This window comes from Gouania willdenowi, chromosome 13 (genome assembly GCF_900634775.1).
Source record: "Gouania willdenowi chromosome 13, fGouWil2.1, whole genome shotgun sequence".
Lineage (NCBI taxonomy): Eukaryota > Metazoa > Chordata > Actinopteri > Blenniiformes > Gobiesocidae > Gouania > Gouania willdenowi.
The window spans coordinates 23,094,432-23,166,520 of NC_041056.1; the positions used below are offsets into that span (position 1 = coordinate 23,094,432).

General features: G+C 39.2%; 1 protein-coding gene across 1 annotated transcript; it reads left to right on the forward strand.

Moving 5' to 3' along the window:
* Positions 1–43,724: 43,724 nt before the first annotated feature.
* Positions 43,725–50,409, forward strand: slitrk3a (SLIT and NTRK-like family, member 3a). Its single transcript, XM_028465396.1, is given in 4 exon segments — positions 43,725–44,137; positions 44,674–44,761; positions 46,332–47,431; positions 47,433–50,409. Coding segments are annotated over 2 exon segments (2,703 nt in total). The 5' UTR covers positions 43,725–44,137; positions 44,674–44,761; positions 46,332–46,387; the 3' UTR covers positions 49,092–50,409.
* The last annotated feature ends 21,680 nt before the right edge of the window (positions 50,410–72,089 follow it).

Below are 72,089 nucleotides of genomic sequence, written 5' to 3' on the forward strand. Positions count from 1 at the left end.
GAGACCTCCACTGAAGGTTAGAAGAGCTCCTGTGATCCAAAAAGTCTCTCTTGCGGAATTTGCACGCAACTGGGCTTTAGTTTTCCATCTGGTAAATTTTTGTGCATTGAGAAAGTTTCTGTGCTGTTTGCGGTGTACAAAAAAAAAAAAAGAAGTGATTAACGTGATAAATTTTTTTTAGCGCGTTAATTTTTCCTGTAATGGATTAATCACAATTAACACTTTATAGTGATACCCCTAAAAATGTTAAATACCTTCTGTTGTTCGTTTGCCTTTTTATGTGATGAATGCTGAAATGTTGAGGTGAACTGTCAATATATATATATAGATATATATATATATATATCTATATATATATATATATATACATACATATAAATATTACTTACATTTTTGGGGTAATGACTGAAATTAGATTCTTAATGCTGGCATGAATTCCTTTATTGTGGCCCTCCAATCACATTTTCATGGCCCCCACTATGATCGAAGTTGTCCATCTCTACAGTTTTATATTTGAGTATGTTCTTTATGTTCTCTTTTAGTGACATTTCCTCAGGCTTTAAGAACTCACAGTGATAACGTCTTCCAGATACAGACTGGAAAAACCACCAGGAAAACGCCTCCACCACCGCTTGGATTAAATTCCCACCAGCCCAAATCATCTGCAGCTTGTTGTGAACTCCTTAGAGCAGTCGTCCAGAGGCATTCTAGTACCATGTACACAGCCATCAACAAGCACCGCCCTGCTCCACCTGCTGCTGAACCGCTTCAATGGCAGCTGAAAACGGAGGATCCCATGTAGACATCAGACACCCCTGATTGGTTTAAATCTCACTTATCAGACAGAACCCACTTTGTTCATATTAAAAATCTCTCCTCAGAGCACGACAGAGTTAATCCTGGAGTTCCACAAGGTTCAGTTTTAAGACCAATACTCTTTGCATTATACATGCTTCAACTATGTAATATTATCAGAGAATATAATGTAAATTTATATTGCTATGTGGATGATTCACAACTCTATTTGTCAACAAAATCAGATGAAAATCCAGGCTTGTCATCACATCCTTTATGAGCCGGAACTTTCTCCTTCTCAACCAGAATAAAACTGCAAGGATTTTATTTGGTCCAAAACACCTCAGAGAGAAATTATCAGAGCAAATAGTGTCTCTGGATGGCATTTCTCTGTCACCCAGCACTAGTGTTGTAGTAGTCGAGACCGGTCTTGGTCTCGAGACCAAATTTTAAAGGTCTCGGTCTCGTCTCGGACTCGAAAGCATTTTGACTCGGGCTGCCCGGACTCGGGATTTTCCCTCAAGAACGTTCGATACCAGCACTAATTCCTGTATTCATTCTTTAATCCACCCTGTATAATGACCGCAAACCTTCCTTAATGTGACTGAGTGACGTGTGTGTGTGTGTGTGTGTGTGTGTGTGTGTGTATCTACGGTTTCAGTTTGGACCGCGGAGCGGAAGGGAAATAGAAACTAATCACCGGTAAAAATCCCAGTAAAACTCTGGAAAACAATCACCAGGAATAAAGATTTGCTCCTTGGTAAAGACAGTAGCTCTAACAACAGGTAAAATGATAAACATGGTGATATTACAGCCTGTGAATGCAGTACAGGGATGCATTTACTCCGCCTCTGGGTCCTAGTGCCTGCCCTCTGATGAAGCCTGTTCCGTTTACCGAGGTCCGTGTGTGTTTAATAAGTCTGTGTGTGTCTGTGTGGAAGTCTGCATGTTTATGCCTCTGTCCATCCACTCTTTTCATTATATCCATGTCTTTTAAGGCTTTTATTCCATAGTGTCGGCTGTAGTCCGGGCCGCCGCCATCTTGAATTATGTTGTCACCAGCGCGTCATCGCCGCAAGTTGCGCAAGCGCAGATTGACCCAAATAATTATATTAGTCTATTTTCTTTTTAAAGTGGTGTTTTTTGTGGCTTTAGACTCCAATTACATATTTGTATATAATATGTTCCCTACAATATAAACAGGTTCACAATATAACTATTTTTTATAGTTTCTGTTTCCACTGTATCCAGAATAATAATAATCTTTCTCAACAAGAACTATTGATTGATTTGTCACATGACTGTTCCAGGGTTTGAGTTTGCTTTATTTAGTTTCACCATGTTATTTCTTGGCAGAAATGCTTTTAAACACTTGCTGTACATTCAGCTGACATAAAAATCTTGTTTTCAAATATGTAGAATAATTGTGAATTTATCAGTAGCAGTAGTAGTTTTAATATTTTAGTATTTTTTTGCACCTTTTTTCTCCATCAAATGTATTTCAAAGAAACTAAGGTTAAAGAGAGAATGTTATTTAACTGTCGAACCTTGTCATAATTTTATTAATTTATATATTTTTTTAAATTAAAAACAAAAATGTTTATGATCTTGGTCTCGGTCTTGACTCGGTCTCGGCTCCTGGAAGTCTTGGTCTTGTCTTGGTCTCAGTGCATTCTGGTCTCGGGCAAGTCTTGGTCTCGGATAGTGTGGTCTTGAACACAACACTACCAGGCACCACTGTAAAAAACTTAGGCATTATCTTTGATACTGACTTATCCTTTAACTCTCATATTAGGCAAATCACAAGGACAGCCTTCTTCCACTTCCGTAATATCTCTAAAATCAGGAATATCTTGGCCCAGACTGATGATGTAAAACTAATACATGCATTTGTTACATCTAGACTAGATTATTGTAAGTTTTTACAGTTAGGATGTCCCAATAAAAAGCCTCCTGTTAATTCAGAAAGCTGCAGCTAGAATACTAACAGGTACTAACAGGTACTAACAGGTACGAACAGAAGGGAGCATATTTCTCCAGTATTGTTGTTCCTTCATTGGCTTCCTATAAAATCTAGAATAGATTTCTTCCTTCTCCTGTCCACTCACCACAACCAGTCAAGGCAGATGGCTGCCACCTCTGAACCTGGTTCTGATGGAGATTTTTTCCTGTTAAAAGAAAAACTGTTTTTCTTCCCACTGTCGCTTATGCTTGTTCGTGTGGATTTGTTTTTTTTCTTTTTCAATACAAATTTCATATTTTGAAAGCGCTTTGAGACGACGTGTGGCAATTGGCGCTAAATAAAGTTGAAATTAATTGAGTTGAATACAAAATGGTCCCTTCCAGGCACTAATATATACTCAGGTTGACACACTTCAGCTGGGTCGGCATTTTGTCCCAGTGGTAATCACCGTCACTTTACTGTAACTGCCCAATGCTGATGGGATTTAACCTGGTCAGTCGTTTGTATTTGAGAAAGCTGCACAGTCATCTGAGCAGCACTATATCAGCGTTGTGTCATTTGAAGTCACATGTACATACACACATACATTTTCCACACATGTTTTTTTTTCCAATTTATAATTATTTTGCTTCATTCAGTGAGTTCAAACACTGTGACTTAGTTTTTCTCTTTTTTTCATAGTTTAAATGTTAGATCTTCTTTCAACATCAGTGAATATGGCAAGAGTGACACCAATTTTCAAATCTGGCTCTAGAACTGTCTTGCTGAATTAAAAAAAAGTTTGTTAGATAGGAGTTCTTGTGTTGAGGCGGTTTTTCTAGATCTTACAAACGCATTTGACATGGTTAGTCATCAAATTATTTTGTTCAAACTAAGTTACTTGAATTTCTCATCAGCAATTTTGCTGTGGTTCAAATAATTTCTGCACAACAGCAAACACTGTCTGAGTGTTGCTGCTGTTAAATCTGTCTACTGTTACTGTTCACTCGGAGTCCCGCAGGATTCTAGTTTAGGGCCATTACTGTTTTTAATGTACAGACACTAGATGTGTGTCATACTGTACATTCCCAGATGTATGCAGATGATGTGGTTATTGTATCTAGTCCTAACATCTGCAGGATAGTGGTCAGTTGTGGAGTTCAAAATAAAACTCACTTCTTCCCTGAGACTGCATCAGACTACATATATTGGTAGACAAGTTGGCCAGATATTCATGTTAGACCAAATACTGTTATTTCTGTAATAACCACTTCGAGCTGTTACGAGCTGAGAAATAATAAGTGTGAGTGCTTTGACCAGTTTGTATACTTTATAATGTTTGCCAGGTGGTTCCAAATGTACCTGTCTACTGTTTTTTGAATTATGTTACATAATGTGATGTACACTTTGAGCCAAAAACCCCCAAAACAAAACAAAATAAAACAAAAACAAAAAAAACATGGCAGTACAACGGTTTATTTTTCAAATACTTATGTTCAGTTTGTCTGTTTAATAAACCTTTTGGTTTAATGAAAGACTAGTTCTCAGTATTGCTAATAATGAGTGTACAGTAAGATAAAATGATAAAATGATGGCTGAAGAATCATGGATATTATGACTTAACTCCGGTCTGGTATGCTAACTTCAACTTTCTGTCTCAAAATGCCTCTTTCTAATCTCAATTCAAGTAGATGGTATTCTTAAATCTAGAACACTTTCTCAATTATAGGACATAAAATGAGTAAAATACACCTGAAACAAAAAAAAGAATGGTACCAAAACCCATGCTTCTTTTCAGGAGATAAATATTACTTTCAAGCTTCACATCCTCATTATGAGACACAAAATTATTACAATCCAAGTAAAAGATAACTGAGTTATTCAAATTTATTTTAAAACCTCTTCAGTCATGCAAATGTTAGAAATGACTTCTTATTTCAAGAAATGTTATCAAGATAGTTTTCACTTGTTCCATTGGCAGATTACTTTTGGTTAAATCAAGCACAAATATCTTGTTTTAGTTTGGGGTTTTTTAAACTTATTTTTGGATCAGCATTTCCTCCAGTGTGTGTTGACAAAGATTCAAAACTGTCTATTTTATTCATGTTTACTGGAAAACAATAAATACTAAGACTGTGTATGTTTTTTTTTGTTTTTTCCCCAAGAAGTCAGTAGAAGCAGGCGGATCCACTGTGTTTTTAAGGAGTGAGAAGCTTAAACTAGTAACAGTTTAAGTACCTTGGGGTGACATTGGACCCAACACTGACAGAACATTAACCTCTTAAAAACCGGTGCTGCCAAGGCGTACCTACAGTACATTGTATGATCCAAACTCTTATCAACTACTGCTTCTCAAACTGGCCTTTCGTGGGTGTCACTACTTTTAGACCTATTGAACAACTTTACAAGAGAGCCCTAAAGGTATTTGATAAAAAAACAAAAACACACACACATTTGTACCATCACTGCAGCGTCTTGGAAAAATGTAACTTTGTAGCTATAACATATATATATATATAATTTAAAGTGTTTTAAACATGCATGTGTGATTTTCATGGATTGTACCACCCCTAGCAGAGACCATAAAAAGAAAGAAAAAAAAAAACAAAACCTGCCATATCGACAGATAGAGACCAGAGCTACCACAAGAGGGGACTTTGAGGTGCAATTTACGTACAACATTTGCCCAAAATGTGTTGTCCATTCAGGGATGTCTGGAATGGAACAAGCTGCCCATCAATATTAGATAGTTTGCATCATTTGGGACTTTTAAAGCACAACTAAAAGGCTGGATTTTAGTTAATCAAACATGTGAACATTTATAAATATGTTCTGTCAAGGATTTCCGTGGAATGTGTAGCTGTGACATTATACATTATTGCACATGTATAGATATTGATATGTTTTTTTGTTGTTTTGTACTGTTAATTATTTTAATGGTATTCTGTTTGGGAATATAGACTAAATAAAGCAGCGCACTTACATGCATACTGTATGTAAATGTTTGTTAATACACATTGTCTCATTTAAATAAATAAAATAAATAATGTCTCGTGCTTTATGACTGTGAGAGAACCAACGTAAACAGAAGAAAGACAACATGTAAATCTTTGTTTTCCGTTAGATCTCGGAAGCTAAGCAGGTCTGGGCCTGGTTAGTAGTTAGATGGTAGACCACTGGGAATTCCAGGTGCCACAGTGGGAGACAGTCGCTCCAGTGGTATCTGTCATTGTGTCCTCGGGCAAGACACTTCACCCATATTACCTAGTATGAATGTAGTGTGTTGGTGGTGGTCGGAGGGGCCGATAGCTCACGATGGCAGCCTCGCTTCAATCAGTCTGCCCCAGGGCAGCTGTGGCTACAATAGTAGCTTACCACCACTAAATGTGGAGTGAAAGAATAATGCCTTATTTTTGTAAAGCGCTTTGAGTGTCTTTGATAAAGCGCTATATAAAATCCAATACAACATGTAAATATTTGTTTTCCATTTGAAATGTATTTGAAATGTATTCATTGTGTTCAAGCTTAAGATGCTGGATGTGATTATTATTTATTTATTTTGATCAGATAAATGCATAGTGTAGACCTCACTGATCAATAAATCAAAGATCCCACATGGCAATGCTCAGAACTTTTCTGAAAATGTCAATAAGAGTTTTTACAGTGGAGACCAAAATGAACTTTCAAGCGGCAACTTCAACTTTTTTCCTTTGTTTTTGAGGTAACTGATGTTGAAGCTTACAATGTCATTATAATACACATAATCACAATCATACATATGATTTTATATAATAAAAACATTACCATGGGGAAACAGGATTCAGAATGTGTATTAAGACAGATTTTTTTTTATGTGAGGGTACCTGTCCAATACTGAAGGGACCTCACTATACTTCCCTCTCCCCTTCTGCATGTGCTGATGAATGAAACAAATTAATAGGTCCCAAATGGACCCGAAAAAGCAACATTTCTAATAAAGGTTCAAATATTTATGTGACAAAAACACAAATGATGAACACAATGCTATTAATCCACAGTTCATTCAATCCTAACAATAACAGTGAGGTTAGCGGAGAAGGTCAAGCGCATATATTGTGGATTAAAGGATTATAAATAACAGCACACAGGGTGGAACCAAGTATCATACTTTAAGTGATTTCTTAATAACGGTAAAGTATTACTCTTAAAATGTAATTTTAAGTCATTTCTGTTTCCAGCTAATAGCGTCTAGACCTTGCTAAAGGTCCCAAACAGATCAGATCGACATTTAGCTGTCACAATAAATCCCTAATAAATACACTGTCTTCTACCACCTACAGTGTAATGGTCTTCATCAAACAGCTACAGCTGCTTCAGAACATACTGCAGAGGGAGTCTGAACCAGAACAAAGAGGTCACAGCACATTAGTCCAGTTTACAGTGGCTCCCAGTCAGACTCAGAATAGACTTTAAAATTCTGCTGCTGGTGTAAAAATATCTGAATGGATTTGGTCCAGAATGCATCAGTGAAATGTAGTAGGGGTGGAACGATACACCGAGTTCACAACATGACACAATACACAATGTTAGGTTTGAGAGACCGATAAAACACAGTATTTTGAAGGGGTAATAATTAATTGTTATCAGATTTAATAAATTAAGGATTTTTTACTGAGATTTCTGTATGAGCTTTTAAAATTGCATACTAAATATAGGAAATAAAGATGTTTTAAAGTGGAAAAACTTAAAGTGCCACAACCAGACTGACTATTCATGCCAGTCTAAAACTAGAACCACAGCTACTATACTGTAAAGTCATTGTCAGTGCCCGTTTCTTTCAACGCATGCACGTAGACTACTTCACTTCTTTCACTCGCTATCTTCACGACAGAGCTCCGGGGACATGATATTTGAATGTAAACCGACCGTACAAATTTTTGAAAATATTTAATTAGTACACATGTAAATATGTGACTGTTTGTGTAGTGTTTTTAATTGTTAATAAAAAGAAAAAGGAAAAACCACCGCAAGAAGATATATACAAAAACGGATCACAATACACAACACTGACAATCAAGAACCAAACATAAAATGAAATAAAAAAAACAAAATAAATTGGAATAATTTTTAAATAGCAGGGTTTCAACCTTTTAAATAGTGCACTAACAGCCGTAAAACAGGCTGACCAGATGTAGCCACGTTTCACGCATGCGTTGAAAGGATCAGAGAGGATCAGGCCCTCCAAGGGATTGGGCACTGACAGTCACCGTCATGACATCATACACAGTCAAAACCATAGACTGTTTATTATCCATGCAAACTTCCGTTTTTGCTGGCCTATGGGGGCAGCGACATGTCTCTGCTGTATGTACTCTATAAGAAGACATCAACAACGTAGAGTAGAGAGAGTCAGCATGAAAGAAAATCACACAACTTGAAATGTTTGATAGCAGCTTAGAATATTTTCATATATCATATTTTCAAAGACCAAGCACTATTGTAGCCCAGTTTTACAGTACTGTATACCCTCACTTATTATAAATGTAGCAGATCTGTGATGATCTGTGGTGACCTCTGAATCATCCATCACTACAATGCTTGATTATTTATGTAATTGATATCCTTATTATTTATATGATGATTCATTCATACATTCTCTTGTCATTCAGTGGATCATTCTTGATAATTATAAAAAAAAGAAAACCTCCATCTGTTCTAATGATGCAGAATACTAATTACGCTTCAACTGACAACAAAAATATTCAGAAATGACAGTATGTACTTTCTAGGATGCATTCATAAAGCTTCCTCCTTCTCTCCTTTCTCATAGAAGCTTTAAAAAATGTTTGTTTTCATAGGAGAGCTCACAGAACAGCTTAACTGGATATAGTTTGTTACATCATAGCAGTCCATGTCTTTCTTTCTTTGTTGTTTATTTGCCATTCTTTAATTCTTACCGTTTGAGTTAGTTTTTCAGGTGTTCAGTTATATGTTAGATATGTTAGATATGTTAACGCAATACTCAAATATGACCTCTGTAACTAGTAATCTAAAGCGTTACCATTTCCAAACCAGTAATCATATTAAAGTTACTTAACCAAATCACTGAGAGTTACTATTTATGTACTTTTCCTCATGCATGCCTAAAGTCACATTTTCAGCTCACGTGTTACATACTTAGCCAAAATATGACAGGTCAAAAATATATTTATTTCATGTATATTTTCAGGTAATAGTTTGTCAGGAGATACATTGTTGACATTACTGTTAAAAATGCACTTGCGATAAAGTGAATATTGGCAAAACCGGTGTCATGTACTGAGTGTGCATTGTACTGAGATTGTATATGCGCATATATGCAAATGTGGGTAAATGCGCACTACCGAAAAATTAATTTTTGCAAAAAATAAATAAACAATTCATTTTTGTTTATTTTTTTGTTTTCAAAGTGAATGGACACATGTTTTATTTGTTTATTGTATTGGGTTAGGGTTAGGATTAGGGTTATAATATTAATACGGAGGTAAACTCAGTACGTGACTCCTGTTGTCATTTTTATGTTAAGGCATTAGAAGGAACTTTTTAAAGGAGTAATCCATAGTCATGTTACTATTTTAAGGTAACTTGGGAAACATGGTTACATATATTCACCTGCTACCATTCAGTCCTTGTTCTATATGTTGTGCAGATCAGTGTTGGGAACGTTACTTTGAAAAAGTAATTACTTATAGTTACTTACTACTTGATCCAAAAAGTAACTGAGTTAGTTATTTAATTACTCTATAGTAATAGTAACTCATTACCAAGGAAAATAATTTTTTGCGTTACTGTTAAAAAAAAGTTGCTATATGTCAAAGAATTCAGATTTTTTTAGATGCGTGTCGTCGTGAGGTGCTTCATTAAATTCAAGTTGCTTACAACGGATGTCGACAAAGTCTTCACTCCTGGATATAATGTACACTTCACATGTACGCTCTTGCCTTTAACCACAATTACTTTAAAGTAGTGTTTGTATCGCCACCTTAAAAATGACAACTTTTCATCGGACTGCTCCACGCTCGCCATCTTTGCTGCTTCATCAAATCTGTAGTGTGTGTGTGTGTGTGTGTGTGTGTGTGTGCTGGCACATGTGTAAAAACACTGGCTCTGATTGGCTACGACGAAACATGACGCCGCCTTAACCAATCATAATTGCTCACCTTGTTTTTAACCCACCTCCTCACTACAGCTGCGTATAAAGCCAGGGGTGCTTTCAGATAACAGTTTATTCAATCAATGCATGTAACGCACCACATTTAACGTTCAGTAACATCAACGGCGTTGTAACGGCGTAAAAAGTAATGAGCTAGATTACCCCGTTACTGAAAAAAAAAACGCTGTTACCTTATGCCGTTATTTGAAACGCCGTTATTCCAAACACTGGTACATAAATATAAAAGCTACTTTTGACCACTTACACTATATTACTTGAGTGTGATCAAATCATTAAAGTGTAATGTCTTTCATGTAAATACAAATATTGAACATATTGTTTTAAAGTAAAGTGTAGGTATGATGAGTTTTTCTCCCAACACAATTGTCATAACAGTCTGAACAGGAAAGCAGGGAAACAGTGCTGACAAGTGAAAGGGGATATCTAAAGTGAAATAAATAAGGCAGCTAGGTGTTTGCTCTGCTGTCAAAACAAAAATAAAACGAAAGATTTCACCCAAAAGCCAGTCATCCAATATGAGAGAGGCTTTTCTCCCCCACCAATATATTTTGTTTGCACTCATCGGTCTCTTGCATTTGTCCAATATTAAAGGCTAACCATTGCTCAAAGCTGTTTGAATGCATTTTTGTAATTTATGACCTAAAGTATGTGTTGAGTTTTCCCACTTGTGCTCAAATCTATAACACTTGATCAAATATTTGATAGTGAACCATTCATATGAATTAATATCCCATATTAACTTATTCAGGGATATTTTATTGCTGTGAATATGGCAGACAATTGTCTAATTTCACTCCTATTGCCAATTACAATGAATATATAATCTATGGACTGTATGATCTGTTGTTTTAACACCACAAAGTGAGACTGAAACTAACAGGACTGTCCCGTCCTCGTTCTGAGGAAATAACAAAACATATGATGCTACGGAGCAATTGTGAGTTCTATAGCCAGACAAACATTTTAATTTAACTTCAGAATTTAAAGCTGCTTCCCCCAATAATTTGTAGTTAAATAAAATCATACATCAATGAGTCAAACTTAATTTACTCCAAAAAGAAAAGGAAAAGGTTGAAATTGCTAATTGGGTTTTTTTCTCCACCGCAAACACTCTTTTTGTTGACATTTTCTCATTGTCTTTCCCTCTGCCATCAGACTCCTCAACAGCTCATAGAACGGCATATAATTCACTATAAAAAATGCACAATACACTTTACATTTGACTTTTTCTATCTTTTCTACCTTATACATATTTATTATTATTACTTTTTTACTTATTAGAATTATTGTTACTATAATAAAGTTTGAATTTGTTTGTATTTGTTTGTCCTTTGTTTCAAATTTGTTTTTGTTTTTTTTGTTGTTTTTTTTTTTTTCCAGTGTGTTGAGCAAAATAGAAATTTCATTGTGCTGGGAAACATGTTTTTTGACTGTGCACATGATAATAAACACTTTGAATCTTGAATCTTTTAATTTTCCTGCATTGTATTGTGGGATGTGGAGTCGCATATAAGCATATGTTGAAGGGACTCCACATCCCACAATGCTATCTGCGAAAATGTCAAAAGGTGTGTTTATGATGGATATGAAAACCAACTTTCAAGTGGCAATTTTGACCTTTTACCTTCCTTTTTTGAGTAAATAATGTAAGATTCCTTGATCTATGAGGCATACACTATTGTTTGATATAATAAAAAAAACATTATCAGGGTCAGCAGCTTTAAGTACTTTGAAAAATGTTTCGTCACACAAGTCAAGTGTGTGTACGTTATTTGTATTACTCTGCAGAAATATTTTCAAGATGCTTTTAAGTTGTCAAAAGGGTGGTTGATACATTTGTTTACAAAGTGTTAACGGTGTGATCCGTGTGATGTAATATGATTTAAGAATGGCTACTTACATTAATTAATCTGGAATTTATTAGCACTTGATGATAATTTTATTCTCTTTATCATACCATTCAATCAAAGTGCTTTAGGCGTTTTAAAATATTGTTGAATGGGCAAAAAAACATTTGTTAGTGAACACAGGGAAATATTTCAAGGGTAAAGGAAGTTTTCTCTTGCAATCAATTCAGTCTGTCATTAATTAAAGCCGAATCAATGGAAAATACTGTAGGCGTGTGTCTGTGTGTACAATTCCAACAGGGATGCACTGCCACTCAGTGAGTGCAGTAGGCAGTGTAAAGAGAGGAGTGCAACGTCTGTTTGACTTTCATGCACTTCACAGACTGTTTAGTTGGTAGAGACTTCCTTTACTGGACATGTTTAACACTAAGTTGAAATGGCACAATGCCTGTGGTGAGCTCAAAGTACTTTAAAACGTTGGACAAAGGACAACAACAAAGGCTTTTTCACCTAAAGGTAAATAATCTGACAAGGGCAAAAGTTTGTTGATGTTATACTCTAGTAACGGGGGTGAGGTTTATTTCCTACAGAAAGAAATTATCCGAGCAGGTCTACAAACTGTCAATGGCTATGTTTACACAAGCTTTACTTCCCCTCCGATTCAGAATAAAAGTGAAAAGCTCTTTAAATTGACCTCGTAGACACTTAATTCTGAATAAAGATTGTAATTCTGAATTAAACTTAAATCCAAATTAGGTGGCTGGTTTTTTAAGATTTTAATTCTGAATAAAATAGGTTCTCAATCTTGTAAACGCTTAGTTCCGCTTTAAGTTAATTCCTCAATTTGGAATTACTATTTCCAGTAAACACACGGAGCAGAACACTTTAGTTTTGAATAATCAATTCTGAATTAAAAAACATTATGTAACCATGGCTAATGCTGCACTTTATTCAAAATGGAAAAGTTAATTTCCTATTTAGAGAAATAAAAAAATGTAAATCTGTACTATAATAGTTTATGTTGTGGCAGTTTTGAATGGAATGAGTCGGAGTCAAGTTTTAGGGTTGCTGGTCACAGGGTTTATTTGGGTAAAGGGTTTTTGAGGCAGACCGGTCTGGGATTCAGAGGTTTCAGTGTGTGTGTGTCCCAATTAATCTGTAGTTGTTCTGTGCTCTCAGGGTTTTGTATGCTGCTGATAGCGCTAAGCATAACAATGACAGAGTCTCTGAGAAGAGACCTTGGCAAATGTTTTCAGTGTACGATAGTATCTGGCCTGTTTAAGGCAGTGTTACCAGGACCTGGAGAGATTCATTAATCACATATGAATTTATGTCTAATGTATTTTTTATGTTTTCTTTTTTAAAATATTGTTTCTATTAATTAATTTGAGAATCATTTACTACCTTGACTAGAGGTTGCGATTGTAAGATTTTATCATTATCTTTTTTGTGTTTTTCTTGTTATTTTTTTGTTTTTTGTAATAAAGAGATGGTAATATATCAAATAAAACCCCACCCAAAAAATGTACAGGGCTCTGCATGTGACCATTCTACACTCACTCTCTGGCCCAAGTAGGTTCTGGATAAGATTTATGACAATGTTGAAGTTTAGCTTTACTAACTGGCAGCTTTGGAAGTAGTTGTAGTAGGAAGTGGTAATCACTATGCACCCTATAAAATAAACCTAAAAATGCTGTAAGGTCTACCACCACCTAACTATTGTGCTAAAATCTACTAATTTTTCACTATTTTCCCTCTCTTTTTGCTGGTTTTTGAAATATGGTGAAAATGGTGACTGGAATAGGCATACTTAATTAATACCAACGTGAACAAAGCTAAAATGAATTTTGCTGTCAGATTGCAGTCTATTTTTAGTGCTATAATGTGAGCCCTGAGGACTTTGCAGCTCTGGAGTTCATAAAGAAGTAATGGCTACCTTGTTCCCAATTCACATTATTGCAGAGATGGCAAGAATAACTGTGCCTCTATGGCAGGTCACACCAAGGATTCCCTTAGCAGCTTACGTCAAGACACTGTAATGTGTTATGCATGAAAGAGAAAAATAGAAAAGGAGGAGGATTTCCCTAACAATCTCAAAGCTTCGCCCTTGAACTCACTCTATGTATTTGAAATATATCTCATCCCCCGAGGGAAACACAGCGCTCTTTTGAAGAACATGAGAAATACTGATTATCATGTGACACTGCAACCTATTACGCTTTTACTTCCTCTCATTGACCCCTTTACCTGTAATTGAGTGTCGCTTAGTGTGGATAAGCACTGAGCAGGTTTGCTTTAAGATGACACTTTCCTACTAACTCATACAAAACCTATGCACATGCATTTGTGCATCCAAAACTTACCCTCTAAAAAAGAGAAGGTAATACAATTTGCATAATTTAATTAACCTAAATAAATTAGACTTGGGTGTCCTTTTGATCTGGGAAACCTAATGGGCAATGTCCAAGGGTTTTTTTCTTTTACAATGCACACAATTTCATTATTAATTTCCTCATTCCTTTAACTTGAAGAAAAAAAAAAAAAAAAAAAAAAAAAAAAACAAAACAAAACAAAACATGACATTGTAGAAAAACAGATGAAGTCATTGCATTAAATAAATAAACATTTTAAAATAAAAAAAATGAAATAAAGTTACAGTAGTCTCTTAGGGTATCCTAATAGGTGAAAGGTCCTAAGTCAGAGTTATCTTTGTTTAACTACTTCAGGCACAACCACAACATGAATACAAATCAGTAGGAAATAAGGCAAAATGATGCCTGAAGTACTTCAAAATAATTGTCCTGGATTTGTCTAACTTATTCTTCTTGTGAGGTAACTGTTGTCGCTCTAATTTGTTTTTTATGACCTATGTGAATAAGTAGGCTTATTCTGCTATGACAAAATGAAATACCAACTGCATCTGTTATTGCCTCATGTTAAAGATGCTAAATCTGTTCATTTCCATGCAAACACAAACCAGTTCACTTTCAATGATGCAAAAATAACTGGTCACCCCACACGTTAATGTGTCCAATAAAGTTCTTTCTGCAGAGCCACAAATGGAGGTTTCAGAGGCCAAACTGAAATAAAAGGCCTTTAAAAGGGGTGTAAATAGTTGTGCATTCTATCTGCATTAGTAAGTGAGAATTGTTGATGCATATTGTGTATACCACTGTGCATGTGTGTGCAGTCATACTTAGTGGAAGAGATGGGATCAACTATAATAATAATTGAGAAAATATGTTTCTGTTGTAATTGCAATTGAATTGTAATTGCGTTCAGATAATTGCCTTTGCAATTGGAATTATGATAAAACATTTTTAGAAAAATTGTCTTTTACCATGTAATTAAATGCACAACTGGGGAACCGTGTTACAGTTCTACAGCTCACACATAGACATAGGTAGTTAACAATTGTTAAAATATGTTTCATATGTCAGTCCCATTGAGGATCATTTAAATAATTAAAATAAAATTGAAATCAAGGGCTATCCTGACAGAAAAAAAGACTCAAGACATCGGCATCAAAAATATTAATACCAATATTTTTGTGGATAAGGAAGTCTAACAAGGAAACCAAGAGATGAGAAACTAATTAAATGATAGATAAAACATTTTTTGTGTATTATACAGCTGACCCGTTATCATAAGAGATGCTAACATAAAGCTGAGAAGATGAATGTTATATTTTATGGGGTTATTTATTAAAGGCTCAGTAATTTTTTTTAGTTTAGTTTAGGTAATTTGAGCAATTCACATTCATAATTCTTACAAAACACAAGATACATCATTCGACTGTAATGAAAGCTCAAAAGCAGTTAGCTGAAACAAGAAAGCTTATAGGCACCTATCCTATATTCAATTATTATTACAAACATACAAATAGCTTGCAACATCAACAAGAGAAAAGCAGAATTAACAGAAACTACACACATTGATACATACACACATACATTTGTATTCATTTCAAATATTACAGGGTTACCTACAGTAAAAGAAAAAAAAAAGAGCTGTGGTCCAATGTTTTTTCTATATTTCTCCAGTTGTGATTAATTTAATTTGAACTTTTAGTAATTCAGAAAGTAATTGTAATTAGTTTCAGGGGTAAAAATCATCTTTGTAATTTTAATTGATGATTAAAAATGAATCATCAATTATCACATTTTTCAATTGTAATTGAAAAATGTAATTGACCCCAACCCTGCTTAGTGGTATACAAAAGAAAGTTACTGCTAATGAAGAATGCATACATATGCTCAAGGACTCTTTGATATTGACAATCCAAAATCAACAGCTATACATACATTAGGGAAACAAACAAACAAACAAAAAAAAAAAAATCAGAATGTAGGCTCTCCATGTGAGTATATGCAAGTGCAAGTGAGTAAGAAATTCCTATTGAGCATCCCATAACTCCTTTTTTTGAGTTGCTGTAGTTATATCACATGCACTTGGTACATCAGCTGTGGGCACAGTATAGTAAGCCTGTATCTAGGATTCTATATCCTTGGTATCAGGTACAATTTTGTTGTCGCTATACTGCTATAGCTCTCATGATAAAAAAGACCAGGAACATTTTGCCTGTAGACAGAAAAATGAATGCTATTTTTCTGTTTTTTTTGTACTGAGGTACAGCTCCCTGGAGTTCACAGTGAAGATTTCCATTGATGGATTTTCACTGTTCACAAAAACAAACCAGGTTTTGAAAAACAAAAAGTTCCAGCTCCATCCACTAACCTACAGTGTTGTTGTTCATGAATCATATATACAGTAAATGATGAGAAACTACTACTAGAAAATGAGCACAGTCGTTATTGTTCCTGCATTTCTGTGGGTTTTCATCACATTGCTGAATTAGTGCTTCAGTCTAAAACAGACCATATCCTTTATAAAAGTTCACTTGCGTAATGGAGAAAAGATTTAAGTTTTTTTAATCACCCCAAATCCAGAAGCCTTTTTTACAACATCAATCAACACAGCTTGTTCGTTTTTAATAAGATGTCTGTTATGGCTCACTTATTATCGATTTATGTACAATACATGTGCAAATATTTTTGTAACACCCTATATAATCCAGCATGGGAGTCATTCACTATTTCACCAGATTGGATTTATTAAAGCAGGGGGAGAAGGATTGTCTGACATACAACAAATATTAATATTAAAATGAAAACTGAACAGAGATGAGAGCTGCAAGATGTTTTGTAGCTCTGCATCTTTCCATCATTTTTTTTTTTTTTTTTTTTTTTTTTGTTTGTTTTTTATTTTATTAGTTTATTTAGGAGGGACAGAACAGAGAGATTTTTTTTTATTTAAAATAGTTACCGATGTAATGTTTATTGGACATCTAGCAAAAGGCTAATTTGCAGAGCCGGTCCGCATTATTGTCGATAAAATCACTACACGATTATACTACTGATAAATACAACAGATGGGCGATATTATCGGCCCACCGATATTTACTACTTAATTTAATGTTGGCCAACATTGGTATTAGTTTTTCCAAAGATATTGAAAAACCAATATGTGCTGCTTTGTGTTACTTTATATATGGTGTTACCGACCGCGCTATCTGACAGTGGGAAATAATATTGTTTTGGTTTCCTGACCTGACCTTTCAAACGGATCATTTCCTGTCAAAGCCAGAAGTACTGACATACTTTGGCAACAAAGTCGGAACTTCTAGACATGGCCTGCTAATATCCTTTGTGTGTGCTAAAGCAATATCTGTACGTGTTCTCAGTTTGTTGACAGTGTTTATAATGTGTTTCAGTCATTTTACATAGTAATAAAATAGATTGCTGTTCCCTGTTTAGTACATGTTTAACTAGCTCTCAGTTCTTTGTGTAAGCACTCACCCTCTCCCTCTGTTCACAGCCACATCATTAGAGTTAAACAGGGCGTTGCATCACCTGCTTCAATTTCTCGACATTTGTCATGAGACTGATTCAATAGATGAAACTCCACAACACAATATGCACAATAGTAACATCACATTACACTTTCTGCACAGCCACAATCGCTTATTGTTAACCACTGCTTTCGTTGTCCAACCCTAACTCCCTCTTCCCTGTTTCTTTCCCCCTCACTCAGGTGTGTAACAATGCCCTCTCTTTTTATATAATTCCCTCTAATAAAATTTTTCTTACCCTTGCTTAAGGAGGACTGGTGATGGTCACAATTATGCAATAAAATACATGTATTGTTTCATTGCATTCATTTAAAATGCATAGCTGTCATAAATTAGATTGCACTACATGTAGTTTTGACCTTTGTCAGATATGCACATGCTGTCACATGTTGATATGCTTATTGCACAATATTTTATGGTTTGTATAATTTATTCTATTCTGTGCTGTTAAAGTTTCAAAGTGAACATCATCAAAGACACATCCATCCATTTTAAAACACATTGTTTGTTGTAAAGTTGGATATTTAGTCTGGATGCCTACTGAGGCTAATACAGCTGTTGTTTAAGACAGCATTTTGTGGAATACATCCAGTGAGGCATCAAAATAAAAGTAGGCTAAACCTGTCGTTTCCATGGAGATAAAGGCTAGTTAATCATCTTAAAATTAGGTAAGGTGGATTGGCCTTTGTATATATCGGTATCGGTTAATATTGGAATTAAGACATTTAAAGCAGAACTAAGTAACTTGAGCTTAACGCTCCCCCTAAAGGTCTCTTTTGGTTTTGTCACTGTTAAAAACTCTGCACCCCCCGCCGCCTGCCCCACCCCACAGCTATATGCACCTTTGCTCTCCCAAGACGGTAGCAAAATCCTAACACAACAGTAACATTAGGGTGCTATAACACATATAGTCCCATGTGACCATGTGACCAGTAAGAGGAAGAGAGACAAGTAAAATAAATGAATGATGTGGGAGTAATACGGAAGGGAGTGTGGAAATGTGTGTGTTTGTTTGTGTGCTGAAAATGCGGCTCTGAAAATGGATGAATGAATGGATGGATTTGTGTGTGTGCTGCCTGATGGAGCGCTGGGTTTTGAGTCTGTGTGCGTGCTTGTTGCCGTGATGACAGCGTGTGCGACAAAGGTCTTCCCTGCCTTTTTTTGTGGGCTCCGCCATGATATACGTTTGAGAAATATGAATTTGTAGACAACAGTGTGCAGCCACAGGGCTGGTGATAGTCTAGCATTAGTTTGTATTTGGCTGTTGTAAAGCGGTACGTCTTGCCAAGGGGTTGGAGGCAGGGAAAGTTGCAAGTGCGGTTTTCTGGCCAGAGACAGCGGGGGGAGATGAAAGACCCCCCAATCACCACATAAACACATGTATTACCCTCACAGGGACTATGAGAGGGATTTATTAAGGTGAAAAAGTTACTTAGTTCTGCTTTGATATTGGACAATATTGGCATATCAGCAAAAAAAGCGAGTATTCAACATCTTTAATAAATACACATAAAAGGGGACCAATGCATTGACCAAAGAACCAAAAGTAATGACCAGAAAGGATTAAACTATGAGCTACAAGGAGACGAGAGACACCAAATGACCATAAGCACAACTGAAATGACGAGAAACTTATGATAACATGGTAATCACTCATTTCCATACACTGTGATACACAGTGGCTGTCGGATAAAGGATGACAGAGCAGACGAGAGAGAGCAAAAAGTACGGAATAAACTTCAAACCAAGTGAAAACAGAACCCTGACTAAGACAGTTGACTTTCTGTCATTCATTGAAAGGCAACATACAAGGGATAGGTCACTGTGGAAACAGTTCACAGCTGTCTGTTGTCATTTGGAGTTATTCTTAGGTGTCCTGATAGGTAGGGTGTCCTGTCAGGTTTATTGAACAGATTTTTATTGAACAGATTTTTACATAATTACCAGCTGCGTCTTTTTCTTCTCACTTCTTTTATTGTCACCCCTCATTATTATAATTCCCATTTTATAAATACTCACGCTGCCTCTCTCTCTGTAATATTTACCAGCTCTGTTCCATGACACGTTCGACTCTGTGACTCAGGGTCATGACTTTAACAGTCAGCATTTCCACGTTTAAATAAAGATCTACCACATGCATATTGCTGAGTAAGCAATGACATCCATATGACAAGCTCTGACTCAAAGCATAATGCTGATGTACATTCAATGCAGATTCGCTGTCATACTACTATTATTTTTTATTTTTTTTGCCCATATCATGTTTAACTTAAAAGTTAGTATTGTATAAGAGATTCACAAATGTAGATTTTTATTGGTTATCTTTCTCATGTGACCAAACACAGAAATGGGCAACTTCAATCACAGCTGGGGCCACAAAAATGTGAGTGTCTGAGCCGAGGGCCACATTATCAACATTCATGTCAGCATTTAGAGGAATTACCAATCTGAGAATCAATACAGGAAATAAAGAGTTTTGTCTTTGTAAGTCTTTTTGTGTGTGTTTTCTTGGTGTTTTGGGATTTTTAGACATTTTGTGTTTTTGAATTCATTTAGTCTATTTTCAGGTCTTTTTGTGTGTTTTTCAAGTTGTGTGTTTTTTGTTAGATTTTTATGCTATTGTTGTCATTTTGTATATTTTTCCGTCATTTTGTGTCATTTTGTTGACATTTTGTGCGTCTTTTAAGTCTTTTTGTATATATTGTTGTTTTTAGAGTGTTTGTGTTTTTTATGGGTCGTTTTTTTTTTGTAATTTTTAATCTTTTTGTGTTTACGTTGTTATTTTGTGTACTTTTCTTGACATTTTGTGCATTTTGCTATCGTTCTATGCCTTTCTGAAGTGTTGTGTGTTATGTTGGGCTTCATATAACTTCCAACTTCATAAAATACAATTTTGCTTTCCAATATAAACTAATATGTCCCATATATCTGTAAGTATCAAGGTTCTTTTCATGTATAGATGTGGAAAATAAATTCCATTAAAAAAAGAAATATGCTAGCATCAGATATTGACTCTATTCGATTTTATATGTGGAAGTTCTGCTTGTTATGGACAAAGCTTAGTATCAGCAATGCAATTACTATAAGTTAAAAAAATATGTAATTATTGTGTATGTGCATTAGTTTTGGAATTTACAGACAAAATGACTAACAAATTCAGAGAAGCCTCAGACTACCATTGGTTTTCTTCCTTTACTGGAGGAAAAATGCACTGATGTACAAGTTACCAAGCTTCTGAAAATAATGAAAATCATCTTTCCTCCTGCTGGTGAAAATATGAATACATCTATACTGTATCTATCTAACTGTAAAACCTTATCTTTGTTTACCTCACACTGTGAAGCTCATCAATAACAATCCCTCCTGTTTAGAACAAATCCAACATTCTGTGCCACCCATCAACTCTTTTTAACTCCCAAAGCTGACTTTAAACATCTTTGACCAGGATATTTAGGGTAATATTCTTTTATAGCTGCAGATATATATATAAAAAATAAAGATAAAAAAAAAAAAAAATCCATGTAGAGCTTATGGCAAACATGAGTATGTGTGTTTGTGGGTTAGTGCATATTTATGTTCAGCATGTTGGGTCAGTACGTTTTAGTTATTGGATTTTCCGTTCAAAAAACAATATTATATGTTCAAAAAATTAGATTATTTAGTGTTCATTTAAAAATGAGGGTTGAAATTCAAGGCATTTTTATTCATCAGGGTCGACAAGGGATAAACACAACTTTCAAAAACAAGTGATGTTCATTTTCTGTTTCTGAGAACAAAATATGAAGATAGAAACATAATTTAAAAAAAAATGCCCATTTTTTCATATTGTGCGACCAGAAGTTTTCTTTTTCAAAGTTAGAGCATGTTTAAAGGGGACATATCATGCTAAATCCACTTTTTTAGCCCTTAAATGCATTTTGTTGTATTTAGAGTGCTTAGAAGTACAGAAAAAATCAAATAAGTCTCTTCAGGTGCTCCGTAGATATCTTTATATTCTGTTTTGCTCATATTTTTCAATCTGTTTAGATTTTTCTATTCTCTATTACATTTTTTGAACTATTACATCACAGTATTTGCAGCGGAACTGCCAAATTAGGACATCGACTCCAGGCCCAACACTTCGAGCAATCCGCCATTTTTATTTCTCGCTTTTATTTTGTAGTCCAAGCTCAAGGATGCCGAAGTTACGAGAGGATAAGTCAAAATGTTCAGTTGTTGGATGTAGTAACCCACACGCTTCATTACACCGTCTCCCAGCATTAGAACCTTTTCAAAGTGCCTGGTTGAGTTTTATTTTTAATGGAAATGTACCCACATCTGTAGGTAAGGTCATTTTTGTGTGCGTGAAGCACTTCAAGGATGACTGCTTCTGCAACCTCCGCCAGTATAAAGAAGGATTTGCTGAAAGACTTTGTCTGATTGAGGGTTCAATTCCTTCTATCTTTGGAGACGACGAACAGAGCACTTCGGTAAGCTGTAAATAACGCTAAAAAGTGTGATGATAATGTGATCCTGCTGTGTAATGGCATTTTATTTTGTATTGTGTGCTGTGTTTTTAGTGTGTTTTGTATTGGTTTTATTTTTGCAGTGCATTTTAGCTTTTGTTTTATGAACCTTGCCAATCACATGCTGTCATTTGATCAACCCCATCACATGACTATGTCCAACCCCTGAGGCTAATCAACACACCTGAGGTTAATCAGCACCTGTGGCTGGAGCACAATAAAAGGAGCAGACAGGAGAAGGAGCAGAGGGAGGAAAAACGACACAGACAGGAGAAGGAGCAGCAGGGAAGCTGTGGGTCCTCCCCAGGTTCCCAGGGGCAGAGGAGGACCCTGCCCTCCAGGTTCCCAGGGCACAGGACGGCACACGCATCGGGGACCACAAGCACGCCGGGATCACAAGTGTTGCGAGGCGATATACACGCAGGGGCAGAGGAGGACTCTGCCTTCTGTGTGAGTACCCTATGGGACCGTAGTAACACTTGTTGGACAAAGTCAGATCGGGGATATTGTTGTGGGACGTTTGACTGCCGGTAGTTGTTCTGTGTAGGTGTCCCAGCGTGTGGAGGGCTGGAGCCAGCGGGAAGTATCGAGACTGATTGGAGTGCTAAGAGCCACATACACGCAAAGGCAGAGGGGAACTCTGCCTTGCCCTGTAAGTGACGTGGCAACACCCCTCCTTCGGACGTAGTCTCGGACCCCCATGCTGGCCTATGTTTTGCATTTTCAGGGGACCCTGAGCCTGTGACCCGTGGGATCTACCGCCTTGGGACAAGGGAGAGCGGAGGACCTGGGCGTAGCTGCACATTGCATTTTATTGTGGACAGTGACTTTTACCCTTATTTTATTCGTTCATTAGCCCACATCGTTAATAGATTTTAGCAAACATTGATTTTAATTTGTGGGCATTTTAATCTGTTTTACCTTAATCTTTTTAATAAATTTGTGACTTCTGCAGTTGCTGTCCTCCTTGGTAATTAAGAGGTGCTCACACCCGGTCACTTTACTCTCCCTCCATAAACATTTGGTCAATTCACTGTTATTCAAACTTCCCCAGTACCTCCCCAACCCCCATTACATTTTCTGGCGTTGTCGGCAGGATCTGGGTCTCGAGCACACTTGTTACCGAGGAGGAAGTAGCCATGATGATGCCTGTTTATCCTGGTGCCCCCTGGCTCCCCAAGTTTAAAGGGCCAGGGGATGAGTTAAAACTTAATGATTGGAAGGAACAAATTGAAGGGTTGTTGGGGTCGCAAGAGCTGACTGAGCCCCGAAAAGTTGCCATTGTTTTAGGAGCGTTGGCCGGTGAAGCTAAGCGTCAAATCAGCGTCTTAGATGATGATGAAAAAGACACAACCTGGAAATTTTTTTACTTATCTTGGCTTCCTCTATGGTGACCAAACACCAATTTCTATTGTAAGGTCACAATTGTTTATCTGTGCTCAGAAGCCGGATGAAACTGTCCGGTCTTTTATTTTACGTCTCCGTGAATTACATTGCAGGCTACGGCGACATGATGACCCCCCCCTCCATGGCAGCTCTGCGAGATCAGTTGCTTCTAGGACTGTGTGAAGGACCAATGGCCCAGGCACTAAAGGTGTATGCTCATCGACACCCAGGTGATGACTTTGCAGCGCTACAAGAGGAGGCATTGTCATTGGACTCAGAATATGGTAGCGCTGCATCAGAGGTAACATGCTCCGTTTGTGTGGAAATGACAGGCTTAATTCAATAGGTGTTTGCTCATTTTATGGATTGTGAACTCGTTCTGTGAGCTTCTTCTTCTTTGAGGATTCCTTTTCATGTGATCTGAACTGGAGTCAAATCTGGACTGTTTGCCCCCTTCTGCAGCACCATAGTGCTCATTGCATGTGCCTCTTGTAGGCTTTGTGCATTTGTTCCTCACCAGTGATCCCTTATGCTTGAGAGGAGCTGCATCCTGATGGATAATTTTGACTTGAAAGGACCTTTAGCACCAGCCCAGGCCGAGCAGGACATTGTGGATTTTGCCCCAAGAAGGTCAAATCGCTCAAATTTTGGACAAATACCGACACGGTAAAGAAACTGAACTGTATATGTTTCAGGGACTGACAACCTCAGAGCGTGGGGGGGTGTGATCCTGCTGTGTAATGGCATTTTATTTTGTATTGTGTGCTGTGTTTTTAGTGTGTTTTGTATTGGTTTTATTTTTGCAGTGCATTTTAGCTTTTGTTTTATGAACCTTGCCAATCACATGCTGTCATTTGATCAACCCCATCACATGACTATGTCCAACCCCTGAGGCTAATCAACACACCTGAGGTTAATCAGCACCTGTGGCTGGAGCACAATAAAAGGAGCAGACAGGAGAAGGAGCAGAGGGAGGAAAAACGACACAGACAGGAGAAGGAGCAGCAGGGAAGCTGTGGGTCCTCCCCAGGTTCCCAGGGGCAGAGGAGGACCCTGCCTTCCAGGTTCCCAGGGCACAGGACGGCACACGCATCGGGGACCACAAGCACGCCGGGATCACAAGTGATGCGAGGCGATATACACGCAGGGGCAGAGGAGGACTCTGCCTTCCGTGTGAGTACCCTATGGGACCGTAGTAACACTTGTTGGACAAAGTCAGATCGGGGATATTGTTGTGGGACGTTTGACTGCCGGTAGTTGTTCTGTGTAGGTGTCCCAGCGTGTGGAGGGCTGGAGCCAGCGGGAAGTATCGAGACTGATTGGAGTGCTAAGAGCCACATACACGCAAAGGCAGAGGGGAACTCTGCCTTGCCCTGTAAGTGACGTGGCAACACCCCTCCTTCGGACGTAGTCTCGGACCCCCATGCTGGCCTATGTTTTGCATTTTCAGGGGACCCTGAGCCTGTGACCCGTGGGATCTACCGCCTTGGGACAAGGGAGAGCGGAGGACCTGGGCGTAGCTGCACATTGCATTTTATTGTGGACAGTGACTTTTACCCTTATTTTATTCGTTCATTAGCCCACATCGTTAATAGATTTTAGCAAACATTGATTTTAATTTGTGGGCATTTTAATCTGTTTTACCTTAATCTTTTTAATAAATTTGTGACTTCTGCAGTTGCTGTCCTCATTGGTAATTAAGAGGTGCTCACACCCGGTCACTTTACTCTCCCTCCATAAACATTTGGTCAATTCACTGTTATTCAAACTTCCCCAGTACCTCCCCAACCCCCATTACAATAAGACGTCCCTGTCATTGTTTTGTTAGCATTAGCAGTTGCTTAGCAGTTACACCGTCTTCAGACTTCATATGTTAGCGCTGTGTGCTCGTTTTAGATCCTTGATGATATGGCCTACGTGATTTAATTTAAGTCTGAAGTTTTCATTTCTCATTTCATTTTGACGTTTTTGTCTTTGAAAAGACTGTATTAAAATGCATTTTGTGACGTTAGCTTGGCGCTAGCGTTAGCTCGGTGCTTGTGTTTGCTCACTTGTTAGGGTTCTGCAGGTTCATCATCTTCATTTTCATCTCGCTCCGCTGGGTCCGACTCTGGCTGGAACATGTAAGGCTGGATGGACAAGTATTCTGATGTTGACATTTTGTAAATAACCTCTGAATAAAAAGTTTATGCGCTGCTACATACCCGTATCTCTTCTATCAAACTACAAAAATGGCCGAGCAGGGTGGAGTTGAACCGAGTGTCACCTGAAGAAGGGGCGGGGTATGGAGTGTCTCATTTGCATTTAAAGAGACCGCACCAAAACGAGTTGCTCTCAGAAGCACATCAGAAAAGGGGTAGAAAAGGGGCCTGTGGAGCTATAATAATGAGGAATTCAGACCCAAGCATTGCAGTTCCGCTTTATATAGACCACAACTGTATGATTTATATGTAAAAAGGAAGGATTTAAAACCATGATATGTCCCTTTTAAGAAAATTCAAATACCAAAACATATACAAACCATGTTGGGACCTATTTGCCTATTATTCAAGTACTTCTACACACCAACACTGATTGTAACTTGATTGTTTGCAAATATCTGCTTATTTGTCAGGTAAAAAGATTGGAATGCGTGAGGGTGGCGCTAGATTTGTATTTGTATTTTTTCATTTTTCTTCTGTTGTTTTATTTAGCTATGCCTTTGTTTCATGGAGAAATTATGTCATTTAAAAAAAAAAAAATAACCAGAGTTACCTTCTACTGTATATTCTTGCTTGTAAATGCCACCCTGCATACGAACCTAAGGCAAGCAATTACCAGCTACACAATTACCATGTAAATTAATACATTAAAAAAAAGTTAGCTTTTTTTATATGGCCATTTTGAGTTTGAAATAATATTAATATATTTGGTTATGGTTATCTAACCCACCAAGCATTACAAATGGTCATTGATTGGAACCACTCAATATTCCCATTGGACACCAATTTAAAACTTATTACAATTTAATAATTCTAGGTCATTTGGGGTGCTGCACTTTCTGTTACATGCTTGAACTGCATACATGCGCAGTCTATTGGACAACATTAGTTTTGTATGTGCGTGTCGTGTTTCGTTTGGAAATGAAGTTTCTTAAAATGTAGTGAACACAGCACAAAAAGTGCCAAGTGTTGTTAAAATAAGTGGTGAGCTGCCACACAAGCTCCGTCTTTATCTCACACTGGCTCTTACTGGTCCCCGGCATACGTGCTGTGAGTGCTTATGCTCTGGTCGCGTTGGTGAGCCATAGAGAAGCTTTTAATTCACCCCAGTGATACCAGAGAACAAATTCACATAAATGTGCTTGCAGACACACACACACACACACACACAGACAAAAAAGAGTTTCGGCAAAGTTTATGAGATCAAATTCAATCTTAAATGGGTTCAGACAGTGGGATTAAATATAGAGCTCAGAAAACTAGATAGGTTTTTTTGGCAAATAGATATATTTCTGCTATTTGAACTTGCAAAGCAGACACCTCTTTGGCTGTACTTCTCATCTCATCTTCTTGCACGACACGTGCCTCATCTCCACATTCAACACCCTTTCTTTTTTTCTTTTTTTTTTCTCGTTTCAGTCTAAATGCTTTTCATCCTCCTGTTTATTGGAAAAGGCTTTCTCATTAGATTTTCTCATTTCGTTCCACTTTTAACTGTTGGCTAAATTATCAGCAGGGAAACAAGTTTAAAGTAAAAAGTGATTTTTGACTGAGTTTTGGGTACTTTAGTGCAGACGCTTTGCTGGGGTTCATGCTTTTTGGTTGATCTCTGAACTCCTGTGAGAGATAATGATTATGTTTTTTGTTCAGTTCCAACTGTCCAAAAAAGAAGCTTTCAACAACAGAGAAACATCAGAACTTTAATCATTTTTTCTTACTATAACTTACATGATATAAGAATCCCATCCGGAGGTGGACCTATACCTGAGTAGGAGTAGGTCAATCTTTTAATTGGCTAATACAAGCAGGCAGAGTTTTAGTCTGACTGGTTATTACAAGTAAACATTACCTACAAAATAAAATATTGTCCAAATTAAAATATATATACTGTATATATATTTTTTATTGTTATTTTTAGGTATTATTGTTCCAATTTTTTAATATGAAGTAAACTCGTTTTACTTTCCACCAGAGGATAACAATGCCTTTCTGCGAATACAAAGTGACACCCACTCTTTACTCTTCTCACATTAGGGTATGAGTCACCATGGTATTTTTGTCTCTGCAGGCTGGTTTTGTTGTTCTAAGCATACAAGTGGGATCATTTCGCTCTAGTAATTGCGGTTTTATTTTAAAGTAGCATATTATTATCATCTTTAAGTCTTATAATCAGAACATTAATTAGCGGTAATGCTATCATGGTGCTAAATGAGCTTGAGGGCTTAAGTCAGCGTTCAGACACAATGCTAACAAGTACACGTTTCTACAGAGACGAAGAGATTTGCGCTTAAAATCCAATCAAGTTGCTATTTTTGAACCGTTTAGGCAAGGTGGGTTATTTTGACTGTCAGGAATAGGATGTGGGGTCGTCTTCTGATCCAGAGGTTGGGGTTTGACCCCAGTGGGTCGATGTGTCCTTGGGCAAGACACTGAACCCTAGGTCGCTCCCAGCCTTGCATTGGTGTGTGAATGGGTGAATGAGTTGATATTGTAAAACGCTTCAGTGTAGGCATAAAATTTCTATATAAATCAAGTCCATTGACCATGTATAGAATATAGGGAGCACACAATGGTTTCACTGTTATTGGAACATTATAGTATGAGAAATATGGCAATCTATTACGAAAATTACTTTGACACACACACACACACACACACACATATATATATATATATATATATATATATATATATATATATATATATATATATATATATATATAAAGTAGTTTCCACGACATCTAAATACATTATGTGATTAAATACACTGAACACCAAAGGACAGTGGAAGGTAAAATGTGGACGTAAGTTTATTATCATTTTAGTCAGACGTTATTTCAAATAGATACGTTATGAAGGATACATATTTTCTTAGAAAATGGAATGTTTTGTTTCAATTTTTTTTTTTTTTTATTTCTTTCTTTTGCATTTCCAATCTTATATCGCTAAAAACATTTCTAATTTCATGAAATAAACTGACAGATAAATGTAGAAAAAACCCTGATATCAGCATTTACCAGTACAGTATCATGAACAGATTCAACTCCTTTTCAATCCAAACGGGTACATTCTGATATCAGAGAAGCACAAAGACAATGTTTACAGCATTAAAAATATGAGTACAATGATAGTTTGTGGTTCAATTCTGGACCTTGAAAAAAGCATGCTTTGGGTTCCATTTCCAGTGTAAGACCTTGCAACCTACTGGTTTGAAATTGCATATTTCCCTATAAATTCCCCCAAATGAGTTTGCTTTGAGTAGTTATTTCAGTTTCCTGCACTCATAACAGGCGTGCAAGACACATTGGTCAAGGTTGGCCAAAAGTGGTGGCAACTGTGGATCAAAGAGTGTTGTTGGAAAATAGAGGATTATCTTACAAAAGATTAAAAATTATCCTATTTTGGGGGAAATGCAATGTTTATATAAATATAATTATAATATCATTATATAAAACAATAACATATTGTGACCCTGTATGTATTTAAAAGTGGCCCTTTAGACTAGCTATTTACAGAATCAAAATGTCTACATTTGATCTTTTCTCGAATATTAACTTAACAAAGACTCAATTTAATGTTGTATCATAACACATGAGTTAAAGCTATTATTGAATGGCGAAATGTTTCTTTATGAATTATTATATAAATGAGTCTGAAGCAGATTCTAACGCATTCAGTATCTATGCAATCATTCATCTGCCAAAATTTCCTTTTTTCTTTTTACCACATCTCTGTCTCTGCTGCAGTTTGTTCAAGCATCAACTTTTCAGAGAGACAACTATAATCCACACAATCTACTGACAACGCAGCACGAAAATTCTGGGGCTCAAACTGCCATTTACTTTTAGAGTTCTCCGGGATTGGTTTTGATCCTGGAGGTCAAAGGTGCTGTAAGAATGCTTCGAATGGAAAAGCAATTACACTTGCTTATAACTGAAAGTATTGCATTATACAGGGATCGCTGTTTCTACAAAAGCAGTTCGCCTGCCAATGTCCTAGAAATTCAAATCCATATGACGTATTGTCGATTGAGTATGAAGAATTGACCACATATCATGAATATTTTTACCCATGTTTCCGAGAGTTTACTCTTTGAATACCATCCATCTATGTCATGGCATTGTTGTTGAATCTTTGGGTAAGACACTTTACCCCATTTCATTAAATCATTTTTCTGGTGAAAAAAAAAATGTTTGGGTAATAGTGTTGTTGATTGATTCTTGTCCAACTCTTGACATTTTAGTTAAATAATTTCAATTTCGAACATTTAGCTATTACATGTCATTTCAGCAATTTATCAGGACATCCCGGGCACTTCGGTCTCAAAAAATTCTGAAATTTCTACCAATTGTTCAGTGATTATTCAATAGGCACACTGTAAATTTCTAGTCTGATCTGAAGAACACTTCTTGAGATATGGACAATTGATTGAGGGGGGTATGTGTCGATTTCCATGCATCCTTATTTCTCTTCTATTTTCAGCTTCCAATGTCTCAGGAACTATATCATATAGAAAAGTGACAATTGGAATAATACGGCTCCACCTACTCTCTCAAAATATACAAAAATATCTGCAATACAGCCTATCTGGTGGACATGCCAGCTCCTCAAAATTGGAAAATAGTTTGTCAGGGTTTTTTGGCTCGAACATATTTGGGCCTTCAGTAAACAACTTTGCATATGCCTCAGCTCCCTGTAATTTGATCAGTTTTGAGTTATGTACATAAAGTGTTCAAATCACCAATGATTAGTCAGACATATGCAGTGGTCCTTGGGAGAGTATCTGCCCTCTGTGGGTTAAATAGTGGCTATTACAATCTTGCTATTGGCTGAGCATGGTGCATGTTTTGTGATGTGACACTTTGGTCACATCACAAACCATGCACTATTGGCCCCGCCCATACTATGAAAACAAGCACTGGTCAATTTGTGGTAAACAAGTTGCATTGAGAGAATTGCGAGTAGATAGCTATAGTGAGTATTGAGCTGGTAGTTAGCAAACATAGATTGTTCTTTGGACAATTTACAACATTGACTTGGAGTGTCTTAAGTGCTATAGGAACCACACCCATGATTAAGATTTTTTTTTTTTTTTTTTTTTTCCAGCAGAGACACATGCAGCCAAAATCTCAGTGTTTAGTTCTTTAGTCTTTAAAGGCACACTGCAGACTTTTTGATCTAAACAGTTAACCCATATGAGTTATTTTAAATGATTCCTCAGGCCAATATTCAGCGCTCGACAGAATCAGTGCTCCAAGTGGGGCTTCCCTCTTGAAATACCAACTATGTAAGTTTGGAGAGATGGACCGTCTTTGGCCAGTTCATGTGACCTGGAGAATGCCTGGAGAACGTTTCACTATACGGCAGTCACGTGACCACTGGCTCTGATATACTCATTAGGCATTTGCTAGTATTTTCCGGCCTGTTCGACCTCTGGTCATGGCTGAGGCAATCAAAAAGTTTAAAACTGCTTCTGAGGAGGCTAAAAAGACGTCGCCGAGACCCGGCCCACGGCGGCGGCTGGTCCTCCGAGCCTAGCCCCGCTTCGCTCCCCAGCCCGACCGACCCAACCTTTAGAGCCAAGCTTTATCCAGAAGTTACAGGTCAACTACTGTCTGCATACACAATCAAAATACAAGGGAGGCTGGCCCCACTGACTGTTTGTTGATTTTTGCAACAGTGCTGTGGCGTTTGTGGCCACTAGGGGCGCTTGACGTTAAAGTTACAGGTCAAGCGCCCCTAGTGGGCAAAAGTTACACAGCGTGCCTTTAAATAAAGGAATTGGGTGGTGGTCACAGTTGTTCTTTAGTTGTAGGTGAGCATCATCTAGTGTGAAATCCATTTATTACAAAAGCATGTTTATAATAGGAGTGTCAGTATGTTTATTACATTAAAAAGAAAATAAGATCAGGACTTTACATAGTTTACATGATCTGTTTACTATATAATATCTTTAGTCAGAATTAGGTTTTTCTGTCATTTAAATGGACAAACATTACATTCACCTTATCAAGATTTATGGCACAAAAAAACATTTAAAAAAATATAGGATGAAATGTGCTTTGACTATATAAGTAGATGAATAACATGTTTACAGATTATATCAAATTTAAGACAAAACGAATTGAGATTTACAAAACACAGTAGAATGGAAGAAGCTGACACTGTGGTGTGACCCCATTGTTTTATGAGGGAGTTGTGACAGGCGGGGTTATACATGAGGGCTATTGTCTCTTTCCGTTTCAGTCTATTACCTTCTGCCAACAAGTATGTCTGTCTCACGTGACAAAAAAAAAACAATTCATATTTTCTCCCAATGTGTCTTTTAATATTCTCAATCTCAATATGATAATGTACAAAGCTATATTTACATTATGCAATAGATACAGACATAAGTACATGTGAGAATGACTGTCATTGAGTTTGTGCTGAAAACAGGAATTTTATGAACATGATTTTTTACACAATCACAGTTTACAATGTGTTTTGTATTACATATGTTCTTTAATGTCACTAGAGGTATTAAATCTCTCTTGTCTCTAAAAGTACAGGGACTTTGTAATTTGATACAACAGAATGACTGAACAGACATTATTAGAAAAGGTCCCAGACACAGCTAATGTCTTTGACTCCTCTTGTTTTGACCTTTTAAATATTTCATACATAAGCTATTGCCATGCCCTTCTTTCAACTTTAGGCACCATTTGTTACTGAATTGTAAACAAATGGATGCTAATTCAAACACAGGACTTAATCTGAAGTTGAAATATTTTGCATCATTTTACTTTACTTTAAAAATTCAGTCTTTAATCAGAAATTGGAATAATTTAAGTGCAGAATTTTAAGGTTGAATGTGTCAGTTCACAAATGAGGTTTCTGATTAAGCTCTGAAATTGATAAATTCCCTCTTCTTATTGCATTGCTACATCCTACGAATCCATCAGAACAGCGTCACACTCTGATAACCCTTTTTAGACTTCCAGCTAAACTACAGCTTTCATACTTTATGTGGTCTCTGAATTGCTAGCTTAAAGGAGAGTACATATCAACATTTCATTCAAATGAGCAGACCAATCTTCAAACCATCATCCAGATACTGATCAGTGGTGAAATACGATCAGGACCTTTGTTTATTAAATCAATACTAAAGACTTATAAGCAAAAGTCTATCATTTTGTCCGATGTTGAACCAAAGCCTTTTAACCATCAGTGTTTCTGTTTGAATTCTACCCTTTCAGCTTAAAACCATTTGGCCAGATGGTGGAAAAGGTTGATCGCCTGCAAAAATCAATGATGGCTAGGAAAGCTTTTATACACTCTACCCTACACCTGGCTTCCAAACTAAAACCCATTAGGAGTGTAGGGACTCCAGGATTATAATGATTGGGAGGAACAAAGCATCTGGTCTGATTTGCAAATGTTCAGTGGATGCTCCTCAATTTGGCAGTGACCTCAAGTTCATTATTGGATATGATTACTTCCCCCAAAACTGTTGCTTTACTTATTGTTTTTTTTTAGATAGATAGATAGGTAGATAGGATAGATAGGAAAATTATATGGCTCTTGCTGTTTGGCTTCTTTGGAAATGTACCACTGCATGCTACATATGCTGCAGAGAGATACGTAAAGATATACTAGCGCAGAATCTGTTTAAGATTCAAAATATTGGCAAGAATCAGCTATTACCAATTATCATTCTTTATCAAAACTTGAAATACTTGGTGGGTCCAGAAAAGCCTTTTGAAGTTACAATTACTTTTACCTTTGCCAAGCTGTTTCCACTTATATCTCATTTGCTTCTCTGTTAGCATGATTACGTCAAAAGTAACCAATATTTTAACCAAAGATATACCTGACGCCATGGAAGATTCTATTAAATTTCATAGGCGATCCAGATCAATATACCGATTCTTGATCAGTTTCAAAAATGATTATCTCCTTATCTCTCTTCTTTGGCAACATTTCAAAAATCCATATCTTGGTTCTTTGTTTGACTGATCTTTATGAAATTTCTCCCAGTTATGTCAGGTTGGTTCCTCACTTACTCAACCAAGTTCATCCACATTGGATCTGGAATGAGTATTTCTCCTGATCTTTAAAAAAATAATAAAGGGGCCAAGTTGAGGATAGACATTAAGTACAAGCCGTTTAAGTATGAATAATAATGGTACCATGAGAAAAAGAAAAAAAAAAAAAAAAACATGAGCATTTGGCTTTATCTTGTGATTCATTATTACAGTGAGATTCCCACATATCTTAAGCCAATGGGTAAAAGTCAATTAGTTAATAATTGACTGTACAAAGAGAAAAAATAAGAATTAACCTTTAGAAATGCATTATAGACTTGCTGCACACACAAAAAATATGTTTTTCCCTCTCTTGGTAGAACATTGGCATTCATTCAAAATGTAATTGCAATTTTCAAAAGGTTAAAAAAGTAGCCTTTGAACATAATTATATTTACATAGCTAACAGTCTAATTGCCTTTGAAACCAACTTCTTGACAAGGGATGACTTCTCTTTTACCCTAAAGTCATCCATCTTGAGAGACACAGCTGTGTGCCCAATCTATGCGTGCTGTGAAAGGATTTTCAGTTATGTGGAGTACTTGGGCCTCGGTTTTGAAGAAACCATTGTTTTTACACCAGAATCAAATGCTGAGAGAAAAAGTGTGTATAAAAACTGCATTCTCTGAAATAATTTGTGTTGGACTCTTAAAATGCTGGGCATAACCAGGGATTAAAGTGCTTCTCCACAGGAAAGTATTTAGACTATTTCTAAATGGAACTGTTCTGTTAATGGCATTTGTAAATAATGTTGTACAATGACAATAACTATCACTTTGGCTCCGTTTTCCTCCTGGTTTTGTTTTTAATCACAACGTTGCTTTTGGCCAACAACACTTTTTACCTGATAAAACTAGACTAAAATGGTGAAAAAATGACTCACATTATGAATGATGGTTATAACTAGTTGAAAAGATGAATATCTATAAATAATCTTCATTTTCAAAATTATACATGTGATGCAGATTTAGATGACTATAATTTTTCCTGCTGACTTAAACCAATCCACATTTTTCTCAAAATAAGACTTATTTGATATTCGCGATTAAACATAATGGTTGTAGACATTTGTATTTTTTGTGAGATTGATGTGTTAGAAGTGTGACAGTGATGCATCCAGGCCCGTCTCAGTTTTTTGTTCAAATCAAATAAATTTAAACGTGTTCCAGTTGCCCAGTTCTACTCCGATCCTACAGAAGATGCATGGATCGAGAGGACAAACAAAAGGGACAGATTCTTTTTGAAATATGAAACTTTAGGGGCTCTTTGTTATTGTTCATTTGTTATATGTCATGAATTCCACATTGTACGCACGCCATTTAGTTGGTTTATGTCTGTTATTGCTGTCAGAAGGTACAATTTGTTTAATGCTGCCTTTCAATCTCAGTCAATCTGTTGAAAGTCAGCCAAAACATGAAATTAATCTTGTCACAGAGATATCAGGAAGATGACCCAGTTAGTCTTCTTAATGGGATCTTTCCCTCCGTCACAAAGTTTTCACGGACAGACACCTTGAAAATAGTCCACCAACAAGCTGATCACTGTTTGAATTTTTGTCACCCAACTAAATTTAAAGATAATTACCATTGCATGCTTTGATTTCATGATAGCCCACATTTCTCAGATCCATCTGGTCATGCGCAAGTTAAATCCATATTCATAGAGAGTCCTTCTGAGAACTTGCCAGCTACATTTCTGCTTTACTGCCAGCCTGCTCCTTTTAATATTATTGGAGTTTGGGAGTTTTAGAATGTTTGGTTGTATAGGGACGGGTGTTGCAAATTACACAATAGTAAAGGGTACCATATTATAATTTTGAAAAAGAAAGAAAAGAAAATGTACTTCAAGAAAATCCAAAGAAAGAAAAAAGTAGGAAGAATTGAAAAGAAAGTCAATATCCACTTTGAATCTATACTTATTTTCACATTTTACTTTATTATACAAAGTCCTTTATGGTTGATTCATTGTAATACCCTTCAATATGGCGAGAACGAATGTGCATATCTTTCTTTTTTTTCTTGCTGTCTTTTTCTGTGAGTCTCCACAGAGATTAGTGTGTGAAAATTAGGTCCCTCAGCAGACATGTTGTAGGTATTTTTGTTCCGACAGTTTCAGGCTGCAGAGAGTGAGAGAAAAAAGAGCGAAAGAAACAGCATTGATAGCAATGTGAAGCTCATGCCTGTGTGTCTGAGTATTCCATGTTTTCAAATGAGAGATGATGTGCCATGCCACGTAGGCTTTTATACAAAGCACCATCTGGTCATGTAATTAAAGTTATTTGTCGTGACTTTTCTGTGTCACAAAACCTTGCATGTTTAAAAATACATCCAATGTATACCCAATTACCTGCACAGTATACAAAAAGATATTTTTTTCTGTTTCTTATTTACATGTTTTTTATCTTCTTTGGAAGAATGGACTAAGTAAACTAAAGCCAGTCTGAAACTAGATTTATTCCCATGTATTTTCTTTTTTTTTCTATAACTTTTAAATGTGAAAAGCTTAGAGTTTAAAGCCTAATCTATTTTATTTAGATAAACAAAGATAAATACATTTTTTTTTCTTTTTCAAAATATTGTATCATCATTTTGCAAAACCAGTAGCATGTATCGCATGGTATCCTGAACTCAGTTGATCGTCCCATCCCAGTAATAAAAGAAACGGAACATAACCAAATTTTGACCTCGTATGTATTTTTCAGGAATGAAAAAAAATGCTATGTCCAGTTCAACAACGGTTAAAGTCTTGTTGAACTTCTGTTTCCAGCGTTTACTTTATTTTTGCAGTGTGGAAATATAATCTCAAAATGAGGTGAACTTGTTATTTGTGCAATTTTTGTGTATAATCAATGGGGCCCGCCGACCCTTGCTTTTCCTAGCGTATATCATACTCAAGATTGTGATTAAATATTAACATTTCTTTAGGTTATCCAAACTTTAGAAATCAGTTAATCAGAGATCTTTATACAAACCATGTGGTCCATGAGCTTTTTTGGGCGTACTATTTGCATTTTGACAAAAGTCAAAGCACCTTCACATCCTATCTTTAGCGAAGGTGCAATGGCGGACATTCCAGCAGAAAAAGTCCTTAATGGCCCAACTGCTTACACAGCAAAGCTAGCCAAAAAAAGGAAGAATGATGTGGAGAAGCAGGAGTCTAAGAGGGAGAGTGATAACGGAATAAGAGACACACATAGATGCAAATGAACTACAGAGAAACCGGAAGTAAGTTATGTTCAAAACAGGGAGGAGAGGTGGTAGCAAGGTTGTTTCCATACCAGTCTCACAGATTGTACAAACTGCAGCTTTAAGTCTGACCAAACCAAGGTTGCACAGTACACAGACACTTGAAAAGTAGCACGATACCACTCTGTTAAAAAACAAACGGCCCGAGCCCGACAGAATATGGCCGAGCCTGACTAAAGCCATGTCTCTTTAAGCCCAAACTAGTTTCAGCAAGACACTATTCAAATCCGTGCGCACACATGTAGAATGATCTGAGCAGAGTTTCTTTAATTACTCAGCCCTATTAATTAGTCTCTCATTCTGCATAAAACTATCAACATGACAATAAGCTTCAAGTGATGTTACACACTACTTAGCTATGTTCTTCTGCCATGAAGCATGGTAACACTCCTGTGACACACATGACTCAGAGAGTTGCTCTCTATTATGTGACAGCAGACAGCTCCAGAACTAGTTGTTTATGCTTTTTTAATGTAATTTATTCATGTGCTAGAGGCCAGCCTTTCATTCACCTCCTCAGCATCCATTTGTGAGTGAGTCTCACGATAATCAAAACAATCATCTAGTTGTTCATTTATCGCACAGCGTCCGTGCCCGCGTTAAAATGATAGAAATATACACTAGAAAAAATAAAATAAAAATATTGCATTAGTCTTACGAAGTTTAATGATTTGCCATGGAATCATTTCAGTATCAGTACCAAAATACTTTAAGCAGGTATCGTATCGAGTTCACAATTTTGGTATTGTGACAACACTAGACCCAACACATTTCATTGCTAGGCTAAAGGAAAAAAACAAACACTCAGCAGATTGTGTAATAGTACACACATCTGATGTAGCCTAATAGCTGTTAAAGATGGTAAGACATCAGATAAATAGCATCTACGCTACTGTTTCCAGCTCTTAATAGTTTTTGTGAGAAGTAACTTTCAGTGCGATCAAAACAGACGCCGTACATACAGTAAGAAACTCTTTTTAACGTACCGAATCAGGTAAAATAAAAAATGCAAAGGAGGAGACTGATGAAATGCATTGACATAACAGAGTGTTCCCACTTATGTCCCTGTTCTCATCTTGTAATTATACAAGCAGCACTTAGCGTTGCATCAGAATGGGTGCACGCTCCATGATTATTGTTGTGCTCTTTAATTTTGTCAGAGGCCTCTTGAAGAATGAAAATATTGTTCCCAGGTTTAATAAATAAAACATGTTGTAGTCACAGTATCTCAGGTCATGGCTGTCTGGGTCTGATTGTTCCATGCCACGCTCTCATTAAACAACAATGAATATGTATGCATTTATGGCAACTTTACAAGCTCATTGCTGTCTTTTCATTCTCATCCTTGCAGGTCAAGAGTGCAAATATTTTACATTTTAGTATAGCACAAGATGATGTGTCTAAATGTACTTCAGTATGGAGAACATGAAGGGTGCTTTCACACTGGTTTAGTCCTGTACTCGGTCCAAATGGGCGAAGGGCAGGTGATAATTTTATCACCTTGGTTTGGCTCAGTTAGCTTTCAGAGTGCAACTTCTGATCCGCTCCAAAAAGCCTCTGGTGCAGTTGCATTAGCTGACCTCTTGAGGATGCTGTTACTGGAGTAGAGTCTTCTGAGGGCAGCAAAACAGAAACCCGAAGAAGAGGCTCTCAACAATGGATCAAAGCGAGTACTTAAGAGTGCCAGAAACTTCTGCCTCCTCTGTTTATTCTTTCAAAACATTCAACAATGGAGCAGCAACAAGTTGCCGTGCTTTTGGTCATTTTAAAGGCCTGTTTTGGGCCGTCGTTGGCTCTACTGATCACCCACAATACCGCACGCTCATCGCCGATTATTCCTGTGTTTAATCCGCTCCAAGAGCTTCTAATCGCTCTAGATTTCAATTGGAAACACATCAAGGCCGACAAAATCGATTGCTCTACAATTTGCTTGTTTGATCCGCTCTAGACTTTGTTTGCATGTTCATACCGACCAAACGAGGTGGACTATCCGAGCAAACGAATACGAGAGTGTTTAAAATGCGAATGCACCCGTAATCACCGGGGAGTTGTGGAATCCTGTTCACCAAAGGTTTTTGACAAATACCTGCCAAGGAGGTTTTTTTGTGATTAAATTGATCATATTAATCAAGTTTTTATCAAAAACTTAAAACATCATCTGACTTGATGGCCCTGTCTAGAAATGGGTCAGACATGCAGAAACATTGGCTGGTTCAGGTAGGCAGAAGGCAGACAGACGCATAGAAAAATCGCTAAATAGGTATGCCGTCAGGTAGAAAGACCTCAAGCGCTGGCTGGCATGGCACTGATGGGGCAATAATAACAATGGCAAGTAAGCCGCATTGTGGACAAACTGACTCCACAGTAGTCCAGAAGACTGACAGGAGAGCAGGCAGATTGATGGGCAGACAGATTTACAGGAATAATTGAAATGTGCCTCCCACAATATCTTGCTGGGAACAAAAAACTATGAAAAGTAAACAATGGTCTTAGAGGGTAACGTCTGAAATAGAAAACTAAAGACAAACAAACATCATGATACCTCTTGACATTTACAATAATACTAATGATTGGCACGATTTTTGGTTAATACCATTGCTTAACTGTCTGCCATAAATGAGTGCACGCACATCCGATGCCCAAAAACTGACGTGTTCGTTGAGTAGCTTAGACAATTAGTCAAAACAGTTTCTTATGTTTGTCCGTGTTTCTCTTTTAAGACTTTTCAAACTTAAGAAACCTAAATAACAGCTACATCCATAAAGCTTATTACATTTAATTGAAATGCAAATGGAAAAATGCAGTGTTTTTCCACAAATGTGCCATAGCAGAGTGTGGTAAAAAGTGTGCCATAAAACAATTTTGCTCCGCAAATCAAAATATGTTTTATTTAATTTAATATATTATCTATTTTCAATTGTTATAATAATCTCCTAACAAAGGCTTTCTGTAGCTAAGTTATTAATATTGTCATAATTATTCATTAAATCCGCCAAGGATGTCATGTTTTCACCGCCATTTGTCCCTCCGTCCGTCCGTCCGTCTGTCAGTTGAAAGTTGTAGTACGATATCTTATAAGACTCAAATTAAATTTGATGAGCTGATAGACAACGTCACACGGAAGAATAAGTTGAAATTTGGAGATGATCCGGCAGGTATTGTAGATACAGTATCCAGAAGAGGTTTTTTTTTTTTTTCTTTTTTTTTTTTGCATAATGTATGTTTGGCTGGTTCTACACCACCACCACCAGCTGGTGGCTTTGCACATCTAAACTTGGTGGTGGTTTGCGCTCTGAGGGCTACTGTCATCAAGGCTAGCTGTATTACCAAACACAAAAACAACTGTATTGAATGGATTTAGATCTTTTTACTATTTGTTATTTTTGCTACGCACTACACTTCCACATCTCTCCAAGTAGATATCTTGTAAACTAATCAGCTTTCTTCGATTTTTACTTCAGTCCAAGAACTAGTATGACAAACTCGGGCCAATCTATGTCCCCTGAGCTGAAAGAAATGGGCTTCCAGTGGCCTTATGGCACCTTATGTGACAGAAACTGACAAGCTGGAGGAGTGAATGATGGCTTTTCATGAGATAGCATGGCAGGTTTTATAGACTACCAGTAGCGCCCAATTCAGCCCGTTACAATGGAATGCATAAGGTACACACCCATGTTTATTTTTTTATTTGTTATAAAACACTTCATTTCTACTAATAATGAAATATATTTGTTGGTAATTTTGACTTTATATATTTTTCACATTATCTTGATTCTTTTCATAATGTGCACCGGTTGTTGACAACATAAGGTGTCATTGTCAAATTGATATTAATGGTAACATCCAAGTTTTCACAGATATAATTATTTGAAGTACAGTTCAGGTAAATCTGGTGCACAAAATGAATACATAAAGATACATAGAAAATATACATACAAATCAAGCTTTTAATTTCTTCAACTGGGTGTTAAATTTGCAGACAATCTCGGAAGACCTGTTACAGTTGTTTATAGCTATTACATCTGTAAAGATCCTTAACGCTCCTCAACTGTCCGTCATGTTACCTGTTCTTGTCCAAATATATATAGCCGGTGCCCGGCTATATATACAGTATATGGAGGGTCCCGCTGTGCTCCGTGTGGCCGGCATGGTTCGGGGGGGTTCCTCGGGGTGGGTCTCCGGCTGTGCTGCTCGGCGCTTCCCTGGGGCCCACAGTGCCTCATACGCTCTCCGGTGGCCCACCATGTGGACAGGCCGGGCTCATACCAGACAGGCCTCATACATACATGGACACTTCACTTCACTCACTCCCAGCTGGTCTGGCTCACCCACTTGGTGCACCACACACATATACCTAACCCTTGGGGGGCTGGATGGTGGGGCTAGGGGTGGAGGGGGCCGCCGCCTGTGCTACTAAGTAGTGGCGCGAGGGCGACACTCCCACCTCTGGCTGCCCTATTAACCCCTCCAATGTTAATTACACCTCAACACACCACCCCCCTGAGGGTGGGACCACCACTTCCACCCTCCGGAGCTATTGCACCACATACACATATATACAAATAGGTTGGATGGGGCGTGTTGCTGGGGGCTCTCTTTGTGGTGCCGGCCTGCCGGGTGTGGGGGGTGCCTCTTCCCTTTAGGTGTGGCTTGGTGCTTGTCTCATCTCCTGGTTGCCTTGGAGGCGCTCCCCGCGGTGTGCAGGTCCGGGGCGGCCTGCCGCGTGGGTGGGGGGCGGGATGCTGGCGGGGGGCCTTGGGGTTGGGGGTTGGGGTCGGTGGCGGGTTGTGCTCGGTGCTCGGCTCCTTGGGGCTTTCTTGGATGTGTGTGTGGGGGGCGGTGGCTGCTTCTCGGCCGGGGATCTCGGAGGCATCTGGGGGGCTGCTCGGCTGTGGGAGGGTGGCCTGGAGCTCCTCGGCCCCCACTCTTTTTGCTGGCCTGGCTGCATCTGCAGGCCAGGGCGGCTCCTGCGTTTGCAGTAGCGGTTCTTGCACTTACACTGGTCTACGATGCACTGCCATGCCTTGGGATGTTGGATAAAATTTGTACTGGGCTTAATTTTAGACACGTTGATCCCCACGTTAGTTAATTCCTTACATTTCTACACCCAAACGTTACAGTGTAAATTATTCCTTTTTGTTTAAAATGATGAACAGACATTATGAAACTACAAAAAATTAAATGAACAGACATAAATCAAATGCATCACATCATAGCCAAGCAATCAGATTAAACGTAATGCAAGGCGCAAAAACAGCATTCAATGTCAGTTATTTTCTCAGTTCTTGAATTTAGCTAGTTATTTTATTTTATTTTTTTTTAAATGTACATGTTGACAAACCTTTTAGTTTATACAGATGCCTTTGTGGAAAATAAATTAAGTTCCAATTGTGCAAGATTTGGTGTCTTCCTTTTTAAATTTATACATGAGATGTTTACTGTATGCAAGGGAACCATGGCAAGATTTATTAGCAGAAAAAAAAAGTGGAGGGTGAAAGTAACTCGTAACTTTTAATTTGAATACTATTTAATTGAGCTACTTTTTACTTGTATTTGAGTAAATTATGTATGACTTACTTGTACTTGTACTGACTTAATTTTATTCATAAACGCTTCAAAAAAAACTCAGACACCTTACAGTTAAAACATTTACACACAAGCACAAAAAGAAACTAACAACAACAAAGGTAAAAATGGAAAAAAAAGTAACTTTATATATATTATATATATATATATATATATATATATATATATATATATAAAAAACTTTTCAAAAGGTCACTAAACTCATCATCGGCAATGAATAGATCTGATGCAAAAAGTCAGATTTAGGTCTTCTCTAAGATTAAGTTTTTGAGAGAAAATTACCTGCTGCCTCACATTGCGACAACATTTTGGGTTGGATAGCAGAGACACTGAGCAGATTTCAACTTCCCACAGCAATCAGCCCCCTCTGCAGAGCTGCAGCAGCAGGAGACCGTGATGGTGTCACAGTCGTGCTGCTGAGCAGTGGCTTTGACTTGCTGCTTCACAACACGGGCTTGTGTTGCCCGCTGGAGGCAATGTGAGGGAAGGCACGCAGAGAAAAGTGGAGAGAGAAATGAAATGATCCGTATTTAAGCTTTTCTTTCCTCGCTTGCTGGGAATTGGATGCAGCCACCTTCAATAAGAGAGCCAGGGTGGACGGATTGACAGGGCGATAGGTGCTGGTCTCTACTTTTACCCGCTCCAACAGTGGCACTGAGTAAATTACTCTCAGTAAAAGCGCAGAGCAACATCGTGATAATTATGAGATAAAATCTCAGTGGTAAAGCTGATGATTATCCAGAGAGAGAGAGCGAGAGAGAGGAAGAGAGGCAGAGAGGGAGGGTTGCCATCCACAGGTCTGGTAGTCTCATCCACCACGCACTGCGCGCTCCCTCCCTCTCATTTATTTATATCTTTAGGCTTGACGCGCGCCCCCGCTGCGGATGCCAGTGCGCTCTCTGCTCTCTCCTCTCTCTCGACAGCATCCACAAGTCAAGCTGCAGCCGTCCCCATCACCCCCCTCACTCTCTCACTGCCAGATCTCTATTCTCCCTGTCTCTCATCTCTTACCCACCCACCCTCCCTCCCACCACCTCCACAAGCTCCGTCCCTCACTCCTCTGACGCACGTCAGGGGAACGGACCTGTGAAATGAAAAGAAAAGAGGGAGGGAAAAAAAGCACATACTGCTGTTATCGATGGGCCGGACACAGATACAGTGCTGAAGCGGAGCAGAAGGCGCCTTAGCCCGGTTACACAGGAGAGAGCGAGCCCGGGGAGGACCGCAGGGTGGACTTGCGCAAGAGAAAAGCTTGGAATTTAAACCCACAGCCTAAAAAGCAGAGGGGAAAAAGTCACCGGGGAGTGGGAGAGATTGCATTCCTATCACGTCTTCCTCTCCTTTGCCTCAGATACTGAGAGAGGAGAACGAGGGAGAGGGTGGGTAGAGGATAGATCCTACAAGATCTCAACTTGTGGTCGTTTTTGCCCTGATGCTTTCCAACAGTAGTGCCAAACTAAGGTGAGTCTTCACAGGATGTTGTCTGTGTGCCATCTGTGATGTCAAAGTGTGCATTTATTGGAAGTCTGCAGAACGGAGGACTTTAAATGGTCAAAGGAGAACAGGATAAAGCGGTTCAGTTGCTTCCTGAGACTATTTCATTTCCATATACACTTTTTTTTTTTCCTGCCAATGTCACGACAACAGGCAGCTGCATTGTGCTTGGCATGTATCTCAGTGATGAGCACACGGCTTTCCTTATTGGCATCCGTGTACACGGACTGCAAGGTCCTAATCAAAGGGAAGTTTTTTATTTTTTTTTATTTTTGTGGATAAAACTAAATTGTATTGGAAATGACACTTTGATCAAACTTAGTTGGATAGAAAATCCAGGTTTAAATGCTTAATAAGTTGCACCTTGAGCAGGAATTTAAAGTCATTCACATGCAGATCTCTCTCTCTCTTTCCCCCCCGACCATTTCCCCTCTGCCGTCCCTCCCGTTCGCCTCCAACGGCTCACTCACCCCCATCTCTTTCTCTCTCTCTCCACTTCGCAGCCCGACATCAGACGGTGATCGGGACGCACCAGGACATTACAGGACAAGCTGGGGAAGGACATGTGAAGTTGGGATCCCACTAAACTAAGTATGTATGCTTTTACCTTTTCAAAACTCCTCAAGGGAAAATAGGACTTGCCGTTTTTGAAATTACTGATTTCTCCCCACTCCTTTTTGAAATTACATATGGCTCTTTTGTTCCCATCGTGGGATCATAGTCGGTGTGTGGTTATTACACCCACAGCAGAAGACAAAAATGAAGAGTTTATGATAAAGGAATATTTTTTGGAGCTTTTGATTTTTTTCCCCTAATTGGAGGTTTGTTTTTTTTTGGTACAGTCCCATTGTTTTTTTTATTCTTTTGGAGAGCAGTGTTTTTTTTTTTTTTTTTTTTTTTTTTTACCCTTTTCTCTTCATTATCTTTTTTAAATTCAGCACCATGGACAGTGATTCAGCCCCAGCCAATGCGCGCCCTTGTGTTTGTGCGAGTGAGAGATTCTTTGTGAATAGCTACAGTGGATACGGTCTATCAAACGTGCTGGGGGAGACCTATCTCCTTGAATCAAAGAAATGCAAAGTCATGCTGTAATTCATCTCATTATTTTTGAATACACTTTTTGATACAGCTCCTCTATTTTGGTCACAAACAAAAACTGCAGCTTCAATCATCCGCTTTACTTGCACCTCAGCTTCTCCATTTCTCAAATGGTATCCCCGAGTGAATAAGTCAGAGGTGGTTTTGATGAATCAAATAATATAGCCAGATGGTAGTTTAAGTCAAAATGAACATAAACAACAACTTGTCTTTGCAGAGGGTGTACACAATGAAAAAACACTGGGAGCAGATAATCTGGACTTCGTGTGCTTTGCTAATCATGCTTAGAAGCATTAACTCTTTGCTCATTAATAATTTATATTACAAATCTTCCGCCTCATTTCTGTGATAAATTAAGGCCATGCTCTACTCAAGATTTGCTGTATTTACATGCCTTGCATTGCAGTTTTATAATAGAGAAAACTAATCGCATTAAGTGTTATTGATGGTGGATGATATGCTAGTTCATTACAAAACACAAAATTCACTCCATTATTACATTTCCCCCCACTGTCTTTCACCTGCATGGGAACTTTGGTGCATCATTCAAATTTTCAGAAATGTTTTCAAATGTATGCGATGAAACACTTAGGTTTCCACTTTCTCCCACCAACCTCATCCGCCTCCGCTTACATTTCTTTATTCATGACGATATGAATCTATTGGTTGATTTATTACAACCTCCCCAGCATATCTACACTATAATAAATGGTGTCGCGCTCTGTTAACTGTATGAGGGCGGCGATTTGTTTGTTGTGCAAGATATCACATTTTACTTCCAGGAGGGCTTGGTTTACATTATGTTTGACATACACAGAAAAAACTGCAGAATCCAAAGTAGTCTCCGACGCTGCTCTATTATTCATTAGTATTCATTTCAAAGCTGTCGGCCATTCTAGTGAAACTAATGCTTCCTTTCTCTTCTCTCTGTCCAACTCATTATACTCAAACTTTACTCTGTGTTGGAGTTAGTGTACCTGTGAGTAATCGCATTTTCACTATCACCCCTCTTTCCCACCTGCTCAACATTCTTTTTTCTTTCTCCCACTCTGTTCTGTTACAGTGTTGTGAAGTGGCTCCATTAGGAGCCAAGAATTCATCCCAGTGGTGTCAGCAAGGATGCTGTGGGTTACCTTGCTGAGCACAATAGCCTTAGGATGGACCACCCCAATTCCTCTACTGGAGGACTCGGAGGAGATCGACGAGCCCTGCTTTGAGCCCTGTTACTGTGAGGTTAAAGAGGGCATCTTTCACATCCACTGTGACAGCAAAGGATTTACAAATGTGAGCCAGATTGCTCAGATATGGAACCGACCCTTCAAGCTCAACCTCCAGAGAAACTCCATGCGGAAGCTTTATTTTAACAGCTTCCTCCATCTTAACAATGCTATTTCCATCAATCTGGGTAATAATGCTTTGCAAGACATCCATGCTGGAGCATTTAATGGCTTAGGAATACTCAAACGACTGTTCCTACATGAAAACAAACTGGAAGTTTTCCGTAATGACACTTTCCTGGGCCTGGAGAGTTTAGAGTATCTCCAGGCAGACTACAATGTTATCAAACGGATTGAAAGTGGTGCATTTAGGCATCTTCACAAACTTCGAGTGCTCATTTTGAATGACAATCTTATTCCAGTGCTCCCAAATTATCTTTTTCGGTCTGTGTCCCTCACACATTTGGACTTGAGGGGAAATAGACTAAAGACTTTGCCATATAAGGGCACACTGGAGTATGTGGGGCGGAGTTTAATGGAAATCCAGCTGGAGGAAAACCCATGGAACTGTGTGTGTGAGATTGTGCAGTTAAAAACATGGCTGGAGAGAATCCCTTACACAGCCTTGGTGGGCGAGATCACATGTGAGTACCCGTTCCACTTACATGGGAAAGACTTACGGGAAATCAAACGAGGTGAGCTCTGTCCTCTGCTCTCTGATGCAGAGATCGAGGCCAAACTGGGAATCCCCAGGGTTCATTTCAGCAATGAGAACACGTGGCCTACTAAACCTTCCTCCATGCTCTCGTCTTTTCATAATACAGCCTCTTCTGTGGAATACAAGGAAAAACCCATCAAGCCTACGAAGAGACCTCGGCCCACAAGAATCCCCCCAACCCCGCGTAGCATCTATCCAGGTATTAACCAGCCACCCATTGCTGGTTATCCAGACAAGACCTCCCATTCCAATAATTTGTCCTGCTAGATGTATTTGCAATCTTCACATTAACGACCTGGGGCTAACAGTAAACTGTAAAGAAAAAAGCTTTCACAACATATCTGAGCTTCTGCCACGTCCTCTAAATGCCAAGAAATTATATCTTAGTGGAAATCTAATACAAAAAATTTATCGTTCTGATTTCTGGAACTTTTCAAGTTTGGATTTATTGCATTTGGGCAACAATCGGATATCATATGTCCAGGAAGGTGCGTTTATCAACCTACCCAACTTAAAAAGTCTTTATCTAAATGGGAATGACATTGAAAGACTAACACCAGGCATGTTCCGGGGGCTTCAAATGTTAAGTTACCTTTACTTTGAGTATAATGTAATTCGTGAAATACAACCCAACTCATTTGCCCTAATGCCAAACCTCCAACTAGTTTTTCTTAATGACAACTTGCTACGCTTTCTCCCAAATGATGCATTTGCTGGTACCAATCTTGCACGCCTCAACCTCCGCAATAATTATTTCCTTTCCCTGCCTGTCCGTGGTGTACTGGAGCATCTGAGCTCCATAGTTCAGATCGATCTCCATCAGAACCCATGGAACTGCACTTGTGACATTGTCCCTCTCAAGCAGTGGCTGGAAAAGCTCTCCTCTGTTATTGTAGTTGGAGATGTGATTTGCAAAACTCCTGAATTTGCTTTTGGAAAAGACTTGCGTTCTCTTGAACCTGAAGTCATCTGTCCAGAGCTTAAAAGTTCTTCAGGCTCTAATCCGGTGTTGCCTGGGAGGGAGGACCTCAACACTGAGGGCTCCAAATTGAGCGAGGCAGGTGGGAGAGGGGCTGTCCCACTGTCCGTCCTCATCCTCAGCCTGCTTATCCTCTTTATATCTGCTGTGTTCTTGGCTGCTGGGTTTTTTGCCTTTGTTTTGCGTAGAAGAAAGAATCTGCCTTTCAGAAAACGTTCAGAGGTTGATTTGACAGGGATCCAAATGCAATGCAGGATCTTTGAGGACCCGCCAAGACAAAGCAGCACCGGAAACACAGACACACCAGAGAAGCCAACTCCCAGTTTGCACCAACACACTCACACAAGTCACATACAAACTCATGGACACGTTTACGATTACATCCCCCATCCTGTCACCCAAATGTGTAATAACCCTATCTATAAGCCCAGAGAGGGGGATATAGCAGAGGAGGAGTTTTTAGAGAAGGACAATGCCAGCTGCAGCAACACCCACTATAGAACCTTATTAGAAAAAGAGAGGGAGTGGACTTTGGCTGTGTCTAACTCTCAGCTCAACACCATTGTGACTGTCAACCACGGCACCTCTGATATGACAGGATTCCATGAGAATGGAGGGCTCTGCCCAACAGTCATTGACAGTCAAAGACCCACCCCAACAGTGGGCTTTGTAGACTGTTTGTATGGGACAGTACCTAAACTAAAGGACATGCATGTGGCGCATGCGCACCCACCAGGCATGCAGTACCCAGACTTGCAGCAGGATGCACGACTGAAAGAGACATTGTTTTTCACTGCGGGGAAAGGCTGTTATCCTGACTCGTCCCAAAGCGATTACCTCGAATTAAGGGCCAAACTACAGACCAAGCCGGATTACCTCGAAGTCTTGGAGAAATCTTACCGGTTTTAACACCTCCATCTATTTGACTGAAGAAAAAAGATTAAAATACAAAGTTAATATTTTAATTTATCACCCTCAAATCTAAGTGTCCAATGAATATGCAAAGAATACCTTGAAAATCAGCATGTTATAAAAAGTGTTACAGTCACAATGTCCCCCTATCAAATCTCTTTAGAGGAGAGGCCCTTCTCAGATGTTTCAATAAAGTGCCTTTTTCAGAGTAGCCAGCAATGTCAACAGCAGTTATTTTTATAATATATAAATACAGTATCTCTATATGCCCAAGAGAAAGCAAAAGAGGAACACAATGGGCACCGGGGAATAAAACTCACAAACCATCCAACATCTCTCACAAAATTCCATTTTATGGAGTTCCATGAAGACAGACGGGAGCTGGACGTCTCCCTGACTTTTTTTTTTCTTCTTTGAGTCTCTTTTACCTTTGACTAGGATGTACAAACCCTTGGAGGCCGTGCACATTATGTTTCTAGGATGCAATCGAAAGAGAGAGAAAAACATATTAAAATGAACTGCAGTTTGCTGCATGCACTCGCTTCAGTGCAGGAAGTGAGAGGATTTATTCAGAACTTTCATATCACAAAATGAACAGAAGTACTGCAACACATTTACGGTATAGTGTTCTATTTAATTTTTATATCTTATTAATATGGTCATTAATGTTAATGAGATCTTCTGTCAATGTCAGGGTGCGTCTCGTAAAAAAAAAAAGGATGCCCTGAAAGATGGATGGTAAAACATTTGTGAATAATACGATCCAATCATGTCAAAGGTTTTCTGGATATTTTCCACAGGCTTTGTTAAGACCCTCACTCCCTCCATTGCTTCTGGATTCCTCATCACCACCCACTAATGGCTTTGTAGGAGGCACTTTTAATGTTTTCTCTCTCACAAAGATTTAAAGAAAATGTGCATATATTTATTCTGTAATTTCAGTGAAGAATTTAACTGTAAAGGTAATGTTAAATCAATGTATAGTGATTATGCGTCTGGTATAGCCTTCTTAATAAAATCCAACTCTTCAATCAAACGATGAAAGAGTTGATGCCACGATATCCTGTGTGTGGAGCGCTACTGACAGGTTGTGCAATGGGTGTCAGATATTAGAAAGCTTGACTGAGGCTCTGATCAGAAACCTCAAAGCTACTAAAGATGTAATGTAGTTAAGTGCAATAACATTGAAACTCTATCTCATTTTTTCATTATGAAATCAGTTATTGATGTTTTGAACATTTTACATGGTGCATTCCAGTTAGAGCATTCCTCTTTCCTCAATGTAGGAAAATGTTACCACTTTTTCTTCTTGCTCGGGAATTGCTCAACACTTTACCACAACTGAGATGTCTTAAATATATATATATATATATATATATATATATATATATATATATATATATATATATATATATATATATATATATATATTTACATATTTACATCATATATCTACATTACCTAAATTTCTTCTCAATGATAGAGCTTGTTTTTGGGTTAAACAAATAGCATTACCAGGACAAGTCAAGCGACTGCTGGATTTTCAAAATAAGGATTGCCATGAGTTGTGAAACCAAAAGCTTTGGTCGTACGGCGACTGATATCTTAAATAATTATTAGTCACATGGGTGAGTGCAAAGGGAAAGAGGGTTTTAAAAACATTTTCATTTACAAACAGGATTTCAGGTACTTGCACCAAAGTAGCAGTGTGGAATCAGTCCACTGGAGGGCAATAAAATGGCACATTAATTTGATTTGATACTATTTTGCAGAACATATTCTCTATATGGTCACGACTTGTTTTTTACTAGGATAATTTGTTTCAAATTAATTACACAAATTGTCAGTTGTTTTGTTTTTTCACTATATATTCAATGTGATCTCAGTTACTGAGACACCTTCAATTCAAAATGCCACACATCCAACTCCTTGTCTAAATCTTATTAGAGACCAAAACCAGACGAAAGCAACTGAAGTACATATGGGTAATTGTGCTCATCGTCTGCATCAAAGGAACACAATTTTATCTTTTTTTTTTTCTTTTTTTTTTTTTATAGAGTGAAGAATATGTTATTTTGAAAATGACAACAAAGAAGTATTGATGTTTATAAATTGGGGAATATGTGGGGAAGTAGGGTGAGACACTGAATTATTCCAAAGGGGCTTATTATGCAAGCTTCTTTTGAAGATTGAAAGGAGTGATTTAGTTACACTTTGGAGTTGCAGTTTCTGAAGTGAAAGAAATGTAACAAGCTACATACTTTTCTTTTAAAAGAAACATACTTTGAAAGTCAATAAGTCAGTGATCATTCGTCTTTCAGCTTGTACAACACAGAGCTTTTTTTTTTTTTTTTTTTATTCTAAAGAGAAAAAAAAATATGTTGCTTTTGGTTTTAGGTAAGTTTGTGCTCAACATAGTGAAAACACCTTTGACAAAAAAACAGTTGCAACACAGTAAGGATGTTTACTTTGTTCGTCGAAAAGGTTTTGCAATGTTCCTGTTCTGCTCCTTTGGTTCGTGGTTGTTCTACCAGCTTTGTTTTCTTACCACTTATGATATATTGCAGATACAGGAGGTGCATGCAAGCTTACAGAGACACATTAAACCTACTTTTCCCTGACCATCAAGTTTGGGTATATGGTCAGCAATTTTATAGAGCACTTAGTTTAATTAAAAACATAATGCTTCACTCTGTTAACCCTTACGCTCGCTTGCACATCCTCCCATGTTGAAGAAAATTATATAAAAAAACATTTGGTATATTTGATTTTTTTTATTTTTCTGCTTTAGCCCTTCTTCCTTTTTACCCTGTATCCTCCAGTTCTATCACACACAAACCATTTCATCCCATAAATTATTGGCAGGCTTTTTTGGCATGATTGCACAATGAGTGATTTTACCCCAATAAATGATCTTTATCCTGTTCTTACATCTCCAAGTGATTTCATGAAATGTTTTCCCAAAACATGAGTACAAATAAGAGTGACAGTTGACAAAATGTCTCAATTTCGTGTGAAATGTAAACAAGGTCTGCTCTTTGGAGTCATCATTCAACCTGTGCTATTACATTTGACAGACCAAGTAACCTTTTCTTCAACATCTCCAGAGTCTTCTGCATTTGGAATGTTTCATACCAACGCATATGTTTTAATATTCCTTTTTCTCTGCTTTTCTGTGTGCCTTGAGATTTTTTTTATTTTTTTTAACTCAAATCTTTGTTTTTAGAATAATTATGTTTCTGCTGCAATTCGATCAGATACATTTGTTGTTGTTATATCGTACTGCAGTTTTTTTTTTGTTTTTTTTAGCACTCGTCATTGACCTTTTTTTGCATACATTTTGTCCTTTTAAAGAAATAGAATGGTTTGTTATACCTCAGAATGTGCGATAAACAAAAACTAAGGTGTTTTTGTCAGTGTCCTTTCAACTGCATCAGTCAATTTGAAGTTTTACTGCTCTAACATTTAATGTAATCATGTGTTTTTTTTTTTCTGTTGTTCTTTTTACATAACCAGCATTATTATTCATTGTTTTCAAATTACATCCTTAGCATACAAATGGTGGAATTAATATGCAAAAGTTGTGTAATCCTTGTTTTTTTTGTTGTTGTTGTCATTGCTATTTACATATTTATTCAGTGCCAAACTACTGCTTACAAATCAATTGTATTACATTTTAATTAGAAATTTATCAATGCATGTTTCATTAAAATCAACCTCGATCTAAAGCGGATTTTAATGCAGACGGTGGACAAAAGGCCAGATTAAATAAACCTATAGGTTTGATGTGGCACCTTCCTTTTGCCCAGAAAGGTGTTATACTTTTTTGAAGTAAAGTCAAGAAATGTAAAGTCTAGACTAAAATTCAATTATTTAATCTTCACTGATGTTTAGTTGGAAGCAAACTGTCTGTGGCACTATTTTAACTGGTCAAACCTTTTGGGAGGCAGTCTGAAGCTACAGTAGATTTTGGAAAAACATTTCCCTTAATAGTGATATTGTACGAATTATAAATAGAAGTTAAATGTAAAAACTATGTATATTATTTGTAATAAATCAAAAATGCTCCAAAACTGATTTTCCTGTGAGCTATAGTTCTACAGAAGTATTTGCATTGCACTACTGAATTATTATAACCACACAAGCAGGGAACCCTCATTCTGTGTCACTTATAATTTAGGGATGACATTGGCGTTTCAAATTAACTAATTTTAGAGATAGCAGATACCGTAAGCTCATTACAAAATGCTTCCATTGGCTCCCACTGCAGTCATTTGCTCAGAATAGATTATAAGTGGGAATTCTACTGTCAAGTGGAGTGGATTATCTAAATATGAATGTGTGGATTGGAGAACAACTTTAGTAAGATCCCATGGGATGCAATTTGGAATGTCTTTTTTACTGATATTATTTTCTTCTGGCTTGGATGGAAGGTTGGATGGATGGATGGACGGATGGATGGATGGACGGACGGATGCATCAAAGAAAAGCTAAAAAGCATTGATATTTACCAAGGATTTTTTGGAGGCACTTTCCCTATGAGACCATAGCAGTCTAATTAACCAAAGAAAATGTTGTGTGCACAAATTTAGCATCTTAGAAAATAGCTACAAGTGTGTTTTGAGAACTTAGTTTTTTGTGTGTATTTCATGCGAGTGTGTAATGGACCTTTTTTTTTTTTATTTTTTTTTTTTTATTTGGGTAACTGGGAATTATCCTCAAATTGCTGAAAAAGCCAATCTGTCTCCAACGCTGCTGCTGAAGTTGCAATCTAGTGCAGGTGCTGAGGAAAAAAAAAAAAAAAAAAGCACATCTCACTTTTTGTGTTTGTGTGCGATGCGGGATGTTGTGAAGGCACTCTTGCGAGAGTGCGTTTACAGTAATTACGCTGATGGTTTAACTAACTTTAGCTGGTGACACAACAGAGTTATTTTAAATTAGAGCTTTGGGCTTTAGTTTTGCTGTGTCAGCAGACAAGTTAAAGAACCCCTTTTTAATTGGTTTAGTTTTAGGATCACTGATATCACAAATAAACCTTTAAAAAAGTCACTTAATTCTGATGCATTGCAGGAGCTAAGCTGACCTAGTATGTTGAAAAATGAGCTTGTGAGCGAGCTCGGTTGAGAAAAACGCAGAATAAAGTGATGCACCAGTGAGAGAGGGCAACCCACTACTGCCAACGCTTCTCTCATCTTGGCTGTAATGCGTTGCTTTCGTATTGTTTGCCTTGTGATTTTCCCTCCCTGGAGATTGTGGCTCTTGCACCTTTTTTTTTTTTTTCTTCTCAAAATACTGCAAGTTTGGTGAAAGTTGCAGAAATGTGTGCAGCTCAGCAAAGAACCTTGGTTTTAGCTTTTGTATGTGGAAAACACATTTGTGTCATCATCACTCATTTCATGAAATGCAAAGGGAGAGCGGAAGGCAGAAGCTCACAGAATAGAATATGCATGCATGGTGTCCCTGGCTGTAGTTCTGAGCATTCCATCTTAGTTCTGAAGAGTCTTTAGCCTGCAGTGAATTTCCTACAGACTGCATTTTCTCCCTCTCACTCTTTTTTCATTCTTCATACATTATGTCTCACACTATATTCAATTTCCCCTTTAGTTATTTCCTTGGGTCTTTTTTTTGCTTCCCATTTTCCATCTTTTTAAAAATAATAATAATAATAATAATAATAATAATAATAATAATAATAATAATAATAATAATAATTTACCCTATCTACCCATGCAATGTAATTTAAAGCAGTCAAACATTTAATTTGGTGTCATTTTCAACATGTTAAACTATATTAAAAATCTGTATTTTGATTGATTGATTAGTAGTATTGTGATAGGTTCATTTGTGCACAGCTAATTGGTGAACCAGCCTGCAGTATTTCTCTGTTTAGATTAATGATGTATTGATCTCATGCAGTCATTTGGGCAGATTTTAGCATTTCTTTAATCGATCAAGCGATTAATTTTTTTTTTTTTTTTTTTTTTTTTTTTTTCACCTTGTTTGCACATGCTGTTGAAGGTTAACACTACAAGAAGTGCAATCTTTTAACAGCAATGCATATTTTATTATTGCAATTAAATAAATGAGTTTATTTCATTGCATAATTGTGACCATCACCAGCCCTCCCTAGGGAAGGGTAAATACTTTATTAAAGGGAGGATGTAAAAGAGAGAGGGCAGTGTTACACCAGGGTGAGGGGGGTGGGGGGGGGGGAGTTAACAGGGAGGAGGGATACAAGATAGGAAAACGAATGGGTGGGGAATAATCAATAAGTTTCAAGTGATGTGATGTGAAATTGTGGTTGTGTATATTGTGCTTATTGTTGTGTTATCAAGCCAGTCTGGTGACCAGTGTGCGGCTTAGGAATAATGGTGGTGGCTGTGAGCAGAGGAGGAAGTGAGTGGAAGTTACATAAAACAGGTATTTGGGAACAACGTGTCTATGGTTGAGCCCAGTATGAGTGTTATCCCACAGCCCGAGGCCAGTGCGTCCATGACAAATGTGATTCCAAGAGCCGCTACTGCAAAACCCATGAGCCGCCCCCGGGCCCGAAGAAGCAGTCGGGCCAGCAGAAAGAGCGAGAGATCTAGGGGCCCCCGGCGACCACCCCACGGCCAAGCAGCCCCCCGAACGCCCCCAAGGTCCCAAGCCGAGAGGCTGCCATTGCCCCCCCCATACACACCCGAAAAGCCCCCAAGGAGCCAAGGACCAAGCGCACCACGCCACCGACTCCAACCCCCCCCCCCCGGGCCCCCCAGCCCCCCACCCCCCCACCACCACCCACACCCCCGCGCCCAGCCCCCCGAGGGGAGGGCCCAGAGAGCCCCCCGCCCGAGACCCCAGCGGAGGAGCCAAAGCCCACGCCCAGCAGACGACCAGAGCCACGCCGAACAGGCAGCCGGCGGGCACCCGCCGGTGAGCCCAGAGCCAGCAAGGACCCGACCCCAGGCCAGGAGGACCCGGAATGGATGCAGCACCAGGAGCAGCCCGCCCAGGGCGAACGACCACACCCCAAGCCGCATAAGGCACCAGGGGGCCGTGGGGAGTCCCCCCGCCAGTCCCCAGGCACCCCAACCCAGCCCCCCCCGGGCGCCCCAGATGCTGATGCCGCCCGCGCCACGAGCTTCAGTTCTTTAAAGCCAGGGCCCCCTCCAGAGGCCAAGCCAGACCGCCCCGCCGGGATGTGGCCCCCTAATCCCACCCCGACACTCTGCCTCACGGGGGACTGCCCAAGCAGGGGCCGCACCAGAAGGTATGCAAGGGCGCGGCACGCGCCACCCGCCCCAGAAGACCCCCGCCAGGACCGGCCCGGCCAGCCGGCCAAGCACCCCGGGCCCCAGGAGTACCCCCAGGGACCAGGACCCCCCAAGGGCAAGCCCCCGGGCCAAGCCCCCCGGGACGCGCCCCCCACCCCAGCCCAGGTCCCGGCCACAGCCCAGCAGGACCGCACAGCCCCAGACGGCACAAGGCCAGCAGCCCAGGGCCCGCCGCCCCCCGGACAGCGCAAGCCACGGGGCAGCGCCCCCCGCCAGCCCGCGAGCAACCGGCGACCCCCACCGCGGGGACGGAGGCACCCCATCGGCACACATCCAGCGCGGGACAGCAGCCCCCAGCCAAAGATGCCCCGGACCCACCCACCAGTCCGCAGATGGCAGGACATACCCACCAGGCGGCCGAAAGCAACCTCAACCATCGGAACAGCTAACGCCGCCCCCCCAGTAAACAGCATCATCCCGAGGCGCCAAACAACCCTGCCCCAACCCCGGTGAGGACACCAGCACCCCCCCAGCACACCCACCCCCCAAACCGGCGAGGCAGGCCGCCCCGGGCCCGCACACCGCGGGGCCCGCCCCCAAGGCCACCAGGAGACAAAGCAAGCACCAAGCCACACCCAAGGGGGAGAGGCACCCCCGCGCCCCACCCGGCCGACACAGCCCGGAAAGACCCCGCAAGGAGAAACCCCGGCAAAGCCCCCCCGAGACCCACCGCCACGCCCGACCGCACCATCTTGATGTGCTTTTACTCTATGCAGTGGCCCAGCCACCAACAGAGGGGCCAGGCCCCCACCGGAGAGGCCCAAATATGTGTACCAACCCACCACCCTGTTATGGTGCCTCTCCATTCCCCAATGGAGAGGCACTTCCCGATCCCCTGTGTGACTGTGTGTGTTTGGTGAATGTATGGGGTGTAATTAAAAGAAGGGGGATGGAGGGGAGCGGTGCTCCCCCTCCAGCCTCTGTGGATTTATGTGTATGTGGTGTAATAGGCCGGAGGGTGTAAATGATGATACACCCTCCGGGGGGTGACATGTTGAGATGCGATTAAAATTGGAGGGAGTAGTAGGGCAACTAGAGGTGGGAGGGCCGCCCCCACGCCACTACATAGTAACACAGGTGGCGGGCCCCTCCACCCCCAGCCCCACCATCCAGCCCCCCAAGGGTTGGGTATTGGTGTGTGGTGCATTTAGTGAGTGAGCCAGACCAGCTGGGAGTGGGGTGAAGTGAACATGTAGGAGGCCTGTCCAGTGTGAGCCGGGCCCGTCCGCGTGGCGGGCCACGCGAGAGGGTAGATGGCGCAGACGGGCAAGTGGCACTGCGGGCCCCGGAACAGCACAGCCGGAGACCCCCCCCCACGGCACCCCCCAGACCGCGCCGGCCCCGCGGAGCACGGCGACACCCCCCACCCCCGGGTACAGCCAGGCACCAACAACATCCCCCGGCGCCCCAGGGGGCGACCCCCGCCGCCCGCCGGCCCGGAGCAACGCCACCCCGCCACCAAGGGGAGCGGCCGAGCAGGGGGGAGGCCCATGCCCGCACCAGGGCCAGCACAGGCCCACCCGGCGCCACGATACAACACTCTCCACCGGGAGGCGGCCCCGGCCCCCCCGACGAGAGAGGACGCCATCCACCGCCAAGCAGGGCCATCCCGCCAGCCACGGACCGGCAAGCCAGAGTACCGAAGCACCCCCAGCCCGGAACCCCCCCCCCCCCCCCACGGCGCCAAAAGGGCCCCCCCCCCCCCCCACGGAGGCAATCCCCGACGACCCACACACCGGCACGAGACACCCCCCCGACGCCAGCACACCCCGAACAACAGCGGGCCCAAGGCCACCAGCCCCGCCCCGCCCAAGGCTGCGCAGCGCCGCCACGAGCCGCGGCCGGTCCCCGGGCAGATGGCCGGAGAGCACCTCCCCGGACACGTAGCCCAAGGATCCGCCCCCGGGGCACCCCCGCCCCGGAATCGCGCCCACGGCGCCCGGTGCACCCAGCCAGCAGACCAGCCAATCCCAACGCGGATCCACCGGGCCAGGAACCACGCGCCGCGCCCCCGCACACCCGCCCAATACGACCCCCGGGGAGGCCCCATAGCACCCCTCACCCCACCCCCTAGCCATAACGTCCACACCCCGGCCATCGCGGTCGTACAAAAAGCCCCCGAGGGGGCCCCGCCTGGCTCGCCGCGCAAGCGACATCCCTAGCAAAGGTGCGCCCCAGGGAGCCAAGCCAAGGACCCGCAAGGGCCAACGGAGCAACCCACAGCCACACCCCGCCACCCAGCAACCCAGGAGGCAATCGCCGACCCCGGGCAGCAGCCACCCCCAAAGCTACCCCCACCCCGGATCCCCCCGGACCGGAGCCAAGGACCCCACCACCCCAGGCCCCCCAACGAGACCACCCCCGAGCCAACCCACCCGGCACGGCACCGCCCGTCCCCCAGGCGGGAGCCACAGCCCCCCCACCAGTGCCCCAGGCCAACGGGAGCCCCCCAAACCCAACCCCACAGGATGGCGGGCGCAAGAGCAAAGGAGGAGGAGGGGGGAGGACGAGACAGGGGGACAGGGAGCAAGGGGAAGGAGCGGCAGGGGAGCACGCAGGGCCCCAGCCCCAGAGACCAGCCAGATGCGCATGCAAGGGGCAACGGCGCCAAATCAAACAGCCCCGGGACCCCGTGAACACCCAGAAGGAATGCACACCCGTGCTGAGGCAACAAGGCACCCCGGCAACCCACCCCAGCCCCCCTGACCAAGACCACCCCAGAGGCCCAAGGCGGCCCCGGCCTACAGTTGGGCTAGTGCGTTAGTAAAGAGTGGTGCTGGCAGTCGCTTGCAGGCTAGATCATCAGGCTTTTAAAAATTTAGATTTAATGCAATTAAAAAAGGAGTCCAACGCTCCTCAAAGCACGTTATTTTTTTTTGTTTTCTGAGAGCAGACATCTTTTCCATGGAAATAAATTCTGTGAGGAGATTTTGCCATTGGTTTATGTTTAAGGATTTTTTGTCTTTCCAATTTAGTAATATTGTTTTTTTTGCAATGGCTAGTGCCGCAAGGATTGATTGTGATTGGTTTGCTGGAGGTTGAAGCATTGTCAGGTCTCCAATCAAACAAAGATTTGGAGATAAAGGAATTCTGTAGTCCAAAATGGAGGACAGTTTTTCAGTGATTAGAATCCAAAAGTGTTGAACTGGGGAGCAAAGCCATAAGGCATGTAAATAGGAATCCGCTGTATTCTGGGTGCACTGAGAGCAGATGTCTGTTGCTGAGAAGCCCATTTTATGCATTTTCTGTTGGGTAATGTGGGATCTGTGGAGGACCTTGTATTGAATTAGCTGAAGGTTTGTGTTTTTTGTCATCTTAAAAGTATTACAACAAATTTCTGCCCAGAAATCAGTGCTCGGGGTGATTGAGAGTTCGGCCTCCCACTTCGCGATTGGTAAGTAATTACAGTTAGTGTTCGAAAGCGCTCTGTATATTTTTGAGAGTTTTTTTGATTTTGTTGAGATTTTTTTCATATATATAGCCAGTTCTGGAGGTTGTAACGTAGTTAAGTCTAGTGGAGTGGTTTTCTTTATTGTCTCTGTTACTTGTAAGTACTGTAGAAAGTTACTTTTATTTATATCGAATGCTTGGGTTAGATTATTATATGACCTGATCTTGTCATTTTCAAAAAGGTCTTGGAGATGAGTGATTCCACTCTCTTCCCATGTCTTCAGATAGAGTGGTGTTTTTTTATTTTTAAAGTCGGGGTTGTGCCAGATTGGAGAGAGTATACTAGTTTTTAATTGGCTATTTGTGATGTCCAGGGCTTTCCACCATGCAGTCAGTGTGGAGGCAATTAGTGGGTTTTTAAAGCAGTTGTGATGTTTGAGGGTCGCAGTGATAAAAGGGAGATCAGAGAGTTTAATGTTTTTGCAGTCTAACTGTTCTATTTCTAGCCAGGTGTTGTAGTATTCTTTTGGATTTAGCCATTCTGTTAAATATAGTATTTGGTTTGCTAAGTAATAATGCATGAAATTAGGGGCTTCTAAACCACCCTCGTCTTTGTTTTTTTGAAGGGTAGAAAGGCTTATTTTAGGTTTTTTATTTCTAGTATAGAATTTTGTAGTTGTAGAATCTAATCTTTGAAACCATTGTTTTGGTGGTTTCAGTGGTATCATTGAGAACAAGTAGTTTATTTTTGGTAAGATTTTCATTTTAACTGAGGCTATCCTGCCAAGTAGTGAGATGGGGAGATTGTTCCATCTCCGCAGATCTTCTGTGACTTTGTCCAACATCGGATCATGATTTAGTTTAATTAATTCATTTAAGTTTGGTGATATATTTAAGCCTAGATATTTAATTGTATTTGTGGTGGAGGGGTGTTGTGGATTTTGGTGTTCAGGATTCCAAGAGTTTTTTGTCAAAGGGAGGATTGATGATTTTGTCCAGTTAATGGAATAGTCTGATAATTTAGAGAAGCTGTTTATTAGATTAAATACTTCCTCTAAAGAGGATTGCGGTTCTTCCAAATAGAGTAAAATGTCATCCGCGTAGAGATTAATTTTGTGTTCTGAGATGGATGAGTGGATTCCTTTAATAACAGAGTTCTGACGTACAGCTGCTGCGAGAGGTTCAACGAATATTGCAAAAAGCAAAGGTGAGAGTGGACAGCCTTGTCTGGTTCCCCTCTGCAGTGTGAAGCTTTGGGATGTTATTTTGTTTGTGGTTACTGAGGCCTTAGGTTTATTGTACAGGGTGGAGATCCATTGTATGAATGATTCTCCGAAGCCAAATTTGCCAAGGACAGTTAGGAGGAATGACCAGTTTACTCTATCAAATGCTTTTTCTGCATCGAGTGACAAGATTATTGTTTTCTTTTTAGAGTTCTGTGCCATGTTGATCACATTAAACAGTCTTCTCACATTGTCTGTGGAGTGTCTATTTTTAATAAAACCTGTCTGGTCTTGGTGTATAATTGACTGTACTACTTTCTCTAACCTGGATGTGAGTGCTTTGGAAATAATTTTTAAGTCTGTGTTAATAAGTGAGATGGGACGATAGCTTGAGGGTAATATGGGGTTTTTGTCTGGTTTAAGTAACAATTTAATGTTCGCTGTATTCATGTGACCTCCTACATGCCCTTTATTTTTGATCTCTGTTACTACTCTGAAAAATAGTGGAGCCAGCATTGACCAGAAATGTTTAAGGAATTCAGCAGGGATCCCATCTGGACCTGGTGCTTTGCCTGTTGACATGCTATCTAAAGCATTTTGTAATTCTTGTAAGGTTAATGGTGAGTCTAAGGTGGTTTTCTGATCTATAGTGAGCTGTGGTAGGTTTAGTTTATTAAGAAAGGTTTTAATATCTTCAGGGTCAGGGTTTAAATTTGATGAGTATAAGTTTTGATAATAATCATGAAAGATGTTATTAATGTCCTGAGGTAAGTTTAAAGTTTGACCTGCGTTATCAGAAATTGCTGCTATAAAGGAATTTTCTTTATTATGTTTGAGCTGATTTGCTAAATATTTGCCTGATTTATTATTGTAGTCAAAGTTTTTGTATCGTAATTGTTGCAAAATGAAGTCGGTTTTTTTAGATAAGATGATATTCAGATTAAGTTTTGTATTTTGGAGTTTTTCCCATAAAAGTTCAGAAGGGTTAGCTGCGTATTCTTCCGTAAGTTCTTTGATCTTTTCTTCAAGTGTTTTTTCTGCTATCTGTTCCTGTTTTTTCTTAAAAGAAGAGTATGATATAATCTTCCCTCTAATGACAGCCTTGCCAGTTTCCCAGAGTAAGGACGGTGATATTTCCGGGGAGTCGTTTGTCAATAGAAAGTCCTCCCATTCTTTTCTTATAATTTTTTCAAATTTACTGTCATTAAGTAATGAAGTGTTAAAGCGCCATAGAGAGGATACTTTCTGATTAGAGTCACACTGCAGGGTGAGGGATATTGGGGCATGATCGCTAATAATTATAGGATGTATTTTAGATGACATCTTATGTACGATGGAATTATTTGAAAGAAAAAAGTCAATTCGGGAGAAGGATTTATGCACGGGGGAGAAGAAGGTATATTCTTTTTTAGTTGGGTTATTCAGTCTCCATACATCTCCTATTCCAAGATCTTCCATGTAATCCATTAATACTTTAGCAGATCGAGATGGTTTTGTATTTGAGCACTTACTAGATCTGTCCAATGATGTGTTGAGCGCCAGATTGAAGTCACCTCCGATGATTAGAGACGAGTCTGCAGAAAGGTCTGAAAGCTCTGAGAAAATTCTATGGAAAAAATCAGGGTCATCATTATTGGGGGCATATAGATTAAGAATTGTGAAACATTTATTATAGATTACTACTTTGATAATAATATATCTACCCTCTGGGTCTATGACGGAGTTGATTATGTTAACGGGTAACTTTTTGTTGAGAAGAACCGAGACTCCTCTTTGTCTGGAATTGAAACATGAATTATATATCTTGTTAAAATTTGAATCTGTCAGGGATTTTTCTTCTGATTTAAGTAAGTGAGTTTCTTGAAAGAAGACAATGTCTGCATTTAATCTTGATACATAGTCAAATATCTTAATCTTTTTAGCCTGTGAGCGAATGCCACGCACATTCCAAGAAGTTACTGTAAACTGATACATAGAATGAGGTGAGTGTTAGTCCATACAGGTGTGAGCATAAGTGAGAATCTGTGAGCATTTGTGCACTGTGTTGTAAAAAGCTTGGATGCAAGGAAATAAAGAAGAGGAGACATATTTATCATGCGATAGCACCACGGGGTAAAGGACTGGATTGAATAGGTTAGTGAAAAGCACAAACATACAATGACAACAACCAATATCAAAAGAGTAAAAGGAGCAAGGGGTAATTATAGGAGGTATAGGAGGTGGGGGGTGTTGTGGGTGTTGAGTGAGTGTGAAAGAAAAAAAAGAGTGAGGGGTTCGAGACGAGTGAGTTGACATGAGGGTAGAGAGTGTCCTGTGAGAGAGTACGTGCCAAAAAGTGTTTACCAAAATCTAAGCCAATATGTAGCATACATACAAACATACATACACATACGTGTCTATATACCTATCCATGTTTTTATTTTAGTGTTATTATCTTTATGTATTTATTTATTTTAATTATTATTATTGTTATATATATATACATATATTTTTTAATTTATTATTATTTTTTTTTTATGGAGTTATCATTATTTTATATATATTTTCTCTATTTATATATATATATATATATATATATATATATATATATATACATATATATATATATACACATACACACATATATATACATATATATACACATATACATACATACATACATACAAACATATATATACATATATATACACATACATACATACACACATACATACACATACATACATATACATGCACATACATACACACAAACATATACACATACATATATATATATATATATATATATACACACACATACATATACATACACACACATATATAAACATATACACATACACACACATACATACATACATATGTATACATACACATACACACACACATACATACACATTTTTTTTTTTTTTTTTTTTTTTTTTTTAAATGTATTTATTGTTTTTATTTGCCTTTTCTTTTTTTTTTTTTTTTTTAATGTACAGATATATACATACACACACATACAACATATATATTTATTTTAATTTTTTTTTTAAAATAATGCTACCTTAGCTTCACCATGAGTGGAGAATTATCCTTTCAATGTTAACTCACATAACACCTGTGTTTTTTTTTTTTTTTTTTTTGTTTTTTTTAACTTCATTATTATTATTATTTTTAGATTTGTCTTTCTCAGTAGAGCCAGGGGGTGATGTTTAAGTCCCTAAACAGTTGGCCATCTATGTAAAGCTTGTCTACGACCAGTTTGGAATTTTTGCCTTTCTGTCGGTTTTCTTTAAAGATAGGATACAGGGTTTTTCGACGTTCGTTTATTTCCCGAGGGAATTGATCGTTCATGCCGAATTGCGTACCTTTAAGTTCCCGACCTTTACTTTTAACCTGGATCTTCTGTTGAAAGTGCTCAAATTTGGCAATGATGGGACGTGGACGGTTTCCTCTCCGTGGTCCGAGGCGATGGACACGGTGAAATGTGATGTTTTTCACGGTTTCTGCCGGGATTTTAAGCGCCGACGACATGAAGTCTTTCAGCAGAGCATGTGGGTCATCGTTGGGAGTTTCTGGAATACCTGAGAATATTACGTTGTCTCTCATACTGCGAGATTGGATATCCAGGACTGATTCTTTAAGAAACTTGTTTTCTTTTTTCAGCTCTTTTACCTCGGAGCTCACCGCAGATAAAGCCGAATGGATATCATGATTATCTTTTTGTAAGTCCTGGATTTGTTGATAGGCAAATTCCAGGCTGACTTTCATTTCCTGAACGTCTCGGTGCAGTAAGTCGAGCACATCCAGCCTCTTAATTATGGTCTGTAGGAGTTCCGTGTGGGATTCTACCTCGAGGTCTGATGTATCGGTGGCCGAATCGTTTTTCCGGCGCTTCGCCGACTTACCTGATGTATTGGCTTTTGGTCCGGACTCCATCACGTACTCAGCGTAATATCTATCTATGAAGTCCTCGAGGTCCTCCACTCTGGCTGGTGAGAGGGCGCGTGGTCGGCTCTCGTTGGTGGCGTTGATTTAACGGTAAAAATCGTTAGTATGTGCACGTAAACAGGATCGGTAAACTAGTCACGGCAGCGAGCCGCCATGTTGAATTTTCTCAGCTTGTCATGTGACTCTCAGAACATCTCGCGTGACTTACCTCTTACCTCTTACCTCTCTCGCCTGATTAATCAAGCGATTAATGAACCCAGGCAAACATCTAAAGACAACAGGCTCCAAAATGTGAAAAACACATAGATAATAAAAGCAGCAGCAGCAGCTGTGGGGATCATACTGATGCACACCATCAATAACATTTGGTGGTGTCTTTCTGTGAGTCTACAACTGCCTTTATTAACTGCCTGTATTATTATTATTATTAAATGCAGGTAGTTGATCTGTACGGAAGCCTAGAGCTGCCACAGTGGAAAATATATTATTGATTAATATATTATATGAACAATATAATTATATTGTACAAACTTGATAGTATATTGTACGAACAACAGTATATTATACGAACAATATATTCATATTGTACGAAAAATATAGTGTACTGTATTGTACGAACATTATAATTATATTGTATGAACAATATACTTATATTGTACAATTAATATAGTTATATTGTACAAACAATATAGTATCACATCTGTGTTATACAGTATGATATCATTCATACAATATAATGATAATGTTCGTGCAATATATGTATATTGTTCGTACAATATAATATGTTTGTACAATAACTATATTGTTCATACAATATAGTATACTGTTTGTACAATATACAATCAAGTTTGTTTGTACAATTTACTATTAGGTTTGTTCGTACAATATATTATCATGTTTGTACAATATAATTATATTGTTCGTACAGGATAGTATATTGTTTGTACATTAGACTATCCAGTTTGTTTGTAAAATATACTATCATGTTTGTACAATATAAGTAAATTGTTCATACAATATAAGTATATTGTTTGTACAATATACTATCAAGTTTGTACAATGTAATTATATTGTTCATACAATCAGAATCAGAATCCCTTTATTAATCCCAGGGGGAAATTGCTTAATATAGTGATCAAAAATACATTTTCCACTGTGGCAGCTCTACGCTTTGGTACATCTGTTTCACAGCTGGTTGGCACATTTTATTTTCAGAAGAATGATCTCCGGTAACTGAAGAGTGTGTATACGTGCATGAGTGTGTCATTAAGAATGATTGTGCAAATGGCAAAATTCAGAGACAAAAATGTCATTCTGTTTAGATGGAGCAAAACGTACTTGTTTGCTTTGTAAAAACACATGTGTAGAGGTGCCTCTGGTCAAAATGACCCAGTTCTGTGTTTAACAAAGATTAATAAGAAAATGTATTAGTTTGACACTCAAATTAGGAAGAAAAAAAATGAATCCTTTTCATGTAAGCTGTGCAAAAAATTTTTTTTTTCTTTAATGTTCAAAATTACCCAAATTTAGTTGAAATCACAGTCAGCGACTCAGGCTCATACCTAAAAAAAAAAAAAAAAGAGAATGTTTTTATCCTTTCAAAGATCAAAGTCTTCTTCTCCAGGATAGTGACTGTGATCAGATATGATCCAAAGGAGGAGGGGGGCAGGAATAAAATGTACCAATATTTAAATCCTGTCTGTGTGTATGCAGTTTCACCATCTGCACAGTGTAAACATTTGTAGCATATGTGGTAACATACAGACTATCATAAGCAAAAGGTAGCAATGTTGTCTGTATGACCACTGGCTGTAATTCTACTGCAATAATACCCCAACATTGTAACAGCTCCTAAAACAGATTCAGAGAAGGAGGTTTCAGTTCTGCCCAACGGAGGACCGTAACGCACATACTGTGTGCTGCAGATGTTAAAAAATTACTTGAAAAGTCTGTGAATTGTCATACGTCCTGCATGTACTGTACTTAAATAAGTCTGTGTTATTGTTCTGTTCTATAACTCTGTACCTATGTGGTTCACATATTTACATTTTTTATTTATAACATTGCATCATACCGTTCACTGCAAGTTATATAAAATACTATACAAATTTTGCTTGCCACCAATGACATTAAAAATAATACATTTGACAAGGTCACAAATATTGTCCCCTAAAAAAATGCAATTTTTCTGCCTTGTAAAGAAGAATATAAAATCTGATTTTCACACACAACGGCACTCATTTATCAACGTTGCGTAAAAACCTGAGTGCACATTTGGTCGTACAACAGGACTCACGTGTGATTTATGAAACATTTGTATCTGACCAATCCCAGTGTACACAGGATCGAGTGTCGATAAATTTGATCGTCATTAACATGTTACGCCCTTATACAGCATCTTCCTGGTTCGGAGGCCCCGCCCACTGAGGTCAAACAAACAATGGAAAGAACAGAAAGGAAATCCTCACATTTGAGGTGGAGCAAAACAAAATTTTGCTTTTTGACAGTGTGAAAACTGAACTTAAAAGTATAGTTTTGCAGCATTCCTGTGTTTGCAGTGTTTTGTTGTTTGATGCATGTTTGCCTTTGTCGGCCCCGCATATAGGAGCTCATAGACAACGTCTGCCCCCCCCCTGTGCGCACTGCGTACATCTTGAGAGCAGCGATCGACACATGGTAATACACCGTTCATATCAGTTGTCCAGACACCTTAGGCAATCAATAATGCAATAAACAAAATGAACGAAACTCTTTAAAAAAGTGTTTATTATGCCTTTAGCCAATTTCATGTATATTTCATCATATTACTGATGAAGTTTAAGGTAAACGTTACATTTTTAAAGTGTGCTTGTGTGTGTGTGTGTGTGTATGTGTGTCATATCAAAGTCGTATCAATAATAAAGTGGGCTTTTTGAACTTCATTTTAGTTAGTTTTAATAATCAGTTTTGATCTGTTTTGAATGTGTGTCTGCTTATGCTTAAATGAAAGCTGAGGTTAGTTTGATACTTTATTTTCAAACTCTTTCAGATCTCAGATCTCAGATCTGAGCATACAAACGGGTGATAAATGAGGGCCAATGTGAGGCGAACTGCATGTTGCTACACATACAAATACAAATGGTGTTTACAATTCAGTGAGCCTGCTATAGTTTAATAGTATACACAATATGAGGACCACACAAAGGTTATATAAGGGTTTGTGGCCAAGCATTTCTCATTGTTTGGAAATCTTCACCAATAACGTATGGGTTTTCAATGTAGCTTCATACTCTTCACATTGACTAGGCGTTAATCAGCATATGGTTTATGTTGTTGTATGTGTTACTCCATGACTCCATGTAATACAAGATGCATTTAGAAAAACCAAACCCTGACCCTTTTACAGCTTAAATAACACAGTTTATATATATATTTAAAATTAAAGCCTCTACAACCATGAAAAGGAGCAAGCAGGTCGGAAAATGGATGGAAGGAAATTGAAAGCATTGATTTATGTGAAATGAGTCTCAGTTCATTCCCTATTTAGAAGAAACATTTGTTAATAGGCGATACTGATGCCTGTTTGGTGCCTTTGTATCGTGGAGTTGGCATTCTGCTCCTCTACTCAGATCATCAATGGTTTACTTGGCCAAGGCCACCTGCTTGTGTAGCTGATGTGCAGGCTTGTTTAATGTGCAGAAAGCTCCTCATGTAAGAGCAACCTTCAGCAACTCATTTGCAATTGCAAATTTCGGGATGTTTAGTGTTCAGAGATTTAGTGAAAGCACAATTGGAGCTGCTTTCATTCAAGCATCACACTGCATGTTAAATTTATGCCAATAAAACCAGTTTTGAATAGAATACGGCAGACTGCTGTGCCAGCACACCCTCCACTAAGTGGAGTGACAGCAACATTAAGAATGTAGAGGAGAAGAAGTGAGAGGAATCAGAGGTGGTGAGTGAAGGAGAGATTAGAAATAGATAAACAGAGGGGAAGCAGCCATTACGGGAGAGCTCTCTGCCCGCGTAAATCAGCTTTCACTGTCGAGTGTTCTACAGCTTCCCTCTGCTTTTTCTCTTCTTATTGCTCATTCAATTGCATTTAAAATGTTCAACAAACTAATGCAAAGTACATTTGCATGTAAATCTAAATAATTCATGTTTTTAGTTGGGTCACTACATGCCATAGTTGAATTTATAAGGTCATACAAGGTGTAATGTCAAACTAAATCAGAGAGTTTGCTTCATATACAGCGTAAGGCACTTGTGCTTTGTTATCCAGAGCCAACAAATGGTATGGAAAATATTACTTGTAGATTTGAGGCGATGTAACTGCAGGTTTGACTCAAATGTCTTTTGCTTCTAGGTTTTTATTATAACTGGGAAGTGTATGTGGTGCTGGAGCTCAGACCACAAATAGATTCAGTTAAGATGTAATGCTTGACAGACTAATATTTGTTTATTGAAAATTACATTTAATGTTTAGTAATATTAAATCATGATGAAGATGAGTAGTGAGAGATCAGACATTGATTTTGGACTGAGGCAAAATGAAGTTTCAACATGGAACACAAAGAAAATACTGTATAAAGTTCAGTTGATAGCGTAAATATAAGATAGACTATAAAATACAAAGTAGTAGCAGCCTATTATAGCAGTGTGTGTGTGTGTGTGTGTGTGTGTGAAGTGAAGAGCTTGCAAATGAGCTCCCTAAAAAACTACCGCAGTGGAGAGATTTGTGGAGAGGTTGGTCTAATGAGCAGGGATCACTTGCATTGTTAGCATTAGCTCCACAACACAGGAGTTAGCTTAATTAAGGGCTTGCAAGCTTATAAAGGATCAGCAATCCCACACACATACACCCACCCACGCGCTCACCCGTTTTCATAGGTCATCATTATGAGACTCAGCGGTATTAGAGGGGTTTTCTTTGGCAAACACTTATCACACTTATAACATGGTTAGCAACTTTGTAATGCAGTTGTAATGCATTATAAAAATGTCACGTGAGTGGAAAGCGGATCGATTATCCAGTATATTTTTTTTTTATATGTGTTGTAAACAGATGTAAGCTATTTTATAAGTAAAATATAGCAGTAATAGCAATATTTTCTGACAAAACCACAATTTGTGTTTATCTTTATTACAATGCTTTTGATCTATCGATTTATCACAGATGAAGTGGTATACATTAGCAGGAAGTAAATATCCCAGCAACATAGTGAAATTTACATGTAAAATTACTGAAAGAGTAACAAAAGCCCTGTTTTCTCCTGACCTGCCACTAGGGGGAATTTAAAAAAAATGCCGTGATTGTGGGCGGAGCTCTTGGAGCAGTTAAGACACGCCCAGTCTATACTATAAAATCTCCAATGAACAAGCTATGCTATGTTAACTAGTTACGCAATGCTCAATATACCTCTATATTCACTCTTCTTTCAATCCAACCTACTCACCTCAGATTGTACAGCCCACAGGTGGTAGTTTTTATAAAAGGGGCGGGGATAACAGTGCTTGTTTTTTGATGCAAGATGGTCCCAAAACATCTCATGATCTTATTCTCAGCCAAAAGCAAAAATCGATTGTATTACCCGGGTTTCAACCCATAGAGGGCAGTCACTCTGACATTTTACAGCTAAATATGCAAAATGTAAAACTTTTGACTAAAATGTTAAGAGTTGGACCAGGATCAATCAACAGCACTACTTATACCCAAATATATTTGCATTTAGCAGAAAAAAAAGTGGTTTGGGGGTTTAAAGATTAACAGAACCCCTGCTTTCTGTTGATCTGCCACTAGAAGGGAATTCAAGAAATGCCTTGGTTATGGGCGTAGTCCTGAAGCAGCTAAGACACGCCCAGACACAGTGCTGTGCAGTGACAACTGAGCTCTGATCGACGACTACAATCACAGACACACACAACCCCACAGACACACACAACTCCACAGACACTATAGCACTCACGGACCAACAGCCCCTGCTCTCCGGCCATGAGCCCCAGAACACCACCTGCACACACATAAACCAGGAAGATGCACACATAGCGACATACTCACACCGTGTGTCTGTACACACACACATAGCTTGATGAACCCTCTGATTCAACCAGAATCAGCTCTTTATAGAAGCACAGTCAAAAACATTACTGCAGTGGAACGTAGCTTAGCTTGGAGCTGTCAATCAATGTTCACTGAAGGCTGTGATTGGAGGAAACCCTCCTCCCTCCTTCTAGCTTTTATAGGAGGGGCGGGGCCAACAGTGATGCACAATGGTCCAAATTATGCCATATAATCTGTCTCAGCAAAATTCAATTGTAATAGCTGGTGTTCAACCCATAGATGGCAGTCACTGACATTTTACAACTAATTATGCAAAATTTTAATATTTTTACTAAAATGTTAAGAGTTGGACTAGGATTAATCAACAGCATTAATTAAAACCGGTGGGCGTGCACTGAAGCTGTTCACACTCAAAGTTCTTGGAGCCAAAATACGGTGCTTAGGGGCGCTTCATCCTGAAATTTGATGTAATTTGGAGCCAGAGTCTGCGCAGTAGGATCCGGCAGGAGGAGCCCTGGTAACACGCCCCGCCCATTTAGCGTACTGCCCTGATGACTTACGCAAGCCCAGCTACGCCAAGAATATAAGTGTCATTCCTGCTGGAAATTCAACCAATGGCTTGTTCAGATCATAAAGGTTAGTACATCTTTCAACTCAAATATCTTGTAAATCGACTTTCCTTCACGACGTAACTGCTATTCACAAAGAGAGCTACGCAAGATCTGCAGCTGTCAATCATCGTCATATATGACGTCAAAAATAACGTTTTTCAACCTCAAATAACTTATTTAAAGGGGACATATTATGCTAAATCCACTTTTTTAGCCCTGAAATGCATTTTGTTGTATATTTAGAGTGCTTAGAAGTACAGAAAAAATCAAATTAGTCTCTTCAGGTGCTCTGTAGATATCTTTATATTCTGTTTTGGTCATATTTTTCAATCTGTTTAGATTTTTCTATTCTCTATTACGTTTTTTTGAACTATTACATCACAGTATTTGCAGCGGAACTGCCAAATTAGGACATCGACTCCAGGCCCAACACTTCGAGCAAGCCGCCATTTTTATTTCTCGCTGCGATTATGTAGTCCAAG